Source organism: Melanostigma gelatinosum (genome assembly GCF_949748355.1).
Source record: "Melanostigma gelatinosum genome assembly, chromosome: 6".
Lineage (NCBI taxonomy): Eukaryota > Metazoa > Chordata > Actinopteri > Perciformes > Zoarcidae > Melanostigma > Melanostigma gelatinosum.
Genome location: NC_136639.1, coordinates 23,511,158 through 23,583,246, shown reverse-complemented (window position 1 = coordinate 23,583,246; position 72,089 = coordinate 23,511,158). Strand labels below are relative to the sequence as shown.

The 72,089-nt window shown below is 42.0% G+C and overlaps 2 protein-coding genes across 2 annotated transcripts; both read right to left on the bottom strand.

The window, feature by feature from the left end:
• Positions 1–30,868: 30,868 nt before the first annotated feature.
• Positions 30,869–50,345, bottom strand: psat1 (phosphoserine aminotransferase 1). The gene is made up of 9 exons (XM_079269929.1): positions 50,247–50,345; positions 41,356–41,416; positions 40,956–41,025; positions 33,616–33,821; positions 32,788–32,960; positions 32,468–32,637; positions 32,171–32,299; positions 31,460–31,597; positions 30,869–31,252 (listed from the first exon to the last, which is right to left on the bottom strand). Exons 1-9 carry the CDS (start codon positions 50,301–50,303, stop codon positions 31,150–31,152), a joined length of 1,107 nt encoding a protein of 368 aa, XP_079126055.1. The 5' UTR covers positions 50,304–50,345; the 3' UTR covers positions 30,869–31,149.
• Positions 50,346–55,007: 4,662 nt separating this feature from the next.
• Positions 55,008–68,186, bottom strand: kiss1rb (KISS1 receptor b; the record flags this gene model as incomplete). The annotated part of the gene is made up of 6 exons (XM_079269780.1): positions 55,008–55,244; positions 56,225–56,377; positions 56,456–56,694; positions 57,029–57,164; positions 59,621–59,745; positions 67,967–68,186. 6 exons carry the CDS (start codon positions 68,184–68,186, stop codon positions 55,008–55,010), a joined length of 1,110 nt encoding a protein of 369 aa, XP_079125906.1.
• Positions 68,187–72,089: the final 3,903 nt, after the last annotated feature.

The window sequence follows — 72,089 nt, the reverse complement described above, 5'->3', positions numbered from 1 at the left end:
AGCATCCCCCCCACACACACTCTTCCTCCTTCTCATGCCTCATTCCAACCCTCAGACTACAATAACACAGCATAACATACTGACGACCAGCCCCCCCACCCCTCTCCGTTATCCCTAACAGATCTGTCATGCCTTTCGTTTTTCTTTTTTTTCTGGACCCGCTCCCTCTTACTTTTGTCTCTTTCGGTTTAAAAGCAGGATTACTCTCTCACCGTCATTCTCAATGAGGCTACTTTGCTCCCTCATTCCCATCACCTGCTTCCCTAATCTTTACCTGGACCCGCTCCGTGCCACGAAGATCTCTGCATGCAAGTTTAAGACCCATTTTCCATCGCTATTGTGGGGTTTTTGCACGCGAGTATCAGAGTGCAGAGATAAAAGAGGTAGCAGCAGTGATGGAGGTGGACCGGGGGTGGGGGTTCTCCGAGGTCATCATCAGCCCAGATTGGAGGCCATTAGGGCCTATTTAAAATAATTACTTCCAGGATGCAATCAAAAACCCTGATAGGTAATCAATGGCAACTAGATCAGGGCACAAAGGCAGTCCATGCGTCTCAATCAGCCATCATTCAGCAGGACAGGGGAGATCAGTACTGGCCAGGGAAAACTGCGTTCACTTTTTCTATGTTGCGCGTGGACGCACCCGTGCACTGCACACGATGCACAATCGCAAATACCTGAGGCGTGCGTACACACAAATACACACGAGTGTAAGAAGCGTGCAATCACTTGGACAAAACTGTGGATCCGTCAGGAAGTTGGGCCGCAGATGGCCATGTTACTCTGATGTGCTCCCAGACAGTGATTTATCAGGAGGCACTGGTAATGCCTCAGACCCCCCCCCCCCCCCCCCTGAGCTTTAAAAGAAGAATTACAGGACATGAAGGAGAGAGACGGAAAGAGCGATGGAGGAAGAAAGAGAGAGGAGGGAGGAGTAATGGGGGGAATGGGTGAAGAGCGAAGGAGGGTGGGAGGTTGTGGACAGAAAGGTTGATGTATTAGACCTTCTAGTTAACAGAGCCCTCCACACACACACACACACACACACACACACACACACACACACACACACACACACACACACACACACACACACACACACACACACACACACACACACACACACCTGCAGTATCCAGTGAGAGTGATGATGAGCGGGGGAGAGGTAATGCTGCTCAATGATGCGTGTTGCGTTTAGTTCAGTCTGAGTGCGCCCCGCTTCTCCAGCCGCTCGCGGGCTCGCAAATCCGCCCCGGCAGACGGACAAAAGAAGGAGAGACGGAGGGGAGAGAGAGAGAAAGCACCGAGGCCACAAACTGGGTCAATATCGGTCACAAACAGAGCAGAGCCCTCGATTGCGCCCCCGGCACGCCCAAGGGGGCAAAATTAGCACCCACATCCGAGCTGCAGGGACTTGCGGGGGCGCACGCATGCAAACGCTCACACACGCATATGCAAACAAGAGATGGACGCTCGAGAAACGCGCAATAACTCAATTTATGAGGTTCTATACGCCAGCGCATATAAATGCAGAAACACACATATACCAATTGGAACAATAATAGTCCTGACATGATAAAACACCATCAAGAAGGGGATATGAAACACGACGCGCTCCCTGCAATAAGATTACAGGCCACCAGCCCCCCAGTAGGTTTGCCAGCGGGAGTCCCCAGTATAATAAAATCAGATGAAAGGACAATCATATTTATTTCGAGTATATACAATATATCAAGGTTGCTCAGCAGCTCTTATTGTGATAGGCTGTGGAAAAAGACGCACCTCTGTGTGCTCTCCTTCTTCTAAGATGACGTTAGGCTGTGTTTAATGAGCTCCAGGTGTCAAGGAGTCGCGAATGTAACAGGATGTGTTGGCGAGGCTTATTGATTTATTGTTTTTCTGCGGAAGTTTCGGTACTTTTGTTATTGCCATGGCTGTCGCCGGTAATGTCATTTCACAATCATCTTTCAGGTGAATAAAAGTTGAGGGACGGTGTGTGTAAATGGGAGCGGGTGATGGCTCGAAAAGCGGGACGGGATATGAGAAAATAAGATGACTCTGAGACGTTAATGTGACTTGTAACACATAAACAGAGCTCCTGCTCTGGGGAATAGGAGGAGGTGTGTGAACATGGTCAAATGTTTTAATTTTTAAGAAGTGAAATGGATTAATTATTGCCAGTAAAAACCACAACCAGTTATGCTTCTGCTGCCAGTTCTATCAATGCCAACATACTGTATAGGCTACACAAGCATGGAGGGTTAGTGTTAATTCAAACAAAAGCACTTGCTAAGGTTTAGGAAAAACATCATGGTTGAGCTCAAAATAAGTACGTAAAACTAAGTAAAACGCAAATAACGTAACATGTACGCAAAATACGTCGCAGACATCACTAACGTAACTTTGCGGTCTTCTGGTGGAAAGTGTTATATAAAGCACAAGACAAATATAAAGTAGCAGGACTCACGTTTGTCGGACGGGAAGATACACAACAACTGAAGAATCTTGATCTGCTGGATGTGTAAATAAGAAACTGTTTGCTAACAAGATCGCCATACTGTGGGACATAAAAGACGAAATATGTCAGTTTGTTTCTCCTGCTTCAAGTGGTAAAAACGTTTTAAGAGAAGAGTTTTAAAGGTTAAAGAAAACGTAGAGTTGTGTGATGGATTAGGATTAATGGTAAAGCGGCAACCTTAGCTCAAACTTAATCTTACCTTAACCTTCAATTTCACCCTGCAATGTAATTATTTACATCATGAGGACGTGTCCCCAAAAGGAAGGGGAAAGTCCCCACAATGTGACTGTGTTAACAGATATATGTCCCCACAACATGAGTAATACGCACACATCATCTGATACGGTCAACTCCCCACAGGGTCCTCAACTAGAGAACTAAATCAGTATCCTCCCCAAAAAAATACACATCTTTGCCTCATAATGTTTTGACAGAGCACAGCGTTGTTGAGTTTCACTTTCTATCAACCTCCAGCATTTATTCCTTACAAAATGCATTTCAAGCACTGGAACTATCTGTCCATATACGACACAGAAAGGTAGGTTGTTTACAGTCATTGTCGTAGAGGCCCATCCAGGAGCCGGTCATTCTATCTGATTACCAGGAAAAATTCCTCTCCTCATGCAGACTTGTGTAAAATGGCTAATAGTGTGCAGCGGGCATGCTTGTTAATAGAACATGAGTTGCATCGCTTTGCCAGCGCTTTTCTCTTTCATGCTTTACAAATCTATAACTGCATGAATGGTTGTATGGCTGGAATAAGTGGGAATTGAACTACCGACCCTGCAGCCTCTCAAATGTTTTCAGGCTTAGCGTCTGTATTATGTCGCAGCCCACTTTAGGAAAAAGCAAGATCCTTGAAGTGATGTTTCCCATTAAGTTATTTTTGTCACACCTTCAACAAACCTCTCGAAACCCATCTAGAATGCAGGGGGTGATCGTGTCGCCTCTGAAACAAAAAGAAAAAAGAGCGACTGGCTATTTTCTTACTTTCATTTCGAAATGTAATGAAACAAGTTAAGTTGATCCAAGAGTTATTATTTTATATAACATCCCGGGTGATTCTTCCCAAAAAGTAATTTTGGCTGTTAGCAAATATCAATACCAAGAGCAGGGGAGAAAGTCTGAATGCTGGTGTTGACTGTGGATCCCCAGAGCGGGAGATGTTCAGTCTGCTGCGAAGGTGTGTGTGTGTGTGTGTGTGCTGAAAGGTAAAACATTTTCTGTCAGACTGAGGTATTGCTTTAAGCCAGATGAGTTATATGTCAGTACAACAAGAGAAATTCAAGGTGCAAGTCTTCTAGTAACAATCTTGTCTTAGTTCATGGTCATCTCCAATGGTGGCATTGAAAACCATCTCTGCTGTAGCTTGATTTGGTGACTTATCTTCAGTGTGCCAAGACCCTCTGCATTCAGTGACTATTTTAGCTTTTAGCTCAGCTTCTAGTTTATCTAACATCTCCTAACATCTCCTTCATAGCCATGGTGTTTCAAAACATAGAAGTAGGGCGTCTATTGTTTAAAAGTTGCGAGTCTGTGTTCGAGGTGTTGTGCTACTTTGGATATTGAAACAAGATGAACCTGGGCACCGCAGAGGTTTGGGTTTAATGCTAAAATAAGCATGCTAACATGCTTGCAATAACATTGTGAACATGTTGGTTTTCAGCAGGAATAATGTGTCACACAAAAGGTGTGAGTGCTGCTCAGGGTTGAAAAAGGTGTCCCTCTGGCGCTCATAAGTGTGGTGATCCTACAAGTTAAGAGTTGTTGAAGAAATCTAAGGAACTCAACATGGCAGTGTTTTAAATAGCCTTTAATAACTCACGGCTATTTAGACACAGTCATCACAGTCACAGTAATGTACATAAGAAGTGGACATAGTGCCTGTGATGTCACCCATTGGTTTGTGAACTGCTACTCCAAAGCGTCGAGTTCGGTTTTTGGCTGTGACAATTGTGATTTGTTGCCATCTTGGTTTTTTGTGCCACAACAGGGTACAACCGAACCCTGAATAAGACATTTACAAACATACAATACGATTACAATTAACTTTTCGAAAAGAAAGAATGCAAGTTTACGGTTTCAGCCATAAAGGCCTTCATCAGGGCAATCACAAAATAATTTCCTTTGGGCTGTTTTTTTTACACATTAGCAAGTAGTCACATGATCAGTATGGACAAGTAAGTCACATGATGAGTGTAAACAAGCAAAGTCACATGGACCCAGTTCCAGATTATGCGATCGGTAGTATGTCTGTGTACGTTGTGAGTGTGCACCTCTGTGTCTGTCCACGGCCAATCTCGCTTTCTGCTGCAGTAAACTGCATAATATTTGAATTAGCCAGTCATGGCTGCATGTTGAAGGACCTCTCGTGGTTGCAGTGACTCACACTTTCTCAAAATACCCTTTATTGCCAGTTTTATGCTGACATTGACCGCCTGCTGATCCATCACTCACTACTCTTGACCGGCCCCCAGCTGGAAGGGGACGCTAGTGATAACACAGCATTGCAGACCCCTAGCAGCTACTTTGCGGCCAGAGACACAATGGTCGAAAACCATAACCTGTATGTTTTTGTGGAAAACAGTATCCCACCTTTATTGTTTTGTATGGTGTGTTTGGCTAACAGCTAACGGAATCATACACACAAATAAATGCACTGCAGCCGTACAGCGGCTGTGCTGCGGACAGAGATACAGTTATTCTGTGCTGTTTTATTGGGCATCAGCGTCACGTTTACATGCATATTATTGAAAAAAGAGACCTGAAGCCTAAGGAGCCTAAAATAAACTATGAGACATTTTGCTGATTTAGCCTAGAAAAGGAAACGTGAGAATATATACTGTTGTGTAAACCCCTGGAGATAAATCAAAGTCCATGTGGTTGATTGGGGACCTCATGTTCAATCTCAAATACAACAAGATATACTGTTGCCTGAAGCAAGTGAGGTACAGTCAATTATGTAAAGAGGCCTTTAAAGCACATGCAGATAAAACTGGAGAAAGAACTGCAACAAATCAGAAGATGTGAATACAAGAGGAAGAAAAAAAAATCTATCCTTCTGACAGATTTAAGATTGCTCATTAGAAATGTTGATGATGAAGCTGTAGAACTCGTAAATCTGCTGCTCTGGGCTACAACAACCGCCGTAGGATGCAACAAGTGATGGCAGTCATGTATTAATTAAACAAGCCTGTCAACCATTTGTGCACGTTTGCAAGTGCATGACTGTGTTGAACAAACCCTGTTGTTTGTGCTTGTGGCTGTGAAATGGAATGTGTACAGTGTGAGTATGGGAAAGAATTCTTTGTGGAATAAGACGGTGGCAAAATCAAGCAAATTTCAACAACTCAACTGTATTTGTGAAGAGGATGTGAGAAAACAGTATGCATTTGACTTTTAATCTTTCCAACGGAGACTTTGCTCTTGTGTCTCAAGTTCTTTATACTCTGCTCTCCGCCTAAATGAAATTATGCTTCCGACAAACTGCCTAACCTCTCAGCAACTTCCCCCAAAAATATCATCCACGATTCTGCTGCAGATCCACCTCAAAGCAGGAAAAAAAGCAATTGAGAAATAAGAAGAGGCAGAGGGGCTTTGAAATGAGAGTAGGGTTACAGCAGAGACGGGAGGTTGTGACAGGATTGTGTGGTGATTCTCGTCCTGTCAAGCCCACTAATGTCGAGGTAATGCCAGCGGCAGGCTGCAGTAAGACGGTGATAATGAAAAACACCGGGGAAGACTATATCAAATGGCTCCTCTACATCCTACAGTGGAGATTAGTCGACACAAAAGTAGGGTGGCAGAGGCAGAGGAGGCAGAGGCCGGCTTTAGTGCTGCTGATTGAGTCTCTTGTCAAGAGCTCCGTGCTTGCAGCATGAAAAGTTACTGTGACTGACATCCTTTATTTCAGACACACACACACACACAGTTTGCATTGCCTCTGTCTGTTTTCTATAGATACTATATACACCGTCTGCTCAAAGAAGATCACTCAATTTATCCTTGAACTAGTTTATTCCCTTTCCCTCGGTGTGCTTTACATAGCATTTAGTGCACTTGCCCACAAATAGGAGAAAAATAATGATTGTGTTTCACCTGCCCCGCTGCCGCATACAAAAGCACCAAAGGAAAAGGCATAGCTTTAAGTGGAATATGGTAGTTTCATGTGGATTGATGTGTACATCGTTTGAGATCATAGCTATTACTGTATGCTGTCCAAAATGTATGTATTTCTGTTTTTTTTAAATGGCTCCCTAGTGGGTCGATCATTAAACCTGCATTTAATTAAAAATAATCATTAAATCAGCTTTAACTTGGTCAAACAAGCTCCAAGAGACCAATAAACCTGCTTGTAGCGGTCATGGACAGCATAAAAACACAGTCCAGGATGGTTCTTTGTGTTAAATCTTTTGTTTGTGAGGCTTATTAGTCACAAACAGACTAGACGGTTTTCTTTCAGTTTGTTTTAAAAGAAGCAATATACGGGAAAGACACTTGTGTCTGAGAATGTCTGCATACTGGAAATGAGCTTTGTTCAACAATGCCGCGACAAGGTCAGCGCGAGAACAAAAAAAAGCAGATCTACGCTTTAATTTCCAAGTGCAACGTCAGAAAAAAGAAATTCACCCAAAATATATTTTTGCACTTGATTATATTTGCAGAGGTGTTGAAATGCTGAGACTTCTGCCACCACTCAGATACGATGGACATGAATGTAAATTCATTCTTACATGTATTTTTGATGCTATGGGCATAAAAGTGAATCCGCCCACCTCTATTTCAAAATCTTTTGATGGGTGTGAGTGGGATTTGATTCTTTTTTTAGCCACTCTAACAGCATGGCAATGTTGGTCGCCTGGTCTGTCCACCACTTTGGAACAGACTGAAATACTGTATTTCAACAACTGTTGGATGGATTATCATACAATTTTGTACAGACTTTTATTTGAATGCATCCCAATGTGATCCCCTGACTTCTCCATGAGGTTCATGAGGTTAACACTACTAGCAGTGTCAGCAGGTTCCATTAACGCTGAAGGAGCTATAGCAGCTATTAACACCGGGCACAACACGTTCTCCCTTCCAACTCGCCAAATACTATAAGACAAGTTTTAATAATTGGTTAATAATAATAATAGTTTTGGATGTGTCAGGGACTACATGTCAGTTTTCACTCGTTACATGCATTGTGTCTTTTCAAAATAAGCTTCCGTCTTCACAGGAAGTTAGGTTTAAGCAACAAAACCACTTCGTTAGGTTTATGAAAAGAGCATGGTTGTCGTTAACTTGACCAACTAACGACTCATGCCACTAGCAAGTGACAAACAAGTCACATGACTTACGACTCATGTGCCTAGCAAATGACTAACCAGTCAAGATACTTGCATCTCAAGTGACGAACGAGTCACGTGACTCACATGACAATATAATTCAATGTTACCTTTGTGTTTCACACAAGAAACTAACATTGGGTCCTGTGTTTGTTTGACCCATCCACGATCCTTCCCAATTGCCCTGTGTGGACTATCTCACTGTTTTTACCACCGCAGTTGTCTGAGTGTCTAATAATGATGCCGTGGGTCTTACTGACATCACTGATGGCAGGGGCCATCATGCAAGGTGCCCCCTGCCCATCAGGACTAACTAACATTCACACACACCATAGGAACAGCCAGGAGAAATTTGGGGTTAAGTGTCCTATACAAGGACACATCGACATGGCCTAGCGGAGCCGGGGATCAAACCGCCGATCCTCTGATTGAAGGACGACCCTGCTCTACCCCATTTAGTAGCCTTCTTACAGAGAAGATGAAAAGTTTGCATGCTGTATTTTCCTGGATCTCTCGAAAGCATTCAAGGATGTTGATGACATTTTGCTTGCATTCAAGGCTATGTCCATCACTCAGTTAGCCACGTACGTTCCTCGTACGTGGCTAACTGAGTTAGCCGGATACTTTTCAGCATTCATGATTCATATTTCTTTGAGTTTATTTGACATTGTACTGTTCCCCCTTTTGAAGTAGGACGGGCACGCGCAATTATCCTGATTATTTATTTTATTTTTTTTTTTTTTTTTTTTTAGGGACAATGCACACTAATCAACAGTTACACTGTAAGTGAGCCAGAGTGGCTAATTTCCATCTGCTGTCCCCGGCCAGATGTTTCAAGGCAGCCTAAAATAACAAAATCTCAAATTGAAACGGAGTTAAAATTCATAGAGAAACAGACAGCAACATATCGACAAAACCGAAACCAAACCAAATCCTGATCATCTGGTTCGAATTAACGAGACAGTTTGAGAGCGGCTCAGCCTTGGAGAAACCGAGATAGCCTGACATCAGCTCGTTAATTTAGGCTGGCTAATGGGACATTTGATCGACTTAGTTGAACCACGTACGAGGAACGGGGCCCTGAAGTGGTATAGAATTATGTTGACAATAAAATAAAAATGGGATAGAGCAGGGGTCTTCAACTAAAATTCCAAAAGGTCCAGATTGAGAAAATCTCCTCAGGCAAAGGTCCGGAACTGTCACGGGAGTTCACAGGTAGGACCCAAACGCAAGACCACAGGAGACAGAAGTGAATAGTAACAGGTTTTATTTAGACTGTGCGTGCAGGTGTGGAGCCCGTGGTCCGACACCCGAGCGGCAGTTCGACGGTGTGAGGCCCGTGGCTCGACACCGGAGGGCTGGTGGGTTGACGGCGTGAAGTCCCGTGGCTCGATACCAGAGAGTAGACAGATCGACGGTGTGAGTCCCGTGGCTCGACACCGGAGGGCTGGAAGCTTGACGGCGAGTGTAGTCCGTTTACCACAAGGCGGGTAGAGCGGCGGAGTGTAATCCGTAGACCACAAGGAGGGCAGAGCGGCGGAGTGTATCCACAAACACAAGGAGGGCAGAGGATGCCACAGGGTTTCAGCGGGTGAAAGACGGTACGACTGACAACCCCAGACTGCAGGGCCAGAGCTTATGTAGTGACAGGAGACTCATTAGTGGGCCCTGAGTCTGGTGTGTCAGGCTGCAGGAGGTGATCGGCTGGAGTGTCCTCAGCTGTGCACAATCAAGGGTGCGGCCATGGGAGGTGTCTGGAGGCAGAGGACAAACAGAGCACATGGCACACAATAACAAACAGGGGAATGACAGGACACATGAGGAGAGGAGATCAGGGGAAACACACACCGGGTCAGACAGGGATCCTGGATCCTGACAGGAACATCACAATAATATCTAACCCGCGCCATTTAGTGCCATATATATTCAAGAAGTCTAGTAGTAGTAATGTCTCTGTGTAGTCAACAACTGTCAAATCAAATAAAGAAAGTACACATCAATTATATTTTAACAAATTATTATTTTACATTTTCAAATTTAACTGGATGGATTATAAATAACACATAGAAATACATAAATAAATGTTCTTCTCATTTCAAGTACAATAATGTCTGGATTAAAGAATAACTGACACAACAGAAAGCTTTTCAAAAATGTGCATCTTAAAATAAAGTAATTCATTTTAGAAAAACTAATTTCACTGAATTATCCTGCAGCTTTAAATGTGAAGTGATGTCAATCAAAAAGTCACAATATTATATTTTTGTCTTCTAAAAAGAGAAATCAGTAAGCATGAACTTTATCTGTGGTTATTAAACCACTTGTTTCAGCTCTATTCTCTCTGGTAACATCATTGTTGGACAGTGAATTCATGTGTCAGGACTCTGACCATACTGTGTCTTCATTTAGATGTGAGTGGGTACGTTTGTTCAAAAGAGTTGTGCTTTAGTGCGCTTCATTTAACTCTTTTATCAATAGTTACGGTTTCTGGACATATGAGACATGGTGGTTTTAACTGCCTGTGGGAAGAATTAACATATAAGAGTCTGGTCAGTCATGCTTATAAACTCTGTTCTCTCTGAACACGTTTCTCTTTTTGGAGAACGTCATGTGCGATAACTTCTCTGATTAGCGCAATTTTCCTGCTGTTCTTTCTATTAGTCCGGGAGCCGTGGGGTCGAACCTTGTTTTGTCGGATAAAGTTTTTTTCTTTGCTGTTTCTTGTGGCTTAGGGATACGTATTCAAAATACAAGAGGGTGCTCGGTGATATCCCTTGAGCATTTTCAGATATTAACCCCTTCTTGCCCAAAATCATGCAAAAACTAGATTTATGATATTTCATGCAATATACTTGATTTAAATGCATATAATTTGTTGCCTACAGTGATTATTACAAGCTAAAAACACTCAGTTAATTCATATAGTGAGTGCATTGTGTCTGTGTATGCCTGTATTGTCACATTTTTGTTTTTTTCCAATTACAAGACAGCCATGTGCTTCGTTTAAGACCATTTTTTGTTTACAACTGGTCACTGCTTACAACAGCTGCCATCAAAAAACAAGGTAAAAACACTGTAAAAGCTGGCAGTGAGATTGGTTATGGATTCAGAAGTGTTCTGTTGGAGGTTCACCTGCGAAGAGAATAACAAGCTGTTCAATTGAGTAAGTCTGCTGATCGAGACAACATTTTAGTGAAAATCACACAGGGAAATGTATAAACCCTTTTTTATATATTAACAAATTTTAACATTTTATTTACAGAGTTGGTTATGGATCCAGTGCCTGAGGAGTGTTACTTCACTTGGAAGTTCAACTGCCAAGCGAAGACGGAACCATTGATATCTTCAGGACCAGTCAGAATAACAAACATTATCCAGTGTAGTAAGATATATGGGGATGAAAAACACTTTGAGCTTCAAGAAGCATTAGATAACAACAATGAAACCACATTGAAATGCCATAAAAGTTGTGTTTCAAGTTACACCTCAAAGACTTACATTGAACGGCACAAACGTCAGAGGCCCGGAGAAACTGAATCAAATGTTCCTTGCAAGGTGACCAGGCGCTCACGGTCAGGAGGGTCAGCTGAATGTTTTGATTTTCAAAAGCACTGTGTTTTCTGTGGTGAGTTTTGCAATCTTAATGTCGACAAGAAGAACCCCTCCAGATGGAGGGCTGCATACCTATTCAGAGAAGTGGAAACCAAAAAGTCTCTCTTAGAAGTTTGTGGAAAACGAAATGATGTCAAGTCAACACTGGCCAAGCAGACACAAATTGTTGAACATCTTTTACCAGCCCATGCCATTTCGGGATGTGACACTGTAGCGTCTTACTACGGGGTGGGGAAAGGCTCTGTCATCAAAGCCCTGAAAGCTGGTTACGACCTATCGGCCATTGGCAATTTGGATGCACCATTCCAGCAAGTCCTTAATCAAGCCACTGCCTTTATCTCAGCCTGTTATGGCGTAACAGAGAGCACAGACATGTCGCACACAAGGCTACTTGTCTGGGGAAAAAAGAATGGGAAAGGCCACATGTCTGCACCTAATCTAGCTGCTCTACCTCCAACAAAGGAAGCATTCGTTGAAAATGTTAAGAGGGCCCACTTCCAAGCATACCTGTGGCGAAACCTCAATATGAATCAGTCAATAGTACAGAACCCGGAGGAATTTGGATGGAAGAAAGACAAATGCAACAGGTCACTAATTCCAACCCACCTACCAGAGGACACCAAACTTGTGCCAGACTATATTCTAAAGATGATCCGATGTGGCTGCAAGAGTAACACCCCTTGCAACTCCAAGAAATGCAGCTGTAAAGAGCATGGTTTGCCATGCACAATGTTCTGTGCATGTTTCATGGTAGGATGCTCAAGATCCTAATACCAGACTGCAAGATGTGTCCTAACCAGGAAGTTACTGCTGTTGTTTTTGAGTGTTATTCTGTTTGGTATTGGTATTGTATTTTGTCCTTATTGTCTTGTTATGTCTTAAATTTCTAAAATCAAAATAAACATTGTAAAAAAAAAAGGAAGTCACTAAAGTTTCATTCAAGTTGTGTAATGTTGAAAATAACTCCTGCTACCAAAACGGTTTTGCTGGCATGGCCTGAAAGGGTTAATATTCATAGATTTGTAGTGCAAGACATTTTTACATCACCCTTTGTATGAATAAACACTAGAAAAAGCTAATTTGATTTGTTACTTCAATATATTGCATGAAATGTCATGAATCTTGGTTTTTGTGTGATTTTAGTGATTTGGCCATGAAAGGGTTAATATCTCAAAATGCTCAAGGGATATCACCGAGCACCCTCCTGGATTTTGAAGAGGTACCCCTAAGCTACAAGAAACAGAAAAAAAAAAAACTTTATCCGACAAAACAAGGTTCATCAAAAAATCAGGCTTTGGCTCCCGGACTATATGTCCTCGTCTCTCCCCCGTGTGTCACGGTGTGTGTAAACCTCGCTCGATGTGATTTACAACGCATTGGTCGGTGTGTCCTGCACCGCTGAACAAGTACCGTAACGGCTGAATAAGATGCGCCGGTTAAATTACAAACTCGCTGCCTAATGTGTATGATTCCGAAATATCGATTTTAGGTCCTGGGTCCGGATGCAACTGCGTCTGGATCCGGACCGCGGTCCGCCAGTTAGAGACCCCTGGTATAGAGTCTGAGAGAGCTATGATACACAGGTTCTATTTTAGGACCCTTATTGTTTCTTATATACATAAACAATTTTGCAGCAGTGTTCGACATTATATTTGAAATATTATTTGTAGATGATACTTATCTACTTTCCTCCAATAAAAACTGTACAGTACTTAATACAAATTTAACTCTGGACTTATATCGTCAATGGTTTGAGACAAATTGTTATTAAATGTGAAAATAAATCAGGTTTTATGATATGTGCATGGAAGATGAAGTGAAATCGATATTGACATTGAAGAAATTATTTTGGTTACATTCACAAGATTTCTAGGGATCTTAATTGATGAAAAACTCACTTTCATCTTGTTAAAATCCTATTGGTTTTGTTTGGTTAGAATAATCAGTGCTTTATTATATTCTTCCTGTCTTTTTCAAATATACTGCAGACCAGTGGCGGCTGGTGGAAAATGTTCTAGGTAGGACGATCCTATCAATTTCAGCAAACATCCCAGTATGATTTAATGCAAAAAAAATGTAAGTATCAAACACGCATTATTACTTGGCAGTTAAATATTTAACATGTATTCCAACACGAAAACAATCAGTAAATAACACTTATATAATATAATATAACATTTTTATTTATTGAGATGCCCCTATGGACCTTGTTATAGGAGGTAAAGATCAGGAGAAGTAAACATGAAGTGTAAGTATGAATACTGATGTTAAATTAAGCTATGATGAGTTTTCACTGTTAATTTACCATCTCTATTACATGTTGATGCCTCCATGACCAAGTTAAGCAGATGAGACTGAGGACAACTATGTAGAATAAAAGATGTTCAATTTGTCTAATATGTAGCTTGACAGAGTTCTCATGTGTGTCCTGGTGTTCTCATGTTTCCTTACCTCCTCATCCCTCACTCCCTACCCTGGTGTTCTCATGTTTCCTTACCTCCTCATCCCTCACTCCCGTAACTATCCGTGCTGGATCCGTCCCCGTTGTTTTAAAAAGCTAAATAGGTTATTAACATGACGTCATGCAGCTAGCCAAACCTGTCTGGTGTACAGCTAGTAGTGAAGCTCCGCATGTACTGCTTCCCTTTCCCGCGAGTCTGCTGTCTGATTGTGAGGTCAGGCTGATCTGATATCAGCTCTTTGGCTGCAGGATCTCCGCCAAAGTTCTCCTCTCAAACGGGGGTTGGAGGAGTAGTGCTCGCGCTTGCAGAGACTTCTCCTGACGAGAACGCGCAGCGAGGGGCCTGATCGTTCTGGCCCCAAGCTGAATCTATTTGAGGGCACTGATTGGCTAAATTGTATGTCACTCATTTATATCTTGAATCAGCAATTGGCTAAACTGCTTCATAGACCCGCCTCTTTTGTGCCAAAACGATTAGGCCCCCCAAGCTGCGCGTTCTCAGAGTGTCGTGCACACAGACAGAGAGGACGAGCAGACGAGCATACAGGCGGAGAGGACGAGCAGGAAAAGCATATATTTTGCGCAGATATCATATTTTACACACATTACTGGGTACATTCCATAGTTCAAAAACACAAATATTGACAATTTGTATAATTTATGGTTATTATAATTTTTTTTTTTTTGTGTGGCTCATGGTGGGGCCATGCCCCATGGCCCTCTATTGACCAGCCGCCACTGCTGCAGACTAGTATATCTTACTGTAATATTGTATGGGCAAGCACTTTCCCCAAATATCTTCATAAAAGTCTCCTGCTGCAAACATTTTGTAAGAACAGCAACTTTATCAAATGCATGTGCAGGAACCTCCACTCTTCTTGAAATGCAATGTATTGGCTACTTTTTGTATTAACATTCTTCAAAAATGTACCTTTATTATAATTAAAGTGAAGTATGTAAGTACAGACTTGCCAGACAGCTTTAAAAGGTTCTTTATTTGTAATTCTTAAGGTCCTTTTAACATAACTGAACAAACCTATAATCTAACTATCAATGTAGTGTAGCTCTGGAGGGCAGTACTTGTTTAAATACCGTGGTGTCCAACCGTGGAATACAAGCTTGCACTTACTGACTGATTCTCTGTTTTTGTGTACAAAATAAGGCTCAAAAGTGCTTTGATGTCGAAATAATTTTTTCACGTTATCAATATCATCCTAACTTGTAAAAATATAATGTGATTAGGCATGTAAAAGGTACGCATATTAATTGACATTTTGCATTGTTGTTTCTATTTATAGATATTTTTTCTTTTTTAAGTGAGGTTCTTTAGATGAGCCGTAGTGAGTTTGTACCTCACCTGCACCGTGTTTGATTTCTATTAATTTTTTCTCGATCTGACCTTTCCTTTTATACAAATATACACATGAAACATAAACATATTCACAAAACTATTTTTCTTTTGAGTGCAATATCTCAACTATTATTAGATGAACTGCCATGGAATTCGATCGACATTCATGCTCCCCTGGAGATAAATAGCAATTACTTTAGTGATCCCTTATGTTTCATGTAGCGCCACCTTGAGATCAAACATTTTAAATTGTCCAGTACTTTTGGATTATGAAATTCCTGCAAGTCCAATGATATTCAGCCTCAACTGTACTTTAGTGTTCATCAGATGGCACCCTCTGGGTCTGAAATTGCCTTCGCACTTGATTTATAACCTCAGTAAACATTGTAAACATGAGTTTATGGTCGCTGTTTCATCTGTTCTCCAATACAGCATGATGTTCATTTAGTAAATTTAAGTTTCATTTGGAGTAAAATAGACCATAAGTCGTCAGTTTCGATTGCCGAAAAAAGGTCTTATTCAGCGTTCGGTTTTACTTAGCTCCATTCTCTCGTCTCACTTATGGTAGCAAAAAACCAAGATGGTTACGGCCAAAAAAACTTGAGACTTGAAAACGGCAGTCCACAAAGCAATGGGTGACGTCATCGTGACTACATCCACTTCTTATATACAGTATTTGGTGTTAATTAGACATTCTTTACATGCTAACGTGCTAAACTATGATGGTGAATGTAATCATTTTAAGTGTTAAACAGCTTGTTAGCATTTAGCTCAAAGCAGCGCTATTCGGTCAGAGACGTCGGCTCTGCAGATTGTCTTTGCCCTGAGATTCAGTTAAACTGGCAAACATCAACAGTTGTATTCTGCTCCAAATCACTCAGGCTTCTAATTTAGCTTATCCTATTACTTCATTTTGTATTGAAGGCGACCCTTTGAAGCCAGTCGGCCTGCTTTTTATACCGAACCACAGCCATATGACTCACTGTAGGGTTGAGCTAATTCACCATGTTAATGTTCTGATTGTTGTACCCACATGTTATTAACTGGTGCCCCAGTGTGAATATAACAGACATCCTGAATTTGTTTATTACCTCCATAATCTCTCTCACACAGTATTGGTGGTAATTAAACGCTGTCAGAGGTGCACAGTCTCGTCCCTGCCTCTGTTAATATTCAGTAACCTCTCGAAACTGAATGTCCTTCATGCAACGGCTCATTTAAAGGCCAGTCGGGTGATTCATGCAGGAAAATGAAAAAAAGGTTTTTTGAATCTGAACACAATTAAACACACGACGATCCTGTCCTCTGTCTCTTTTCCTCCTTCACTTTCTTGGCTTAATTTGTCTTGCTCATACCTCGTTCTTTTTGCCTCCTTCCCTCATTTCCTTACATCCACACTATCGCTCTCCTTCCTTTCAACACCGTCTACTACTTTCTCCCTAATTGAATCGGTTTCCCCAGCTTCACCTTTCTCTTTCTGTGTCTGCCAGTGTCTCTCTCTCTCTCTCGTAAACTCATTGCTCCATGAGGCTAATCTTGTTAGCACCAAATGCACTATGTTCCGCTAGCTCCTCTTAATTGCTGTTGTGTTATTAATGAGTGGGGAAAATCACTCTTAATTAGCTCGTCTCATTCGGCAGGCATCTCGAGTGCAGCGGTGGCAGCGGCGCTCAGCCACAAACACACTGGAGATAATTAAAGCACTTCACTTGTCGGAGTATTTATCTAAACCAAAGAGCAACAAGCCGTTCCCGCAATTAGCCTAGTCATTCATTAGCGGCAGAGTGCAATCGATTTTAGTGTTACGTTGTCACGTTGTCATTTTGCCACTGCTGACACTAATTCATTCAGTGCCCGCTGTGGTACAAGTGTGCTTAACTTATCCATATGGCATGGAATCACTGCACATTTGCTCTTTTTATGGTTGTACTGAGACTGACTACATTTGCAAACCTGATTACTGTGATACATCAGGTTATAGTGATACAAGATATCAGGTAATACATTTATTTTTTTCAGATTTCCCCACACTCTTAGAGGGAACATTCTGTCCTGGGCTTTTTCAAAATGCAAATGCATACCTGGTTAATGAGAGATGTCCTCCAATGAAATTATGTCTAGAAAGCCCCTGACCTAATCCTTTAAATGGCCAAATAGAAAGGTGCACTCAATAGAGTGCAACCCAGCAAGGTCCGTAAGCATTCAGTCAGAACTGGCCACCCAAAATATTAAGCAGCTTGCTGCAGCAGAATGTGAGATTAGCCGTGGACAGACACAAGGTGCACACTTACTCGCAGACGCAGGCACAAGTGATGACATGATCCTCCCTGCAAAGATAATAATCATATTTCTTTAACATAAATCTACCTGTGGTAACCAGGTTCCTCCAAATCCTTTAACCTGTAAACTCACATGGATTATACTCCATATGACGTCATAATTGTCACGGGAGTTCACAGGTAGGACCCAAACGCAAGACCACAGGAGACAGAAGTTAATAGAAACAGGTTTTATTTTGCCTGAATAAAGACAGGAAGGTGTGGAGCCCGTGGTGCGACACCAGAGAGTAGGCTGGTCGACGGTGTGAGTCCCGTGGCTCGACACCAGAGGGCTGACCAGAGGGTAGGCAGATCAACGGTGTGATGTCCCGTGGCTCGACACCAGAGGGCTGGCAGCTTGACGGCCTGTGTAGTCCGTAAACACAAAGGAGGGCAGAGCGGCGGTGTGTAGTCCGTAAACACGAAAGAAGGCACGGGGGATTCCCGGACACCGGAGAAAGGCGCTCCAGGCAGAAGAATCTACGGGGTTTCAGCGGGTGAAAGACGGTACGACCTGACAACCACAGACTGCAGGACCAGAGTTTATATTGTGTCAGGAGACTCATTAGTGGGCCCTGAGTCTGGTGTGTCAGGCTGCAGGAGGTGAACGGCTGGAGTGTCCTCAGCTGTGCACAATCAAGGGTGTGGCCATGGGAGGTGTCTGGAGGCAGAGGACAAATACAGAGCACATGGCACACAATAACAAACAGGGGAATGACAGGACACATGAGAGGAGATCAGGGGAAACACACACCGGGTCAGACAGGGATCCTGGATCCTGACAACAATAGGGGCTGAATCGCAAAAGACTCTTCACATATCGTACCTTTTCTATTTTGCACAATATATCAAAGAAATTAATTTCTCAATAACTCTTCAAGCCCGTCTTTAATTTAGTCCCTCCTGATTGAAATGAGGCTCAGCAAATTACTTCATGCATTCTCTGTTTATAGATTCTAGCTTCCGACTCAATCAGACTGATGGCCTTCACGTTGTGAAAATCTGATTTTGCCACAACCTCTAGGAGCCAATTATCTCAGTTCAACTTTGCTTAAGAATTAAACATGACTTTAAATTTCAATAAGTTTCCTTGAAAGAACTATTGCAATAGTGTTTTGGGGTAGAGAGTGCTCGAAATGAATTATCATTAGTAATAAATCAAATCACTTAATTGCATGTGTAACCTGAAGAGTATTTAAGCCAGTGCACAGCAGGTTATAGCTGAACATGCAAAAATGTTAAATTTGTCTACAGGCAAGTATACAGTTCAAATGTTATGGAGTATAACATTACTCTTATTGTAAGTCTCTTTGGATAAAAGCGTCTGCTGAATGACTGTACTGTGACTGTACTGTGCGAAGCCTTCTCTGCTGGCCTAAACAGAATCACAAAATTATAGCTATTTTATAATTAAATCATTTTTCAGAAATACACTATTGTCATTTTTTTCCCCATTAGCTTTTTTCTCATTGCACAGCTACTGTCTTCCTCAGTTGCTCTGCTTCCAGTGCAGCTTGTTTTAAGTAGAGCTTTTATCCAATCAGATTTCACCTCTGTGTCTCTAAGAAGAGAGGCCCGAGGCCCTCTAGGTAGACTTTGCAGATTAAAGTAAACGGGGACGATATAGTTGATTGTCATCGTCTTCACCAATCAGATCTTTAGTTTGACATGTTGGGCGTATTCTTTGACATGTCAGAGCTACCGAGGTAGTCTACAAGTACGTCAGCAATAACGTGCGGTGTGATTGGTCAGTGGGCCAGCGTGACTGTTATGACGCTGAAGCAGAAGTTAGTATTAGTAGTAAGAGTTCAAGTTGAAAGATATATAAGAAGTTATGACACCGATATGACATTTTTAGCATTTTGCTTGGTGTAGATTTTGTTTTTTTTTACCTAGCTTTGTATTTTTAACACTCAATGGCTGAAGGTGGAGAAACGGATTTGGTGGCGGAGTTACTGGCAACGCCTTTCTGGAGAAGGAAGGAAAGGGTCGGCCAACCCCACAGCTAGCAGCCCTGACCCAGCCAGGAAAAGGATTTGTACGAACGGTATTTCTGGCTAACAGCGTCAGAGAAGCGTTGCACATGTTATGGCTGGGAATGCGTTTCATTTGCTATTGAGCGTCTTGGTGTTTAGAGCTGTGCTACGCTAACCTGAGGTGGCTAACCAAGGCAGCAACACGACACCATACCACAACAGGACACTGAAAACTTTTGGAGAGACCTGAGTGGATCTACAACTCAAGGAACATGTTCGCAGGAGCACCTCTGGCTGGAACTGAACCGCACCGATGTTCTGTCCAAACGCGGTATTAAACTCTTTGTTGACAAAGAAAGGAGGATGGACTTTGTTTTTAAGTGAACAGCAGCTGTGGTAAGTGAAGTGCTTTGTTTTACATCTGCAGTAGCGTTACTACTGTGTTCATTTGTCTATCATGTCGTTTTTATGATTTGGTTAATATTGTTCCCTCTGATGTGAATAATATTTGAATGGCTCGTGCTCTTTAGTACGTGGATGAATACGTGTTTTAGTGCCACAGGTTCGCTGGATTGATTTGTCGTGCTTTGTTGTCATAAATATATGTGACTGGTTCTTGTGAGTTTGTTCGTGTCATTGTGTTAATTACATTGATTTTGACTATATACATTGTCCGTTAATGACACAGCATCCCGCCATGCGCATATTCATGTGTCTCATTCATGCACTCTGCAGTTAGGGGTTAGGGTCGGACATTTGATTGTCTGTTTGGGTTTTTTTTTTCTTTCTACAAAGCAAGAAGTATGGTCTGGAGAAATGGGGATTGTGTGGCGATTGCTTTAGCCATGTTTGAATCAGTAGGGAACAGCTAAACGCTGCGGGGAGAGTGTAGCTTGGTGCTGCTGTTGTTTTCCTGCTGAGCTATTTTAGCATAGTGTGCCTCCCAGAACACACGCGCCTCACCAGAGTACAATGTTGTGGTTCCGGGGTGGGCATGTCAGACAGCATGTTGCCAGGTTGCGCGTAGTCCACCGTAAAACATTATATTTCCCACAATTTAAGCTTCTACATTTTCCAAATGCACTATTACCCACTGCAATAAGACTTTACAATAAATCACCTCTGGCCAGATCATCTTCCACATAACTACACACCGCTACACTGTTGTTTGCTGGGGTTGATTTTAAATTTTTGCACTACTGTTTTTCACCTAGGCAGATAATTTAACACTATTCCATTTCATTGTATATATACTGTGCATTTTTGTTTCATCTTATATATTCAATATTCTGATATTTAATTTGTCATACTCTGTTATTCTATTGTATATATTGTGCATTTTTTAATACTTAATATTTTGGTTACTCTGTTACTTTGCTTTTTGGTGTGTCTTGCTGCTGTAACATACAAATTTCCCCCTGGGAATGAATAAAGTTATCTATCTATCTATCTATCTGTCTGTCTATCTATCTATCTATCTATCTATCTATCTATCTATCTATCTATCTATCTATCTATCTATCTATCTATCTATCTATCTATCTATCTATCTATCTATCTATCTATCTGTCTATCTATTATTATTCAAACATATTGTTCGGTTCGTAAGCCTCGTACTGAATGGCTTAACAGGAATACGTGTATTGTTACATCCCTAGAAACAAATAATAACTGTAGCTGTGGCATCATAATGAGGTTATTAGGATGTGGTTCAGCTCTAGCAGGACAGCACTGAAGGCCCAGGTATAAAATGCACGACTTGCCACTGATGTAATGTAATGTTACCAATAAAATGTACTTGGGTAAATTGCAGATTCAAAAACAAACATATTTAAATGTATTTAGGATCCCAATTAATAACATTTGGTTTATTACTGTAGCGTGACCGCTGAGATTACAGCTTTGTAGCCTAATTCAATCTCTAAAATAGACTTTCTTAGACTTTCTTAGTACAGTAAGAAACTTGCTGGCTGCTTCGCATCAGTTAAACGGAATCTGAACTGACCACGCTGAATTTGTTCCAGGTTTCTTTAACACCGCCGATATTTTGTCTTAAGATCATCACCTTAAAATGAAAAGTATAACAGACAAGGCTGACACTTTGTCCCAAAACACTTCAGAAAATAATCACTGGCATGAAAGTAAAAGGGTAACTATTGAAATAATTACCTAAAGTAAGCTCATACACTCTGCAGACTTCAGCTTGTAATAGTTACAATACTCTGTGCCCCTTAATACTTGGCAATTAACTTCAGCATTTTATCCTGCATGTCTGTAACTGTGCTTTATAATAATCTAAAATCTTCTGTTTTGCTTTCGCAGATTCACTATTAGTTCAGTTGTGCGATGAATCGGCTAACAACACACAGAAAACAAATCTCTTCTTGAGGAAAAAAAGCAGTGCTTGCCACTGTGTGACCCTGACATGTTCATGTATGATGAAAGACCAGTGTCAGTGCATTCAGACAAATGTAATTTGCACCTACAGCTCAGTGAGATGGGGGGGACTCTTATGGGGCAGGACTAATTGCTGCCTGGGGATCTGTGTGTGTGTGTGTGTGTGTGTGTGTGTGTGAGTGTGTGTTTGCCCGGCTGTCTTTCTGCCAAAATAAACACTTTAGTGAATATTTAATGCACGTGTTTATCTGCGTGTGTCTGTCAGTGTGTGATAACAGAATGTCAGCAAAGACACAGGAGTTAATGAGGCCTCCCGTTTGCCACCAGTAGTGGATCGAGCGCGGCGCACACAGCTCTGTGGGCATTATTTCCGTGTTTAATCACGACTGTCATGGGTAATCTGTACAGCCGTAGTGCTGCGTATCAAAACGGATACTCATCAGTACGGCAAACTGTCAATCCACTCGCCAAACATAACAGACTGGGTTCTGCTATCCCAGATACATCATTCATCAGAGCACTGAGACAAATCAGCCTCATCTTATCGTGATTAAACAATCATCCCCATCCTTATTTCTTAGATCTGTAAAGGACTTTAATAGGGAGTTATTACTATGATATGAATAATGGTGTTATGATCTGCTTTGAAGCTTTGAAAATGCTCCTTGTTTTATAAACTGGCCTCCACTGCGTAACTGCTTTAAGCTTGATATGTTGAGTAAACTTAATTCAAGAAAACAAAACAATTCAGTTGGCAGGGAGTTCCAGAGCAAATTAAAATTAAAACTCATATCTGTGTCTGCTGAAATAACTGTTGATCATTACAAATGAAATGGAAAACACAATGGTCACATTGTGCTTTAAGGATGTAAAAATAGTTTTCTCAGGTTTCTTGGCTTTCTTTGGCATTTTATGAAATGTGTTCACCTGACAGTCTGATGTAAAATCTGGGGCTCCTAAAGGTTCTGTATCGAGTCCCCTTCTGTTTACATTTAAAATCACAGTAATTCTCTTCGCTGATGACGGTCAACTTGTGGTACCTGATCACACTGTGCATTTCAGATCATTTTGCTTCGCAGCAGCATTGTGCAGCTGACATAAGATAACAATTGGTTGTACACTTTCTCCATCTGAATTAACGCACATCTTAAATAGTCTTACTTGGGCCGACATTTGGGTATTACAACTTTCCGTAAAACATACACATAGCCAAAAGGAAAAAAAACATCAGTAATAACATTTTGAGAATTTCTATATGCTTTGGAATATATTCAAAGGGAAAAAATCGAATTAATATCGAAGTAAATGAGAAACAAAAGGACAAAAGGTTTTTTTCTTCATTATTGGCATTTTCCAAGTGACAGGAAAAATGTAACTGTTTACCAAATGTGTTAGAGTGATTTGGCTATGAACAACATCAATTATAATATCAATATCCTCAATGTACAAATTGTTGCTAACTCATAACAGCACTGAATGGTTATGTCCAGGGTTGGAAATTAACTTTTTGTCCACCTGCCACTGTTGCTGGTGGGTTCCAAAATCTACAATTCCTAAATAGATTACCATTGTTTGGCAGGTGAGTGAGGTAAATCTAGCAGCCACTTGCATATTTTACCAGCATTTGGCTGATGGCTGGTGCTAATTTCCAACCCTGGTTGTGTCCCAATGTAACAGACTTGGAATGGCATTGAAGGAGACGACTCAGAGGGTAGTTTTCCAGTATTTATTCGCTGCAGAAGACAACATAAACCACATTAGTTTCTTCCTGGTCTCACTCTCTCTGTATACATCCGCTCCTAAACATGCACTCAACAGAATAATAAAGTACATTTTTAACTCTGTTACACCAACATGATCTTGCATTTACTTTCTCTTAATCGATGGCTGTGTGGTTTTAAAACCCGTTATATATTTCTTAATTTCTGCTTTTCTGGATTCGCGTAGTTTAGTTTTACGCACAACAAAAATCACCATTCAACGAATCAATATAATCTCATCCTGAAAATCATGACGACTTCAACACAATACAGCTGGAGTTGGCCACATTGGAGAAACCGGCAAGAGTAAACTCGATTTTGAAAGTAAACAACCAAAAAATCCAGCCCGTTGTTTCCAATGAAGCTAGCAGCACTAACTCCAAAAATCGCTTAATCTAGCAACAGAATTGCCAAATCTGCCAAAGCCACTCCCCCAAAATTATCATAATGAACGTAAACAATAAACGTGGCTATTGTAAGGGCTTATTACATCCCTGTGTCTGCCACAGATACCAGATTTAGTTTTTTGTCAGAGCATTTGAATTGTTGATAACTGTCGGGATGTAAAGAGAAGTTCAACAAGTATGACAAAAAAAGCTGTCTAAAATACATAACCTACCTAACCCTAACCCTACTTAATATAATTTAGTCTCATGATTCTACTTCTATCAAATCAAATTCAAATTAAAGCCTGAACTTTTTCGATTTCCACAAATGCAAGATGATAGGAACGCCTTTTAGTTGGCGCGCCAATCCGATCCCTTCACCTCTTGTACGAACAATCCAACACAATGTCTTGTGTTTGCATTTCAGAATGAAGCGATAGAAAACGTACTATCAGGGGCAAAACTTTTTTGTTCCACGTAATCTCATCTGATGCAGTGCTGCAGTGTTTCCTCCTGTCTCTGCACGCTCAATGTCCTCAGCAGGCAGGCTCATAAATTGGACAGCTAAGCCTTTCATAAAGTTTAATAAAGCGCTGTTTTCGTGGCTCAGGGGAGCTGGTATTAGTGACGAGAGCCGCTGCTGCCATTCCTGCAAATCACATCATCATAATGAGGCTGTACTACGGGAGTAAGACACCTCCCTCACCACCCACCCACGCAGCCACCCACCTCCCCTCCACCCGCTTTGTTTTCTTTATCATTCCTCTGACACAATACGATGTCTTCCCTCCACCGCATTCTCCCAGTGGGAATTCGGGGCCGGCTCGGACAGGCTAGGGTTATTTCTCATTTAGTAAAGATCACAGGCGCTGTAAAATGCTCCCGCGGCATGCCGTGAATGCCAAAAGTGCTGTGATTGGCAGCTTGACGGCAGCGGCAGCATTTGCATGGCATTTAGCTGGGCGGGCGATGGCCACCCCCTAACACCAAGGTGGGTAAATACGATGACTTTCTCTGTTCACACACAAATGTACACACGCACAAACACACGGCGCTTGTGCACGCACGCGTGCAATCTCGCTCCTCAACAACCCCCAACCGTCTTGGTCTGCCAAACCTAGAGCCACTCATAATTGTGTGGCATTTAGGGAGAGGAAACAGACTTCTCATCGTGTGGGCGAGAGGGCCGCTGAAAAGTCTGAGCCTCCCAGTTTAATATTATGAAAAAAACATTTCGTTTTTTGTTGCAAGCCTAATCCTGAAAAACCTTTCCAACTGAAGGTGCAGCAACCTAAAGCCCCAGTCACACAAAACAAAAAATGATCTAACATTATGTATAGAATGTGATACGGTTAAAGTGTTGGGAGTTATGTCAAAGACGTCTATGTATTGAGTGGAAGATAGGATAGTAAGATAGTTTTTTTTGTTTGGAAAAATAATTAAAAGTTAGACTTGAAAATAAAAATATCCCCAGCAATCTAACAACACAGCTAGCCAAAGAGACGAGCAGGTACTTGTATTTTTAATTAACTGTTGATGAAAGCACAGACAACACGGATACAGAGCATCTATCCATGTTTATCAGACCTGACTCTCAGTGAGCAGCTCTTGGATGAAGCTGCCATGCAGAGGACGACGACAGGGAGGAACATTAGTGATGCAGAGAGGTGTGACAAAAATTGCTTTGAACAAAGTTAATGTAATAACTTGTTTGATATTTGTCTTTGTTATTTTCTTTAATAGTTTGATCTTTGATATAGTAATGTGGGTTTCTTAACCCTCAATTAAAATGATTTATGTTATAATAACAGAAATGTGTTTAAATATCATTTTTCATTTATATAACTGCATGTACAATATTTGTACACTTGAATAAACAATAATCAAATGCAGAGAGAGTTATTTAACAATATGTTAGGGTGAAGTTAGTTATACAGTCTTACAGTTACAACCGGCCCTTTGAGGGCGACCGTGATGCTGATGTGGCCCAGAGTCAATGTTCCCTCTAAGCTGCGCGCTTGGGCAATCGCGCACTGCTCGCACATTCTCAGCGCACAAGAAAATCTATGCAGCGCATAAAATAAAATTCAACATAAACGTATTAATTAATATCTAATATTAGTCCTAATCTTATCTAATCAATTAAACCAATAATAATAATAATAATAATCATTTTGTTTTCTGTACTATTTTGCAACGTAACTCAGTGAGTGACAGGTGTCCAGCCAATGATACGATTCGGTTCACTTACGGTACGCAGCCAATCATAGCATTGACACTATTGCCCTGCCCATTCGCGCCGTGCAGGTTAGCTAGCTAACAACAGTGCGGCGGAGTTACGAGACGCAAATGTTAACCCCTTATCATAGCGAAACGAACGGGCAGCGACATAAAGTCAAAGCAAGAAGCAGACGAAGCCATCAACCTGGACAAAGTGTACAACCATGGAGAAGTGAGAAGGACAGACGTGAAAAATAAGGTAAAAATTAAGTCAGATTTGTGCATATTCTAGTGACATTTATTAAGATGTTATAATTTATGGGTAGTAGAAATGATAATAAAAAACTGAGTAATTACATATTTTACAGACAGAGTTACAGGAATTTACACTGTATCACAAGCTACAGCACACGTCATTGTGCAAAATGTGAATGTTTTAATGTGAACAAAATGTTATGTCTGAAAGGTGTATATGTATCATTTCTTCCAGAACAGGACCCTCACACAGGCCACAACAGGACCTCACACAGGCCAAAGCAAGACTCTTCCCATGGCCAAGCAGGACTCTCACATAAAACATACTACACATCTCATGAACAACAAGATTTTTGTCTTTTTCCTTTAAAGTTTGTCAAATCACTTATATTAAAAGTAAACTAGTGAAAATTGCTGCTGTAATTTGATTCTTTTAATAAGCCATGTAACTTGCTATGATCCAAGGTTTTGAACAGGTGTGATACTGGTGTGTGGCCACAGCGTGCACATCTGATGTTGCTCACAGTGGTCCTCAGTGTGCTCAGGGAGCTTGTGTGTATGCCCAGACACATGAAAAATTAGAGGGAACATTGCCCAGAGTGAATATGAGTTTGACACCCCTGCTGTATTGCAACTCAAGTTCAGCCAGTGTTGGCGTGCACAGTGGGCTGGCACTAGGTCTAGCCTCTGATCCGATAGGGAGTCGGACCAGCAGTCCCCGGGTGTCATATTATATGGACCCAGTAATAGAGGTGAAATGCTACCCACTATTTGTTTGGAGCATGTGGCCAGGTATTACACATAGCAACAGGAGTTGGTGGAGACCAAAACGGAGCTAAAACTAGAGACCTTCGCAAATGGCCCCTTTTCCACTTCCTACCCTCCTACTTCCTGCACCCTTTCTCAGACCAGACCCATCACCGAAATTTTGATCTCAACAACACATCTGTTTTCGTGACCGCATCTTGTACAGTTGTGACTCTATTCCCCATACAAACTCATGACAGGATCATTTCAGGTTATGAATTTCTGAATTTACAAGTTAAACACATGTCCCGCGGCGTCTTGGTTTATGGCCGTCGCCATCTTGATTTTTTGGAACCAGAAGTGACGCAAGAGGGTGGAGCTGAGTACAGTCGAAACGCTGACTTAGATGTTTTTAAAATTAAATTCAATTTCAATTTTAAAATGAACTTTTATGAACTAAAAACACACTGTAAAAGCAGTAAACATAGTTTCAAAGATTTTCTTCAGGAAGTTACTCAAGACAGTTCAGTTCACAGTCTGATGTCATTTTCATGAATATCTGCAGCTTTCAGCACTTTAATGGCTAGAGATGCATTTTCACTTTTTATGCTCTTAAAATACGTTTCAGGCATAGAGGAGGTCAAAAGTTGATTTTGTGACAGTAAACATAGTTTCAAAGATTTTCTTCAGGAAGTGCCTCAAGACAGTTCAGTTCACAGTCTGATGTCAATTTCATGAATATCTGCAGCTTTCATGACTTTGTTGGCATTGTCACTTTTTTATGCTCTTAAACGACGTTTCAGGCAGAGAGGAGGCCAAAAGTGGATTTTGTGAAAGTAAACATAGTTTCAAAGATTTTCTTCAGAAAAGTGGCTCAGGACAGTTGATTTCACAGTCTGTCATTTTCATGAATATCTGCTGCTTTCAGCACTTTACTGGCCAGAGATGCATTGTCACTATTTTATGCTCTTAAACGATGTTTCAGCCAGAGAGGAGGCCAAAAGTGGATTTTGTGAGGTTAGGTTAGGATAGAGGATAGGTTAGGATTAGGTTGAGTTAAGGTTAGGGTAAGATTAGATTTGGGCTAAGGTTAGGTTTAGGCTGAAGTAAAGTTAAAATTTGGGTAAAATCAGGTTTAGGTTAAGATTAGGTTTAGGTTGTGGTAAATTTAGGTGAAGGTTAGTGTATTACTCTTGTTGTGGGGACATAAATCAATTTACACAGTCACATTGTGGGGACTCCTTCCTTCCTCATAATGTAAATGATTACATCATTACATTTTAGGGTGAAGGTAAAGGATATGGTAAGGTTAGGTTTTATTGGAGGTTAGGTTAATGTTCAGGTCAGATTCATTTTAGGTTAAGGTTAGTGTGAAGCAAGAGTGAAGTCTCCAGGAAACAAATTACTCAATTTAATGTCATGTAAAGTAATGGTAACGTGACTGCTTGTGTGTGTGTGTGTGTGTATACACAATACAATGAATTTTCTCTTTCTCAATTGAGCTATTAGCAGTAATTACTTGTTTCACCACATCTTCTCTTTATCGTTCATGTGTATTAATAACCACATTATCTATAATGGAACACAACATGATTTAATCAACATTTAATGCCATTACAGCCTGACTCAATGGGGTGGGCAAAATCACGATGAGATTTACAGTTTAACATTTGATCGCCTCCACGGTTTGCAAACATACACTTCCACCTAGAGGTTATTTGCAGGAAAAACATCTTCAGGTTACATTTTTTTTCAAGCTTGTTAGCAGCACATGTTTCTGAGAATCGAAACATGTGGGCATGTTATGGGTTAGGATGGGTATGGGTTTGATTTGACCTTAGTTGTCTATATTTCTGTTGTGTAAATATTAATGGATGTTTTTCACCAATTTTTTTCTGGACTCGTTTTTTTGTTGTCCCTTATGTTTGGGTTCATAATTTAATTTGATATTTTATTTATAATTCTGGCCTTGTGTGAAAACACTTCATCATGTTTATATTTTTATTATTAATACAATAATTCAGATAAATGTCTGCGACAGTCAATCCATGTAGTGACAACAGATAAGTACATCCATGTATTTTAAATAAACACACCTTTACAAACAGTATATTGAATCGGCTTCCATGTCTTCCTTCAGACTAGTAGAAAGAAAACATCCTAAATGTACATTTAGATGTTTCTTTTACTACTTTGTCTATTTGTTAGTACTTGACAATGTATATGAGTCTCCTGAGCGATGACACTATACTAATATTCTCACTTTTTTCATTGTTTGTGCACGCATTGTAAAGCCTGAATATTGTATAACCTTTTAAATGTAATCTTACATTCTATTTTTAGGTTTATTTTGTAACATCTGCCTCTTGCGACTACAGATGAAAAATAGCCTTTGGCTAACTAAATGTTTTTATTAATGTGCACTGTCCCTTGTCAAATAAACCAATAAATAAAATATAAAAAATAAAAAGATGACTCAATAACATTTACATGAAATTTCAGAAAACTTATAATACAATTTTTTTAAATTAATCTATTAGTTCAATTACTTACCACATTGACCTGTAGTGTCTTCAAAGTGTCTGTAATAATCTCAGACTCACTTCAGCAGCTCTTACATTTACCAAACTTTACAGTTTCATTCCGCTCTATATTCTGAAGGTTTCTACAGAGGGGTTTGTTCATACATACTGAAAACATGGAGAAAATGTATTTTTTGTTAAATGGTTGTTTGCAAAATGTTCTGATTCATGGAGTTCTAAAAAGAGATATTCAAAATGTTGTCTATAAAAACCTTTTACTCGAATATGTAAACAAAAGAAAACAAGAATTTTGATGCCGACTTTATCGAGTGTTCAGATTTCTGTACTGCAAATCTTTGCAAATAAGCACACATTTATAAGATTATGCATATTTAAACATACATTTTGATTTGATGTTAGTAATCAACTGGGGAAGTTTCATGGCGGTATCTATTATTTCATTTCTTTACTCTATTCACCTGTAGTGTCTCCCCTTAATCAGAGAAAATACCTGAGCCGACTACATAAGTGTTAATTTACATACACGGCTTTATACGGATCAATAAGATCACTTCCTGAACAGAAGTCAGGATCAGCAGATGGATTAATTAGTAGTTAAGCTCTTTAAATGATTCTGAAATCACATAGCAGCTAAATTCCATTCACTTCCATTGTATTTGGTTGGGTGCAGAAATCTCAGATTGATTTCTAAAAAGCTACTCAAACAAAACGAAAACTGTCTGCATGGCTAAATACCACAGATACGTTTGGTGAACAAACCCTTTGAAAGGGTATATTAGTCAATTTTCAAACAATACCTGTAATGTGATTATTAAAAAGAAACCAGGCCGGCATCGCACAGCTCAGCAGTTAAGTAGCGCTGCCTCTCTTACCTCAGAAGGGAGAAATGAACACCTATTGATATGTGTTCATATTGGATTGCCAAAAAAATGTGGTCAATAGTAAAACGGCACTGAAGTGAAGAAATGACGCTGCAACATGTAAATATTGCCAAGTTAGATTTACTGGAATGTAAACATATTTGGAGCAAGTCACAAACATTACCTACATTAACACTACCTAAAGCACTGTTAAAATAGTATTTCTATGAAACACAGACTAAGACAATACTGGCAACAGTAGTGGTTAAAGCAGATTCTGGACAATGAAAGGGTTTTACAAAACGTGCTTCTAAAAGGTGCAGCTTCAAGATCCAACATGGATCCCTAGTAAACCTTTTTGCAGTGACGAAATGCAAGTGTGTGATATCAGCCGACTTTCAGTGTGGCTGATTTATTGGTGCTCTTTCAGGAATTCTTTCATAAAGGTGGCCAGGGCTTCAGTGTCCTCCAATGTAACAGCGTTGTACAGAGATGCACGAATTCCTCCAACTGACCTGCAGGGGAAGACAAAGCGCCACGTTCGAGGTTCACAAAGCCCTTACTCCAAAACATTACAAAAGCCATCGTGCATCGGACTGCCGGTGTTCATGGCTGGCTTTACATAACCTTACTGACTTGCGTTAAACTTCAGGACCCAGCATTCTCTCTCGTAACCCTTCAAATACAGCAGTAAAGTATGTCTACATGTAGGTTGGACTAACCTGTGTCCTTTCAGCGATATCATTCCGTGCTTGGATGCGCCGGCCAGAAACTCCTTCTCCAAGGCTTCGTCTCCCTCTTTCTTCCCCACATAAAAGGGTACATTCATGCGGCTTCGACAAGTCACGTCTACGGGACACCTGGACAGGTGGACACAGCGGTAAGTCAATCCAAGTTAAATTTATCCCTTCATGACTTCGGTGTTCTTCATCGTTACTGTCATCGTACACTACATGGCCTTTAGTTTACCTATGTATGCGTTGGTATTTTTATCAAGTCTTTGTTTTTCCCTTTGGTTATGTTGTGAAAAAGAGCTCTTATTTTGAAGGAGACTTGAACGCATCGCTATGTTGAGAGGCAATAGAAACGCTCTGAATTTGGAATTTAACAACTTTAAAGTTTGTGGTCTAACGCGAGAGCTTGATTCTGTTTGGAAACCAAATGGTGGCCATGTTTGTATTTATTGTTTTCCTTCTTAGCTTTTGGAGCTACAGTATTGTGCACTTCATTCTTTATCATACCTTTTGTGAACCATCAATTGAAGAGTTAAGACCATCATTCAGCCGGCGACGCCATGCAATATTTCATGCTGATACAGTGAGATCAAAAGTTTTAAATCTTGAAACAAGACTGTAGATCACGACTTTCCCAGAAGGTTTTAACCTTCACCGAATTTCCTATTTGAACATCAGTTGCTGTTTTGTGATACTTACACATAGAAACCATTAGAGGCATTGATGATGTCATAAATCATGGAGGACTTCTGCTTGTTGAGCGTCTCCATGGCAGCGCTGCCGCCGTTGTGCTTAATCCACTCCAGAACCAGACCCATGATGTAGATGCTGAACCGACAAAGTAAAAGTTAAGAATATTTTTTCACATTGTGAAATGTTTTAAAATGTCCTTAAAGAAACAGTTCAATATTTTGGGAAATATTCTTAATTGCTTTCCTGCCGAGAGTTAGATGAGAAAATTGATACAATCGAAAAATGCAACCAAAGAGTCTGTACCTGAAACATGGTGGCGTGTTGTAGAGGGAGTTCATTCCAGCCTGCACCTTGTAGTCCAGGACAATGGGACACTCTTTCAGAGTGTGTCCTAACAAGTCCTCTCGCACGATGACCACGGTTACCCCGGCACTGCCCACGTTCTTCTGAGCTCCGGCGTAAATCAGCCCGAACTACACAACGCAAGAAGACACATTGGAATATGATACCTTACCTTGCTTTATCTTATGAAGAACGTAAAACATTTTATGTTAACTTTCAGGGACAAGGAGCCCAGGAAGGAAAGAATTGAACATTTTATTTGGTATCAATCCTGTCCTCACCTTTGACACGTCCATGGGTCGAGACAGGAAGTTGGAGGACATGTCGCTGACGAGGACCACCCCGTTTGTTTCTGGTGTGAAGTTGTACTCCACGCCGTGGACCGTCTCGTTGCAGCAGTAGTACACGTAGGAGGCCGAGGGGTTCAGGGTCCAGCTGCTGGGGTCGGGGATTTCTGGAGGGAGCAATGACAGAACATAGTTAAACCACCGTCTTTGTTTGTTTTTTATATCCACTATCCAGTTCGGAAAATCAAGCCATTGACTTGTAAAAAAAAAAAAGCCTTTTAAAAAGGGAGGTCCAAGAACATTTTTCCACCATCCAAAGTGACCATTTCGCAAAAGTTGCATAGAACCAGATGTGCTAGCTAACTTTCTGTCTGAAGGGCCAGATGCTCAGAAAAATAAGAGACTCCTCTTTCTGGTGATGGCAGCCTGAAGAACGTACATTTCCTAAAAAAACAACAACTGTAAAACTGCCTCCAAACGTTATGCCAAACGAGAACTCCGCTTAAACCCAGTCGGACACAACCATGCGGAAAAGGCTGCTCGCATACCAAAATCTTTCACTGGCAGTGGGCTCTATTGTGGAACAACCTGGGCACACAGCCAGAACTACTTTTGATGTGGTAATTGGGGACTCTGAATTGCTCGTAGGAGTGAATGTGAGCGTGAACAAATGGAATAATTCAATTGAACTTTAAAGAAGTAAAACTAAAATTACCACCTTACGGTTGTATGCCTCGAGTTTGGGGATTTTGCCGTCACCATGTTGGTTTTTTTGCAACCAATGAACAGACGTTACCATACAAACAAAGCACATCGACTTACTCGTGTAACGATCCAGCTTCGGGTGGATGATGTTGACGTTGCCGTACTTCCCCGCCTCTTTCGCAGCCTTTTCGGACCACGTTCCGGTCACCAGGTAATCGGCGCACCTGTCCTCTTTGAGGCCAATGAGGTTGAGGGGAACAGCGCTGAACTGTCCTGACCCGCCGCCCTGCAGGAACATCACCTTGTAGTTGTCGGGGATGTTCCTATGAAGAGGAAAAAGGTCACTGTGTTAAAACACTACGCAGACAGACGCTTATCTCACCTTCTCACACTGATCTACACCACACGGTTTGCAAAATATTTACAACAGCGGTACTGTTGTATTGACTGGGAAAGGACTGTATATTTTTACTGTGGTTCATTAAAGGTTGTGGCCACCAGGGGGCATCGATCAGAATGCACTCCAGACAAGATGTTCCCTTTGAGAGGTTTATTGACAATAGTGAAACAAGCAATTGTGTGTGGTTCTGAAACAGACATACATGAAATAATAATTAGTAAATACCTCTATACAACATTGGTTTCTAATTAGGACATACAGGGACAGAATACAGGCCGTGATAAACAGGTCCGGGACTCCTACAGCCACCACTTAGCAAACAAGGAACGAGCTACTAACTATCAGAATAGCTTGCCGTGCAAATTACACAATATAACACTTATAACTACATTAGACTAACACCAAACTTTACATCTACTTACTGGTTGTTTGCACGCACACAGTCTTGAGAGTCAAACTCCGAACAGCAACATAAACTAATCTATTTACAGACACGGCCGTCATTTCGCGCCGCCTAGCTCGTTCAAGCCTTTTCACTTCCTTCACGCCGTTAATATTAGTCCGCGAGCAGCTGACTACAGTCCTCTTCCGCAACGGGCGTAGTGCGGTTCCTGCTCCGCTGCTTCTCCGAAACCCGTCTGAGGTCGTCCTTCGTCACAGCCACCCCCAAATTTGTCTCAACTAATTTGCAACTCAAAGAAGGACTAACCGGATCAGTGTCTGGGATGGTAGGCAGGGTGACAAGGCGAGCGACTGGTCTGGTATAGTGTGAAAACACTTCATCATGTTTATATTTTTATCTGGTATCTTGCCCTTGATCTGAACAACTGCCGTCCGGACTCTCCCGTCTGTTCCTGGGATGACTTCAGTTACGTGACCCAATGGCCAGTGAGCTCTTGGCAACTGGTGATCCACCACCATGACTATGGTTCCCAGTTGCAGCTGTGCAGGGTCCTTATGCCACTTAGACCGGGTCTGAAGAGTCGGAAGGTAGCGTCGGATGAAATGTGTCCAAAACTGGTCAGCTAACACCTGAGTGTGTCTCCAACGTCGGCGACTGAGGAGCTCTGACTCAGCATACACAGCCTGTGGTAGTGAGGGGTCAAGCCGCCCCATGAGAAGCAAATTGGGGGTGACTGGGTCAACATCCGCCACATCTGTTGACATGTAACCTAGTGGTTTGGAGTTTAAAATCCCTTCTACTTCAATCAGTACTGTCCGTAGGACCTCTTCTGGGACAGTTTGGGTCTGAATGGTGGCGTAGAGCGCAGCTTTCACTGATCTCACTTCTCTCTCCCAGACACCTCCAAAGTGTGGTGCACCTGGGGGGTTGAACTGAAACTTGATCTGGTGTTTAGCCAGATGAGCTTGGAGTGTGGGGTGCATGGTTTTGAATGCCTCATCTAGTTCTCTCTCTCCTCCTTTGAAATTAGTGCCCTGGTCAGAGCGAAGCTCTGCTGGTTTGCCTCTTGCAATAAAGCGGCGGAGAGCCATCAAAAAGGAGTCAGTGTCCATGCTAGACAAAACATCTAGGTGCACAGCCCGTGTTGTCAGGCACTTAAACAGTATGCCCCATCTCTTCTCGTGGCGACGGCCAACCTTCACTGTGAAGGGCCCAAAACAGTCTGTGCCTGTGGAGTAAAATGGGGGCTTCAGTAGCCTCAGTCTGGACTGAGGGAGGTCTGCCATCTTGGGCACCACTGGAGTGGCTCTCCACCTCTGGCAATCCGGGCAGGAGTACTGATGGCGTTTCACAGCTTCACGGCCATGCAGAATCCAGTATTTGCGGCGCAGCTCTGCAAAGAGGCCATCTGATCCAGGATGATGGAGGTCCTTGTCTAAATGATGAGCTGGGTCACTTTATGCAGAGAGTCCAGTACCACTGGGTGGATGGCATCTGGCTCTAACTGGTCGCTGCGGCGGAGCCGTCCTCCAACGCGGATGAGACCCACAGTCTCATCATACTCCGGGGCTAGGGAGAGCAGCCTACTGTTGGCAGATACTGGCTTATCGGCACACAAGAGGTTGAACTCCTCAGGGAAACTGTCCTGCTGGGCTTGTCTCAAAACTTCTCTTTCTGCTTTCTGGTAATCTTCTGCAGGAAGACTGTCTTCGTCTACTGCCGCCCCATGGCGGGACTGTGCAAACGCCTCTGGCAGTGCTCTGAAGGAGGTGAACTGGTTGGCATCTGGTAGCAGAGGATTATGAGCAGTCATGGTGAAGCAGCTGATGGTAGGTTTTCGCAGTTCAACAGAATTCACTGTCTCTCCTGAGGCTGGCTGTGTGGGCCAGAATTCAGGTGGCTGCTGCAAGAAATCAGGGCCCTGGCTCCACCTACTTTTACCGGCCAGTTCCAACAGTGTCTTCCCTCGCGTGAGGTCATCAGCTGGGTTGTTGACAGAGTCCACGTACCTCAAGGCCCGGACATCCGTCAGCTCCTGGATCTCAGCCACTCTTGTTCCTACGAACACTTTGGATCTGCAGGAGTCTGACTGGAGCCAAGTGAGGACTGTTGTGGAATCTGTCCAGAAGACGACGTCGCGGATGTTCACAGTCAGCTCTCTTTGCAGTAGTGTGGCCAATTGGGCACCTGTCAGTGCAGCACAGAGCTCTAATCTCGGCACTGATTGCTGTTTCTTTGGAGACACCCTGTTAGGAAAGACACTTCCACACGGCCATGTGCGTTCTCTGCACGCATGTAGGTCACTGAGCCATAAGCTCTCTCTGAAGCATCAGCAAAGATGTGCAGGTCTCGCTGGAGGTTTGGAGTGTCCATCTCAGGGCCCAGATAGCAGCGAGACAGTGAAATCTGAGACCGATGCCGCAACTCCTCCTCCCATGTCAGCCATGGCTTCAGCACATCATCAGGCAGTGACGGGTCGTCCCAATCTCTTTGCTTTCCCCATAGTTGCTGCACAAGGATCTTAGCCCGCGTCGTGAAGGGGACAATAAAGCCCAGTGGGTCGTACAGGCGTGCCAGAACCCGGTACATATTTCTCATGGTGGGTTTGGGTCTATCCAGCATCCGATATTTATATCTCAAGGAATTGCAGAGCCAGCAGAGTCCCAGGGCGAGCTCTTGTGGGTCCGTGCCTGACTCGTTGAGCCACAACTCAGTTTTCGGATCTGGCTTCTCTGGGCAGGTGGCTAATGACCTCAGGGGTGTTACTGGCCCACTGGCATAGTTCAAATCCACCTGTAGCCAGCAATGATGTCAGTTTGTCAACTAGGCGTCGGGCTTCTTCAACAGAGGAGAGACTCTGCAGGAGGTTGTCTACATAGAAGGACCTTTCTATGGAGATACGGACATCCTCCCCTGGCTGACTGGTCAAATACATGTTTCTGCAATGCGAAAGTTGCACAGCAGGGACTGCAGGTGGTGCCAAACGGAAGGACTTGCCATGTGTAGATACTTGGTGGTTCCTCTGTCTTCAGGTCGCGCCACAAGAAGCATAGCAAATGCTTGTCCTCAGGGAGCAGCCTCACCTGGTGAAACATGCCCGTGATATCACTACTGACAGCAATGGTGTGCTCTCTGAATCGCAGCAGTACCCCTAGCAGACTGGAACTTAAAGTGGGGTCAGGCAGCAGCAGCTCATTGAGGTTGTCTCCCTTATACGCAAAAGAGCAATTGAAAACAATCCTGTTTTTTTCGTTGTGGCTTACCATGTGATGTGGTATGAACCAGGACTCGTCTGCTTCGCTAAGCTCCTTCTCTGGCACTTTCACTGCATAGCCTGCTTTTTCCAGCTTTCTGATCTCTGTGCAGTAAGTGGCTGCTCTTTGCGGGTCTCGTAACAAGCGTCTCTCCATGCTGCGGAGGTTGGCTAACACAGCCCCCTTACATGCCTGGAGCATGTTCTTCACCCTGAGGAGGGGAGTGGCGTAGCGCTGGATCCCATCGACGTCTACTCGTATGGTCTTTGCCTCCAACAGTTGGACTGCTTCCTGATCCTGCCTGGATCTTGTGGAAAGCTTCTCACTCCTGTAGGGAAGGACATCTAGCTGCCACAATCTCTCTACACTCTGCAGAAGCTCAGACTCAGGTGAGAGGCTGGATATGTTTAGACATTGTTGTGCTGTTGACTGCTGCTTGATGTGCTTGGTTGGTCCCTGAAGCGTCCAGCCCAACCTTGTCTTCACTGCCGCTGGCCCGCCTGGAGGTCCTAGAAGCACCGGCTCTACTGGAGTGATGAGGTGGGGGTAGTCTGACCCTATTAACAACAGAGGTTGCACTCTGTCTAGTGCCTGGAGAGGAAGGCCTCTTAGGTGTTTGTGTTTCTTCAAAAGCGCATTTATTGGGTATGTGTGCTCAGCCAGACCCAGTTGATCAGCAGTAAATGCTCTGTGTATCTTGAAGGACTTCTGTGGCTGGTCGGCTGGGGAGATGGAGAAAGACACAGCAGCGCCCTGCAGAAGCCTGACATCCTGCCGAACAGTTCTGAGAACCAAATCCTCTGGCTCACCAGATAGCTTAAGTCTCTGCGCGGCTGCTGGAAGGAGAATGGTCCGCTCCGACCCATCATCCAGGATGGCATGTGTCTCTAAGGTGTGCTCACCATTGCGCAGCAACACCTTACTTACTTTGAGTAGGACTTGGCTGCACCCGGACCGTCTGTCCAAGTACAGTACGTCATTGGTTGTGCTGACAAGGCAGGACGTATTCTCAGCTGCAGGTTTTATATTCACATCGTGCAGAACTTGCAGATGCTTCCCCTTACACTTCTGACACGTAAATTTCAGGCGGCACTGTGCAGCCTGGTGCGAGCGGCCGCATCTCCAGCATCTTTTGTTCTTGATCCAGGCTGTTTTTTGTTCCACTGTCAGCTGTGCAAAGCTTACACACTGGTCGAGAAAGTGCTGCGTGTTTAAGCAGTAGTGGCAGTATGGCTTCCTATCTGGCTGCTTGGCACTTAGGGGTGGCTTCACTGCTGCTGGTGAGCTCTCAGGCTGGTCTGTAGTGTGCAGGATGCTGGTGCTCCTGCCACTCTTGCTCCTGTCGCAGTAATTCTCTGGCCGTGGTCCTGATTTGTTCTTATCCTCTCTGTACAGTGAATCGTACACAGTCTCTTGAATCTTCAGCTCATAGTCGAGCCAGTCTGAAAAGTGGAAGAGGTTGGGGATGGTAACACGCATGGGGTACAGGAACCTCTTGAACTCAGCACGCATATCCTGAGGCAGCTTGGACAACAGCCGTGTCACATGTGACCCACAGTGAAGCTCAGTATGTCCACTGTCCCCAAGCTGATCTAACATACCAACTAGTGCTCTCAATCGCAGTGCAAACTGCTTGAACCCACAGGTGTCTCCACGTGCGATGTTCGGGGCATCCATCAGGTCAGCGATTTTTCTGAGAGCTAACTGGTGCGGCTGGCCATCGTTTTCAATGAGGCTAGCCATCGTGTCAGTGTAGGGCTGCAACGAGTTGGTGTAGGAGTCCGCTATGAGCAGTGCCTCCTCATATTTCAGGTGGTCCACCAGGATCTGATATTTAAAATGCTCTGTAGCATCCTCAGGCAGCAGGTTCTCCAGGGCAACCTTAAGCCGAGCAAACTCCCTAGGATCTCCTTTAGTGAATACAGGGATTTTGGGCGTAAGACCGCGGTACACAGTCTACTTGTGGTGGGAGGGTAACGGCTTGCTGGGCAGTGACTCCCTCCTTGGTGGGGTATAAGTTTCACAATACTCTGGTGTATGCATCCGGGAAACAGGATAAACTGGCTCTGGGCCACAGAAAGACTGCACCTGACGTCTCGGCCACATGTCTCTCAGCGGCATTGTGAGCTCTGACACAAGGTCCTGTGGTGGTGGTTGTGGCTGGTAAACAACATCTTCTGTTACAGGGGGTGGTGGCGGTGGCCAGTCATTATCCACTGGAGGCAGAGTGTGACTGCTAGCTTGCACAGGTGAGGGGAATGAGAGAGGGCGGTACGTGTTATCAGCCTGCACGACGTGCTGCTGAGGGGGCTCAGACGTCTGTGAAAGAGAGGGGGCTCTCTGTGGCGGCAGTGGTGGGTCAGGGAGTCGCAACGGGCGTAGAGCGGTTCCTGCTCCGCTGCTTCTCCGAAACCCGTCTGAGGTCATCCTTCGTCACAGGTACCCAGTTTGTAATACTGCAAATATATAAATGTTATAATACTTTCACCAGTGGGCCAGAGGCTCAATCACCTTCGTGTTACCTCCTTTGGTGATAGTGATTTAACAGATATTTATTAAAATGAATATCTTCAGGATTGCCACTTTAAATTTGCGCTAATTTTAGCAAGAGAGAAATTATTCACATCAGTAAATCCCGAAGAAGAATATGAATGCAATCATTTGTGGCATTTGGGATATCTAAATATGTTTAGATTTTCACTTTTTGAGTTAATAACCTTTGGCACTTTGAGATACACAGTACATGTTATTTTGTGTATGGTTTACTTCTATGAGGATTTAATTACCGTAGTCTGTCCTGCACTATATGAGCTCACCAAGGCAACGTTTGCTGTGATGGACACTGAGTTTTATGAGTTTCACGGTATAGGTGTATCTCAGGCCCTAAACAAGGCTTTGCAGTCATTATTTTTCCTCAAATGTAGAACAATCCTTAACAATAAAAAAAGAAGTTGAACTCGTAAAATATGAAAATTCAGTTTGTAAATTCACACACTTTTTGACAAATGTTAAAGATTAGAGCAAAGTTCAACTCCTTCTGAAGAAGCCTGCATAGATAGCGTCATGGAAAAACACACTTACTGGATTAACAAACACTACGTTCAGCACGGCCCCACCCTAAACCTCTTTGGCATTTGTCTCGGTCTCCTGAGAAACAGTTTGAGGTAAAGGACTTAAAGGAACACAGTAGAGAATGCGCATGAAACTATTAATGTGGCAATGCAATTATTGCCATCATCCTACTTGTCCCATTAATCATTGTTTTAGTTTGCAAAATCAGAAATACTGTGTTTATGTCTCCCATGGTCTTGAAAGTGTCGCGATGGTGCTGCGGTGAAGTGGGGAACAGAGGAGAGGAGGACGAGTAGAAGCCATGTGAAACAACCAAAGCAGCACTTACAGCAACTCTCTCATCAGATTCTCCGTTTTGTTGAGGATTTTGTTGAAGTCCGCTGATCGGTGACTCATCTCTGGTTGGAACAGAGTCAGAAAATATTTTAATTTAATCACAACGTTATTGGCATTTACACACATTTAAACACATTATATTTGACGATTACATTTTACGCTGGCACACAACATGAAGCATAAAGAAGGGACTGAAAAGCCTGTTCCTTAATGTCCAATATGAACAGGAGGAATGATTATTACAGCAAGAAAAACCTGTTCACTGTTCCCCGACTATTGTTGAAACATAGTGAACTTATCCTTTCATTAGTTTGGATCGTCCATAACATGCATCGATGGTGAGGAACACAGTGGTTTTCTCGTGATGCAACTCGGTACGTAGTTCCACTTACCGAGAACGCTAATACCGATGCCGCTGTAGTTGAGGAGCTCCTTCTGTGCTTGCAGCAGCACCTGAAATATAAAAAGCACCACATATTAAAGGCAGGGTTGGTAATCTTTAGAAACTAGCAGGAGTACGTGAGATTTTTTAAATGATCCAATCGAAAAAACAAAGCCCAGTGTTGCCAACTCTTTTCCAGTGAAAGCAGGTAGCAGCATTAGCTTCAAAAGTTGCGAAATCTGGTGAAAAAGTCGGCAAGTCAGCAAAACTGACAGCCCGTCCCTTTAGGCCCCCCCCCAAAGCCACGCCCCCAAAATGATCATTATGAACCATAGACTGTACTGTACTTTTCGGACTATAAGCCGCTACTTTTTACCCCACGCTTTGAGGCATCGGCTTATAGTCCAGTGCGCTTTATATACGGATTTTTTCGTAGCTTTTCTCCGCCACAACAACAACCGCAACTTCCGGTTCCGGTCTAACAGCAGCAAGCCAGTTAGCCGTAAATGCTATTCAGAGCTATGAGCAGAGAAGATCAGCTTTTTCTCAAGTCTGCCAGTGGATCCTAACAGCTCGGAACAGTGTGACAGAATCCACCTTCACCAACGGGTTCTGAAAGTCTGGGATAGTACGAGATTAAGGGGGCAGCGTAATGAGGACGACAACGCAAGGGCAGGGGCGGATTTGCCCCGGTTCATGATGTGGTGTGTTCAAGGACCCAAATGCAGACTCGTTTTTTCCAGTTTTTTTTTCCCCCAGTTTTTTTTTACAGTTCTACAAAACTTGTTCTACAAAACTTGTTCAAGAGTTTTTTTGTGTGCGTGTTTTTGAGTGAGAGAAATAAATGTTTTGTATGATCTTAGTTCATGTACAATTGTGTTTACAATGGCTGGTATGATGATGTTGCAGACTTTTTTTTCTGACTTTTATTTTAATATGTCTGGACTATTTCCGGTGATCATATCATAAGATCATATCTGGAAGATATCTAGAAGATTTGCCACAATTGTGGCCAACAATCAACGAACTATGATCGCTGTATGGCGCCGTCTCACCACGGAGCATATGGGGGATGAATACATAACACACCTGTATTCGCACTGGGCGGAGCCGATCGCACACGGCGGATGAATGCATGCTCGTCAATGAATCGATGGTGAGACGCTGGCGACGCCAGGCCGAAGAACTGAGCTGCTGCAAAAAGACGACAAAAGCCTTCACAGGCAGGAAAAGCAGGTGGCCTGATCTTGAAAACACTCTTGAGGATTGGGTGAACACACAGAGAACAGACGGTCGAGGTGTTTCCACCGTGCAAATCCGACTGAAGGCTAAAGCCCTCACCACCGAAAAGAACATTGGAGATTTCAGAGGTGGACCGTCTTGGTGTTTCAGATTCATGCAACGAAAGGGCCTGTCGATTAGAACACGGACGACCGCTGGTCAGCAACTCCCTCCCGACTTCAAGGAAAAAATGACAAACTTGCAGCGTGCGTGTCTACGTTGCTCATAGCTCTGAATAGCATTCACGGCTAACTGCAGACTGCTACGAGCAACAAGTTATTGCCTCGTTGCTTTTAGATTCTAATGAGAAGACACGCTGCTTCGTTTCACTTCTTCTGTTTGGTAGCCTTGAGAGACCTTAGTCTGTAATGCAAGTATGTCTGCATGAAGATGTACAAAGATATATTATATATTCGCTAATGCTAATCGCGGTTAGCATTTCCCCATTGGCCGTAATGTTAAAATTAGCTTAGAAGCTAGCAACATGTTATGATGTTCATAGAAGAAGACAACTTTAGTACGGTACTGTTAAAAGCATCTTGCTGTTCAACAGGGACATCTGCGGCTTATAGACCAGTGCGGCTTATCTATGTACAAATTCTTTATTCTGTTAAAAAAAATCGGCTGGTGCGGCCTATATACCGGTGCACTCTATAGTCCGGAAAGTACGGTATATAAGAAGTGGACGTAGTCATCGTGACGTCACCCATCGGTTTGTGGACTGACATTTTTGAAGACTTGAGTTCAGTGATTTCGCCGTCGCTCTTTTGGAAAATGATCGTTGCCATGTTGTTTTTTTTGCAATCAATGAAAAGAAGTTACCATGTTTGGAATGCGGAGGAGTGACGTAGAAATGGTGTATACGTCTCTGGTAGTGACAGCGACCTGTCAATCACAGTAAGCCCACCCTAAAGCATACCCTGCTTTATGGTCTATTTGACTCTAAATAGACCATAATTTATGAAATGAACATCATGTTGTATTGAAGAAGACTTGCAACTAGAGATTGAGAACATAAACTCATGTTTACAATGTTTCCTGAGGTAATAAATCAAGAGAGAAGTCAAGTCATTTTCTCATAGACTTCTATACAACCAGACTTCTTTTTGAAACCAGAGGAGTCGCCCCCTGCTGGTCAGTAGAGAGAATGTAAGATTAAAGACACTTCGAATCGGCTTCACTCTGCAGAATCGGAGGATACCACCTGTTATGAAGACAAACAACAATGTGAATGCTGTCAAGCTAGCAGCTTGCGGAAGACTCCGGTGACGAGCAATAAGTGCACGGGCAGAATACGTGCAGTTGGTAGGTAGGGTTGGGTATCGTTTGGGTTTTTTCCGATACCGGTGCCTGAACCGATACTTTTTTCTTCAAATTGAACAATATATTAACTGTTAAAGTATACTATAAATATAAATAAATACAAAACACTTGGCTTCAAACTACAGCTTCAAACTTTTTAACTGTGAACAATATGTTAACTGTGAACAGTTTACAGTATACTTAAATAAATATAAATAAATACAAAACACACACACACTCTGTACACACACTGCAGCTTCAAACTTCAGCAATTATTTTGCAGAAATATGAGCATATTTTCCTTCTCTGGCAAAATACGACACGTCTGACTTATTTTACTTTACAAGTTGGTGGCGGTAATGCGCCAATTCGTCTTTTGCCAACCGCCAGTTGGTCTCAAAGGAGGAGAAGAAGAAGCCTGTGTTGTTGTGCTTATGAGCGGCAGCGCTAAATACCCCGTTGTAATAATACTATGAGTGAGGAGCGGAGGACCGAGTCCTGCTGCCAGGACGGAGTCATCAGAGTAGTGTAAAAAAAAGTATTTCAATCGGCTCAGGTACCGAAAGGAGGCACCGAAATCTGCGTTACGTTTTGGTCCGGTAGGTACGGGACGTATAGGAACCGGTTCCATACCGGCACCGTTTTTCGGTACCCAACCCTACGTAGCTTGTCAAATCATTACATCCGGGCCGAATGAAATGATTGGATGTGTATGTTACAGTCCTATGACAGCCCACAGATGGCGGATTTTTTATTTATTTTTGTCAGAGCATTTGATTCATTGTTGGGTCGTAAAGACAATTTCAGCAAAATGTCAAAAATGTTTTTGAGGAAGATTACCAACACTGCCTTTAGGAATTTCTTGAAAATACTTTAAACCGGATCAGAAATGATGATGGCCGGACAAAGGTCGGTTTGAAAGATAAAGGGGTATCATGATACAGAACAACAGCAACATTTCACAACACTATGAAATACAGTGTTCCTCTTATCCATGGTGCTTTTCATCCAAATTAAGATTACTAAAATTATGCAGATTTAAATGTGTTTAGAGATTGTGGCTCACTGCAGTGCTGTGGAGCTCAACACACACACAAATTTAAAAAACACACCAAAAAAGAAACAACACCAATGTGTCTTTGCAAATAGAATTAGCCAAAAAAAACAACCTGCACAGCAAATATCCAGTAATAAGTAGTGCGACAACAAAAAGGCATCACTAAAGACAAGCAAGACATAATGAACACAGTAACAATAAAGATATCATAAACAATTAAGTTGCAAAAAACAAAATCCTCAGTTGGGGTTTTAACAGTATACGGCGTTATTAAAATTGACGGTACACTGTGTGCATCTGCTTAACTAAGGAAAGAGAAGTGTGTGTGTGTTTTTTGTATCCCGGTGGGGACTTTGACCTGACTGCACACAGACCCATGGGGACTCGTGTCACCGTGGGGACAAAAACTGAGGTCCCCACCGGCAAACCCCTCCTACAAGCTTCAGAACAGTGTCTAGACACGCCCCATGTAGTTTTCTCTGAAGTCCCCTGGAAACCATTTTCAAGACAAAAATGTGTGTGTGTGTGTGTATGAATGCTCCCCTAGTGTATACACAGTATACTGCAGTCCCCATGAGGTAGGCTGTTCTTGAAGTGTGCATCGCTGTTTGTCCACTCTCTATTGCCCCCTATTGGTCAAAAGTAGTATTAAAGTTTGGGAATATACTTTAAATGTTGTGTCTTTTTGACCAAAGATAAGCATGAATGAAATGCTACATTTGATAAAAAATAAATATATGTATAAATAAATAAATACACAAATACTTAATATTGATATTATTTATATTGCTATAGTTTTTTTTTAATTTGCATGAAAACAACGATAACCATAATGTATATTGTCTGTATATTTGTCATGTAAAATGCCTGTTTTAAGTTTCTTCTATACAATTTTAATGATATTTTACCATAATTCATTATCTAATCATTGATATTATTGACAATAACAACAACAATTATAATAATAGTCTATATTTGATTTATTTTGCCATGTCAGAGGTGTAAGATCAATAAGGTCTTGTTTTGTTGCACTGCTTTTTTAAAGCTAACTTTTAAACAGTGCTCACTGTTCAATGACAACGATATTGATGATAACAGACAAATGCAGGTTTAGAGTTGTATCCATAAACATAAAATAGGAGTAGAAAAGACATTTTCCTTTAAATCAATATAGCAGGATGGTTTGAGGGGCAGCCATTTTCATGTGTACTTACTATTGCGATCGTTATATTAGGCTAATCTCCGTGTAAACTACATATGGCAAGTTGCGGACTCACTGAGGAGAGGTTTTGCAGTAATGACTGAAAAGACAAGGGGAGTAGTAACATCACAAAGCACAGAGAGTCACAACTTAATGCTTCATCCACACACTCTTGTACAGCGTGGGAAAGCACATTGATATAGCCAGATGCCGTTCTTGAAGTCGGAGAAAAATAAGTCCCATTACTCCCATTATTCATTCACTTGTTGGCGTGTGTGTGGGCTGGTGTCAGCAATGTCTTGTTCCTTATTCCTATTTATGTTGTATGATGTTGGACTCTACAAAATTAATTGAATTATTTATTTATTATATCTTTAAGCATGTTATAGCATTCTGTGTCAGTTTTTGATTTGATTGTTCTATTATTATACAATTCAAATGCTATGCATCTTCTATAGTAGGTCTATAATACGCAAACTGAAACAGTATAGGGTTAAGGTGGTGTGCTAAAACATATTTTACTGTACAATGCCTTCAGCCTGAAATCAACAGGGTGTGAGCTATTTATTCAGGTTTTAGGAGCAGCATATCAGACAGGACATATTACGCAGCAGGATAAAGAGTCGTGAATTTCTACATTGAATAAAATACTCTGATAGTTTGGGTTTGGTTGTCCTCCTCCAAGGATATTTGAAGATTTTTGACTTAAAGTATGCAATTTGACATCATTTTGGACCACTATTATGACCATAGATAACGCTGCAAAAGCTAAGAGATAAACTTTCTGTATAAGGAGTTAGGGCGAGGGACTGTTAGACCCAGCGATGCTGCTGGCCACCTGCCCGCTGTTGTGACCATCTTCTGTAACTAGTTAAGCATTTAAGCATAGTGGAATTAGCAAGCTAGCTAACTAGCCAGTTGTCTAGTTTGCTAGCCAGCTTGCTAATTTAACAATGCTTGAATGCTTCCCTATTTACAGAAAATTAGCCACCCAAGTTGCTACTCATCTGGCTGGTGCTGAAAGTGGGCCCTTCTACATTTCACTCTTTGGTGTACCATGATTTATTTTTCGCACCAGCAGTTCTCACAAGCAGCTGCGAGCTCATAATGCTGTTCTGACCTCTTCATATCAGTTTCTCTGGATGACTCATGATGGCAATTCATAACAGTGCAGCGCCAGTGTTTTTGCACCGTGCTTAAGTATGCTTAGTATGATTTTACAGGGCAAACATTTCCAGAAGAAACAAAAGGTCAGACAAAGCCTGTGATACATGTAAATAATGGAATAACTCCCTGCCTGCTCAGGAGAAAGATAAGCTACCTAGCTCAGTAGCTAGCCATCTGTCTCTGGAGCTAAGTCTGCTCTCTTCCAAGCAAGCTGCAACAACACTTAGCCACACAGACGTGCGTTGTCATTATAACAACTAACTCTTCAATAGACCACGGAAAACCGTATAATGTATTTCTATGGTGGCACCCCTTGTAGCTAGCAAAGCTCATTGTAAGTTGTTTTGTAACAACTAGCTATATGGTGGCTACAGGCCTCATTTTTTAACTCTTACTTTGAATATTCCCGTGGTGACCTTCTGATCTAATGCATGGAATCTGAGGATAAAACTCTCTTGCGCACAACACTATATATATACTATAGGAAGAACGGGTCATTATTTCAAGGGAACTCACATTTGTGCAACTTTAGTAAGTTAAGCCGACACACTGCAACCTGTTGTCAAGCAACATAAGGTGCAGTTAGCTTAGCTAGCTTCCCATTATAAGTTTGATACCCTGCAGCTTGACCCGCAATGTTACCATAGCAAATATTTAGTTTAGACATGAATCCTTATCAGCCTAGTCAGCCTTAGGGGTCCCGGGACACTTGGAGCAACGTTGCATTGGGGGTAAGGATAAAAACCCTGACTTTTTGTCCCGCCCTTCCGGACGGAAGGAGCGCCGCTAAAAATGTAGTATGTAGTATGTTCTCTAGTCTAAGGTGGGCAAGCGGCGTTCCCTTGGGACCTCCGGTTGCCGAGTTACGATTTTCCAAAGTTCTGTACAGTTTCCCGTAGTGATTTATGGCATTTTGCATTCATTTGGCTTAAATACACCCAACAGAAAGGATTCGAACCAAATGACACTTATCTTCCCAAGTGGCCGAAAGCCAGTTTACACCAGTCTTTTCTCTAACTTTTTATACTTTAAAATGGGGTCGAGTTTTGAATCCTTTTCTCCTTCAAAGAGGGGCTCGTCACCATTACATACCTATAATCTGGACGTCGTAACTGGAAGTTAAGGTCCCCAAAAACAGCCACAAAGGGCTTAATTGGGGCCTTAATCCCTTATATTAGTGGATTTTTTGACATATGCAAGAATGGCCATAACTTCACAAATATGGATCCCAGAACCCACATATTGTGGACACACATTGTGGACTAGGCCTACAATAAATCACCTGAAAAAAATCCCTCTAGATTATCTAGAAATGATTTTTGCCTGTATCAAACTCAGACTTCAGCATGGGGTACACGTCCCTAAACTACACCCTGTTGTACTCTTGGTGAGATTAGAACAACTTTTACTTCTGAAGATGTCAGAGCCCTGCTTTTTTAATATGTTGTAGACAGGCCCCAATGAGGCACATTCAAGTTGGATGGTACTCCCTAGCATTTAGCATGCCTGCGCGGGAGGAGGGGATTGGCCTACATTTGAATGGGGGATTTTGCCAGGATAAAATGAATGGAAAGTGATGACCAACTGGCCCATCCTTCAAATAGTCATAACTTCTCACATCATGGTTGAATTTGATGGGAAATTGCTTGGCAACATTCCCCTTGATGACGTGAATAGGAAAATATTGCGGAAAAATCTGCAGACCCTCTGGAAAGCTATCTCCTGTTAGCAGCATGCTAATGACTTGAATCTAATTGTACCTTGAAGAGGGTCCTCTTGTGTCCATCATATGTGAACTTTAGAATAAAAAGCCATTTACAAGTGTTTTTATTGCACCCAACAGAAACAGCAACATGTACACATCATTAACAGTCTTGGAATTTGAATTGAATACCCCTGACCTACAGGATATGTTAGTTATTAACAATCATGGGACAAATCTCACAGCTAGTAGATTTAACCCGCTATAGTGCTGCTAACATGTAAACAAACATAAACATATTACTGTTACATGTTATTCTTTTTACCAGGTTTATCATTTTGTTTATTATTATAAGAATGATGTTCTCATTCCTTTAAGGGTCATTGTAATGGGTCATAATAATAATAATAATTTTGGATATCGTAATACATTACAGTCAAGTGATGTCATTTTCTAAACTCACCAGAGTGGAGCTGTTCTATAATTTACCGTCGCAATATTAAAAAGGTATTTGGTCAAAACTATCGTGATATTTGATTTTCTCCACATCGCCCAGCACCATCATAATAATAATATAGTGTAAAACCGTATACTACGATATTTGTAAGACCGTACCGTGAACATCTCATAACATTACAACCCCATTGTCAATAAGTTTATTGGGATCTACACAACCTCAGACTCACCAGTACAATCATGCATTTCTACTCTCAAACACACACGACTGTGCCAACTGCAGAGGAATAATTGCCACCTTTAAGATGACGCTGCCTTTTTCTCAATGCGTATGTTTAACCATAAAGCGCGTTTAACCATAAAGCGCGTAAATGAGTTTGAAGAGCAGGATTTATCTTTCTGACAGTTCACTCTCTGTCGTATAGAAGCTGTTTGCGCTGCTGCCGCCGGTGAAGCACCAAAAGAAAGGAGCCGGTTTCCGCACGAATGAGGATGATGCAACTCGACACGCAGTTTTCAGTCCTGAGAAGAGAGCAGCGCTCAGACCGAAGGTCGGTCTCCCACACCACCGCGGACACGTCTCTGTCGTTAGGGAGATAAAGTAGTGCCGAAATGCTGGAGACGCGGAGCTTTGAACGTTGCATTTAGTAACAAGTTAGCTCATATTTCGCACCTTTTTTTCACCCCCCTTCACATTATTAACGTTACACAAGCAAAATGCGGGTTTAAACTTACGGATGGCGGGAGTTTTGCAGGTCCAGCGCCAAAGTTGATGGTTTGTTTCTGCTCCATGATGTAGTGATGTTACGAGATGTGCCGACGCTCCGAAGCGTGTGTCGAGTAATGGAGGGGGCGTTTCCTCGAAGCGCGTATCGAGGCTCGCTTCATTTAGGGGAGGAGCCAAAAATGATGACGTCCGAAGCCTCGCTGCCCGGCTGTACCACGTGACTGCTTCGGAAAGTGGTTCAGATTTTGCCTCTGGAGTACTGGGAGAGGCAAAAATTCCTGTATGAAAATTGATATAGACTTGCTCTTGCGTTTTTGTGCACGCCAGCATCTTCTGCACCCTGTGAAAGGGTGTTTTCATAGGCCGGAGAGGTCGTGTAAAAAAAAAAGGAATCGTTTAAAACCAAAAACTGTTGAGAAACAGTTATTTCTGAATACAAATGAATAAAATGTCCCCTGTCCTGTACATCACTGTCCAAGTTAAGTTACACAAGCATATTCAGTCCCCTCTTCCTAGTTTCACAAGCACTTTCACTGTCCTCTGCCTGCTTAAGCCCATGCCATTTTCCTAAAGTGACATAATAACATTATTACACAACCTGCCATATCATATGATACTACCATTTTGGGAAAATTTACACACACAGAATACATTCAAAAAATATTTGATTATGCACATATGTGATAATTTATGTACAGAAATGATTTGGTCATACATTTTTGTAATTCATAGTCATTCCTAACAGCCATAACAGACACAAAATTTCAATGAATCACATTATGTGGTTCAGATACAGCTGCCTGTGATTATACACTTGGCCAGTAGGTGGTTTCGTGTGCACATGAAGCTTCGAGAAATGAACCCTTTCTCGAACCAATTGGCTGAAGTGGTTCGATGCCTCATGAGGCTTCATCTCGCCATCACTACCATGATGTAAAGAAAGAGAGCTAGAGATTTCCCGGTGGGTGTTTGCTCTGCTTTACTTCAGCGATATGGATGATTTCCTCCCTCCCTCCTGCACAGCTCGTCGGCGTTGAAGCAAATTGTCTAGCAGTGTGTGAAATGTTGCCTTCAAGTACCGCCTCGTAAACTCGTGAGCTCCATTGACAAAATAGGGTATAGTTGATGTCAGGCTGTGTACATCTGTAAACACCTTTTAGCTTGTTAGTGTTATTAATTAACCCTTGTTTAATAATTCGTTTGCAGATATTATCGTGACATAGGGATAATTCATTATTTGTATGTAATTGTTTTTAAATGCCATGTATTTGGCGATATGAAAACAAACAGAGCAAGAACTGGCACATATGTTCAGCTTAAATTATATTTCTGTTTAATTTTGTTGTTAAAACTCGTCGACAACAACAACAGATGCACAACAATAAAACAGACCATTCTATGTGTTACATTAGAGGCCAAAGGGCTGTTTGTTAATATTCGTTCATGTGCGCTCTGTGGAAATACAAATATTTTCGACATCACGTGAAGGCAGCACGAGGACCCCCAAACTGCCAAAGCAGCCGTCCTATTGGCTGGTGGAACATTTAGTGTTTGGTAAACGGCTTTCATTGGTGAATGTTAGCTCCGCACTGTCTGGTTCCGCGGTCACGCCACAAAAACATGATGGCGCCCACCTGACACAGACAGAAAAACTTCAGTGCTTTTAATTTGAAACTATTAACACCACAGTAACAATGTAGCATCATGAAAGACTGTTTAATGACTGCCACCATATTAAAATAAATGCATGCAGCCATGGAAAACGGGTTTAAACTATAATGTTCATGTTTTATATTGTGTAAAATAAAAACTTCCTTTAAATCATTTAGGTAAAATACAGGAGCAATAACCTTTGGCTGCTCTATCACAACATCACCAATTAATCAATGGGCCCTGCGGGAATTGGGACATCAGTGCATGGTCAGCAACTTAAAGGTGCACAGAGTTTCTGCAAAGATACAGGTTATGTGTTCAGCTAAAAGGGAAGAGAAAGGATTTGTGGGTAAATCTCAACGAGGCCACACCTGCAACCCATTTCAATTGTGTGTAAGAAATTTGAGCAAAAAACTGTAGTTAGTAGATATAATAAGTGTTTAATAATTCATAATTAGTAATTCATAATTAGTCATAAACATAAGGGTTTTGGGAATGCATAATTAAGATAAACATAAAGGGCTGTAAGATTAGGAGCTAATAAGACATGAAGCTTCTGACAAGTTGCAGAAGCTTAGTTTTTATACTGAAGGATTATCATAGAAGGGAGTAAGTCATAACTGACAGGATTTGAATGTGTTAGCTGCTCAGGAGAGAGAGATGTGAGATAGGCGTTTACTGAGGTGTGAGAGGAGGTAGCCAATAGAAATTGAGATAGACGGAAGGGGAGGAGTCGCGAACGAATATGTGGGCGGGTTAGAAAGTGTTTTTTCTGCCTCTTTTAGCGTGTGGATCTCCGGGACGGCTGTGTCCTGGGACCAGAGGTAGTTTTTTTCCAAAGTGGGTTTATATTGTAATATTTCATAGGAGTATGTACTCCAATGTTTAACTGTAATCGTACTTGCATCAGTGGAATTAAATTCCTTATAATTGTAAACCAGTCTTGGTAGATTTCTTATTGGAGCGTGTCGTCTGCACAAAGCAGCGGACACACGTGTGCTCTGGCCTCCTTCTCTGTGGGGTGAGTTTTAGCCTCCACATGTGACACGCCTGCACTGAAATAAACAAAACAACAAAAAGCTAAATCATACACAAGTTTAATGTTGTTCTTTTTTTCAAACTTTTGATTCCATTTATATTCATGTTCGCTCTGCCACACATAAACATCAACAGTAGCTCAGCTGTGTAAGTGCACATAGATTCACAGACAAAAGAATCATGTTTTAGGACTTCAGAGGAAAAATGGAATGTGTTGTTGAATGCATGTTTTCTTTCCCAACATGCACATGAGGACACAGCAGGAAGCTAAATCAGCAAATTAGGAAACCATTTTTGCAAGAAACGTTAAAAGGCTTTTGTAGCTGGACAACACCTTTCCAAGCTGGCTGAATGCTGTAATTCTGTTACTAGAAGAGCTAGTATTCTACACAATTTAAGTGACGAGCTCAGAAGATAAAGATCAGATAAGACAGGAGCTCAGAAGATAAAGATCAGATAAAACCAGGAGATCAAATATTTTTACGTCCACTGAGCTGATTGCATCAGTCCAGCTATACAGTAATGACAGATGACAAAGATAATTGTGATTCAGCAGCTTGTGAACATCACAATGTGCTCCTGATTGGTTTGTCCCTTTAAAAAGAAAAAGATCACAAGGTAGACATTGCTCTTCACTCTGTGTGTGTGTGTGTGTGTGTGTGTGTGTGTGTGTGTGTGTGTGTGTGTGTGTGTGTGTGTGTGTGTGTGTGTGTGTGTGTGTGTGTGTGTGTGTGCGTGTGTGTGAGTGTTTTGCTCACAATGTGGGGACATAAATCTGATTACACATTGTGGGGACTCACCTTCCTTTTGGGGACAGTCTCTAGGATATTAATGTAAGTCAATGTATTGGCCTCTAAAGTGATGGAAACATGACTGTGTGTGCGTGTATATGTGTGTGTGTATGTGTGTGGCCATGTTTTACTCATCTTGTGAGGACGTCAATCTGATAACACATTGTGGACACTCGCCTTCCTTTTGGGGACAGTCTCTAGGAAATTAATGTAAGTCAATGTATTGTCCTCTAAAGTGATGGAACCACAAATGTGTGTCTGTCTGTTGGGCCTTCTTTTAGCCATCTTGTGGTGACATAAATCTGATTAAACATTGTGTGGACTCGCCTTCGTTTTGGGAACAAAATGGGGACAATGCACGTCCCTCCATGTGAATTATTATATTTTAGGGTTAAGACTTGGTTTAACTTTACGGTAAGGTAAGGTTAAAATTAGGCTGGTAACAATTTTTGTTATTATTAGGTTAAGTTTCCAGGAGATGAATTAAATCAATGTAATTTACCCAAAAGTCATGAAAACTCGACTGTGTGTGTACACGTGTTGAGAATAAAACTCATGTTGAGGAGAAAACTCAGGTGAACAGACTTAGGTCGAGGCGTTTAGCTCAATTCAAGCAATAAGGTTTATTTGTAACAGAAGTATTATGTCCAGCAGTTAAACGTGCACGGACCTAGAAAAGTTCACTCTGTAGGAGCGAATGAAAAGCTAAAAGGCGCTTAGACAGAGCGCGCAAGCAGTGTATAGGTTCCTCCTTCTGGAAGCCTATTGGTTAAATCAAAGTTGCAGGCGGAGCTGTGTTTAACTGTCAGCAGCCTGGATGGAGCTCTGAGCATCTCCGCCTACACTGGCTCACGTCCTGGGACCGCCTTCTCTGCATCATCAGTGCGTCTGCATGTTGATGTAACAGCATATTGTTATGTTCGGCCGACTTGATAAGCTAGGCGCTAGATATGCTAGGGCGCCTCTTTCTATCTCTAAGATGGAGCAGGCAGTTGAAACTAGTTCTCTGTAAGACTATGTGACAGTTAACTGGGGCAAAGGCTATCCTTCAGAGTTCTAGTATTTTCCACTTTGTTCAGGCGAGCGCGAGAGTACCCCGCCTGGAGTTTTTGACCTTCGTGCACTAGAACTCACATATCCGCGTATAAGCTGTGTTTAACATTGAATGAATGTATATTTTATTTACACACACGCACAGATATACCAGGTTGAGCAGACTGCTCTCATTTCCAGAACAAACCATAAATAAACAATGAGCGCACAGTGTCCTCATGCCCAGCGTGACCTTTAGGAACCAGATGAAAGAAAGTGCATCTCTGCTTCTCCTTTGGGTGCCGGGCGATCCATCTCTCCTTGTTCCTCTGCTTCCATGTTTGCCACCCTGACTCTCCGCCTCGTGCGCCACAGAAATATGGCAGGGAAGGCGTGCTTGAAGGCCTTTCTGAAGTTGTTGCCCAGGAAGGCGTAAACCAGCGGGTTGACGGAGGAGTTGGAGTAAGACATGCAGTGACCCCAAATCCTTAGCTGCGGGTGCAGAATTGAGATGGACTTAGATAAAAGGCATCGATCTGTGGCAGTTTTTGAAGCAAGTGCCACATCAATATCTGTGACCACAATCCTGTCATTCACTGTCATTGCCTGGAAGAGCTAAACTTAGACTGTAGATCCACACCTCGTCACAAAGAATATTCTAAATATAATGTACATTTTTAGAATTTTCTGGATTTTTAGTAGTCTTGCCATTTGTTAGCAACCGCCTTTTAAAGGACGTGTAAAATCTTTACAATTGATGAGAGGGGTACATATTGTATGTTGTAGAACAAAATGTTAAAATCTCCTCAGCTTGTGTTAACCACAGATGTTATTTCAGGCATCTAACCAAACACCTATTCAAAAAAGAACATTGACTTTGCGACAAGGGAACCGGGAGTGCAAAAATGCTGCCTCATTTCCTGGTTTTAGGACTCATTTGGACTCTATTGGCAACTAATTCTTGATCGTTGGTTGCCATTAGTTGCAAGTTGCAACTACTCTTTAACAACATGAAAAACAGGGACAGCAAATGTGTGCAGCCCAAAATGAATACATTGTTAATATTTGTGGCATTAGTGATATTTTAAAAGACATTCCTACATGTGCGCTAACTTGTGTGCCAACAGGCATCTGTTTGAAAGACATTGACGAAAAGTGCAAATTGATTCAAGCAATAAAGAACCAGATGAATCTGAATGAAAAACAAAAAAATAAATCTGTGAAAACTTGAGAAAGTATCCAGACAGCTTTGAGCTGGACGGAAAATCATACTGGAAAGCATGTACAAAATGTTTTCATTATTGACCTGACGGATAACTGTATAATACTCCAAATATAAGAGGAATAAAAATAGCAACCATATTTTCAGTTTCGGCCACCAAAAGGCCGGACTGACAACCACTTTAAAAAGTTTTCAGTTACACCCCTGAATCCCACATCTACAGCATCAGACATCACAGCGAGTAAGTCACCTTGTATAGAACGTAACTGCGGAGGCCAAAAGCTTGAAGGAGGATGCAGACCTGGATCGGGCCCCAGCAGATGAGAAATAAGGCCACCATCACCATCACCATCCGGGAGACTCGCGCCCGCACCGCCGCTGCTCGCTCCGCTTGAGCCTGGAGCTGGAGTTAGGGAGGCTTTGAATCACATTATGTTCCCTGAGGAACCAATACATAAAAAAATAGCAAAGCAACTCTTACTTGGTTGCTGCTGTCAATGGGATTGACGCTGGCTTGCCCAATGCGCTTGAGCATGAAGGCGTAACAGGCGGTGATGGTGAGCAGGGGCAGCAGGTAGACGGCCAGGAAGCTGTAGATGATAAAGGCTCTCTGGAGGCGGGCCGAGGGGAAGACCTCACTGCAGTACGTCTGGGGACCAAACCAGTCTCCTGCCTCCAGACGCTGGTACACGGCGACGGGGATCGACAGAAGCAGGGAGCCTGGGGGGGGGGGGACACACGACCATATGACCCAGAGCGTGATGTTCAAAATAACTTGTACATATCGCCACTAGATGCCGGCTCCAATCCCAAAAAACAAACCACGTGAACAGCAACTCGAGAATCCCCAAGTGCTCTCTGGGGTGGTTTCTTTTCATGACATCAGTTTTCTGACTTCGGTTTTAATGCAGTAGATAATTTGCATCAAAGCAAAGGAGGGTCATTACAAGGTTGTTTGCACTGGTTGTTTGCAAGGTTGTTTGCACTGTTGTCATTTTCCAATGTGTGTATAAGGTCGTGAATGTGTGCGTGGTTGTGTTTGTTTGTGGCGTACCTATCCAGATGGACACAGAGATGGCCAGAGCCATGTGTGGGGTGCGGTGTCGCAGTGACTGCAGAGGATAGACGGTCACGTAGCAGCGGTCCACGCTCATAGCGGACAGAGTGATGCACGTCGCCTGAGCGGTCACCTGAAACATACACACAAAGTAACTTTCTTTCTTTAACTGCACAGAGACATTTTTATACCCTTTTTTCCCTCCGTTACATTTTCAGGTTTGTTTTCGGACACCAGGATTGTGGGTAGCGTCCAGTGAAAAAACATGATATCTCTGCTTAGAGTATCCTCGACGGAGTTTCTGTACGAGAGCGCAAATCTTGAGTTAACCGATGAATCGTTGATAACGGGCGAAGTTTAAAAGAAAGTAGCAGAGGACAGGTCCAGAGCAGAGGCCTTGGCTACTTCAATTATTGTTTCAATGTATGTTTTAAATCTCCTCTACTTTTTATGACTGAATTTGATTTCTTACACTGTTTCTTTAATTGTTTTTAAATCTCCTTTTCTTTTGCCTTATGTTTTGATGCTTTTAATGGTTTTATGTGAAGCACTTTGAATTACCTTGTTGTTGAAATGTGCTATACAAATAAACTTGCCTTGCCTTGCCTTGCCTTATGTTTTGGGTCTAAGATTAGTTTTTTTTGTATTATTTTGGTATCTGTACATCCAAAGTTACTCTGCGCATAACTACACCACGGTAAAGACAACGAGGCTTTAAAGGCGGACTAGTCGGCGTGGTAACCTTTTATAGTCTCATTTAGCCACTTGTTAGCAGACGCCTTTTTTAAAAACACGTAAAAGGTACAAATGTCACCAGAGGTGTATATATATGTATATATCAGGGCTGGTCAAGTTAACGCGTTATTATCGCGTCAACGCATTCATTAATTGACGCCGACAATTATTTTATCGCGCATTAACGCAGTTTTTTTTAATTATTATTAAGCGGACATTTTTAACACAAGAACCGGGCAGCGAGTGGTCGACAGCTGTGTTTGTGTGGCGTCACTTCCTTCTGCTGCCACTCTCCCCCCCACCGGGTGACACGCCTGGTCCGGAACCGTTGGTCCTTCCTGTCTCACACACACACACATACTCACGCGCGCGATCGTCTCGTTACAGGATCAAACGTGACAATATCAAAATAAATATTGTCCTGTTTTTAAATAAACATATAAGCACATGAGAACAAACTGCTCTTAACTGCAACTCTTTATTAGCATAACTTCCACATGCAAATTACTGCCGCCGTACAGACTCCCTCCAGGTTCCCATGCTTCACCTACATTCCCCTGGGTCCTAAGTCCCTCCAGGTATTGCTTCTTATCACCCTCTTTGTACCAACGTACATTAAAGATACCACACATATTACACGGAAATCAGCGTTGCATATATGTATGACCAAAATCCCAAAAAAAGCAAAAAAGAAATGATTCATTTGAATTGTTTTTTTTTGAGTTTTTAAAGTTGTTTTGTTTGGAATATGTATAATAAGCATATCATTTAGTTATCGCTACTGAGAATTTAACAAACATGACGTAGATAGGTTTCCAGTTTTCAAGAAGTATATTTCAAATTGCATCTGTTACACACATGAAGATAAAGTTGTGAACACCAGCTGAATATCTATTATCAGATTCATAACTATTTTAACTGCTACTGTGTAAAGGGAATACTGCTGTTAAAAAGCACCTTATTTGTTTAAAGTGTTTGCAAACCAAATGTTATTGCACTTTTGTTCATATTTCAGTACTTTTAAAAAAGAAGTGCGCAATACACTACTTTTTAATTCATTATTCAATTTTGTGCATAACAATGTGATTAATCGCAGAAAAATCATGCGATTAATCACGATAAAAAATGTTAGTCATTGCCCAGCACTAATATAAATATATATAACACTGTATTTTATACATCGTAAAACAAAATGCCGAAATCTCTTCAGTTTGTGTTAACCACAGACCTTTTTTCAGGTATCTAAACCAAAAACCATTACATTTTTTTTTAAAACCCTATTGACTTCAAGACAAGGGAACCAGAATCACAAAAATGCATTTTCGAGTTTTAAGATTCATTCCTGCAGCGCTCTATAATGCTAATACATCTGATCAGACGTTGTATGCCTCCACGCTGGCCACAGCCGTGACCGGAGGCATTGTGTTTTTCGAGTTGTCCGTCCGTCCGGTCCATTCTCGTGAACGGGATATCTCAGAAACGCCTTGAGAGAATTTCTTCAAATTTTGCACAAACATTCACTTGGACTCAAGGATGAATTGGTTAGAATTTGCTGGTCACTAGGAAACGTCACTAGGACCTCACAAAACACATGCTTTTTGGCCATGACTCAATAAACAATTAAAATATGACAATTTCACACAAGTGTCTAATATGATATATGGATGAAGTGCTGACGTTTTGGACAGACATTGATTTGAACTGTAACTTGACTGAGGGGCGGAGGCATACAATGATATATAAGTGCAGTACTATAGCATGATGCTTCGGTCACTGGGCCACGATATCATTAGGACCATGATCTCCAGCAATTCCACACATGTTTGTTAGTATGTCCATGTGTGAGTATCTAACCTGCTGAAGGTAGTTCACCAGTCGGCACATAAACTCTCCAAAGATCCAGCTGGGCAGTGGGTAGAGTGTGGCGGTGAAGGGCACACAGCAGACCAGGAACAAGATATCGCTGGTAGCTAGGTTTACTGGAAGAGGACAAGAGCAATGATCACTAAACAGAGAAATGTAATTCAAGACATGTCGGGGTGAGATGCATTCGACGGGGCAAAAGTACCATAAATAACTACATCAATGCCGATAACATTGGTAAGTACTGAGATTTATACCTTTCAAAATCCACCAACTAACCTTTTGTTCTTTTAGACTACTCAGAACAAAAGGTACAAAACTTTTTGGATTCTATGGTCTGACCGTACTCAGATCAAAGTAAAAAGTAATTAGTTGAAATGGTCTCTCAGTACTGCGTTAGGCCTACATTTTTAAAGGGAGGTATTATGACAATGTTATATAGAATGTTTAGATTAAAGACAATTACCACAATATAAATATATTAATAGTGTATTTGCAAAACACTCATAATATATTTCAAATATACTTAAAATGTAAAAAAGTATAATTTAAGTTAGCTATCAGCATGTATATTAGTACATACACAGTCATGTACTTAAATTGTACTAAGTATACATTAAGTTGTTCCAATTTAGCACACAAAAATATACTAAATACACTTCAAATTGTGCATAACTACAATTTAATCATAACTAAAGTATATTAAGTACAAAATAAGTTGTTCCAAAATAGCGCTCTTTAAGTATACTTATGATTAGTAGGGCTTCAAGTAGACTAAAGTATACTCAAGTATGCTAAAATTAAATATACTTAGCATATATTTTTTTCGCCTGTTAACAGGCTACTAAGCTACAAACAAAGTGCATTAACAAAATGCTAAAAGAAATACAAAAACGACAGTGAGGGACAGAAAATGTAATTTGTTAGCTCCACCAGTCCTACTTATAGTGTCACACTACCAGTGGTGTATAAAGTACTCAAAAGCCATACTTGAGTAAAAGTAAAGATACCTAACTGGAAAACTACTCCAGTAAAAGTAAAAAGTCACCTCTTAGAATACTACTTGAGTAAAAGTCTTAAAGTATCTGATATTTATTGTACTTAAGTACAAAAGTACTTAAGTATCAAAAGTAATTTTCTGATATTAAATGTACATCATAACCTGAACATTAAATGAACATCATAATGTAAGAAATTTGAGCAAAAAACTGTAGTTAGTAGATATAATAAAAGTGTTTAATAATTCATAATTAATAATTCATAATTAGTCATAATCATAAGGGTTTTGGGAATGCATAATTAAGATAAACATAAAGTGATGTAGGAATAGTAGCTAAAAGACATGAAGCTTCTGCCAAGTTGCAGAAGTTTAACTTTCACACTGAAGGATTATTATAGAAGGGATTAAAACGTAACTGACGGTCATTGAATGTGTTAGTAAACTCAGGGACAGAAAGGCAGACAGGCGAATACACTCCTGGAAGTTAGCCAATAGGAATCGGGATAAACGGAAGAGGAGGTGTTTCGAACAGATGTGGGTGGTTTAATTTCAAGTCTTTTTTTCTCTCTCGCGTGATGGCCCTCAGACGACGGACGTGTTTTTCACCTGAGGAGCTGAGTTGAGTTTTTTGCAAATGGGGTTTTATTGTTTTAATATTTCATAGGAGTATGTACTCCAATGTTTAACTGTAATCGTACTTGCATCAGTGGAATTAAATTCCTTATAATTGTAAACCAGTTTTGGTAGCGTTATTATTGCAGCATGTGTCGACGGCACAAAGCCGCCAGACACACGTGCTCCGGCTTTCTCTCTGTGGGGTTGAGATTCAGCATCGACAAATTTGGCAACCACGAAGGGACTCCCTTGCCGGCCTCGCTGTGTGTGCTGAAGGCAGCGTTGGTCAAGCAGACATCCTGGGCCCATAATATCGGTAGGCAGAGCCGTTTCATGAAATCTGTGAGGTAGCTTTTAGGAAATTTAGGGGAAGTCTGCTTGGCTAAGCGTTGCTAACGGCTAGCTCTGTGTTGCCGGTGAGGACGTTCCACGGAGAAGGCCGAGTTCCACTGAGGTAAGCTATGATTTACTGTCTGAAGTATGGTGAACTAAGGGACTAGTCCAGTGTATAAGGATCCTAAGAATAAAGAAATTAAAGGCAGACAGCGCTGTATTAAATCACCACATTGGAATCAAACAGTTTTTCGACAGGGCGAACTGCTTTGCTTATGCTGAGAGTCTCTTCGGCTCAACGTAAGTTTTGCTAGGTCTGCAGATAACTAGTTTAAAGCAGTTATGTAGCTTGGCGAACTGAAATATCGTGGCATTCCGGCTTAGGGGTGCAATCCTTTGCGGGTTTAGACCACGAGTTTTGGGTCTTGAGCATAAGCTGTTTAGAGAAGCTAGGCTAGCGGGAGTTAGCTTCTGAGGCTGCGGCTGACGGGTGATGAAACACCGTACCTGGAAGACTGTCTCGCTTGTTTTGGCCGTGTATTAAAAGTAGCGATCGTGTGGGTGATTCGGAAGAAGTAGAATAATGGGCTTTTGGGGGAACTAGACTGACTGAGGAGAGTGGTTGTGTCGCTGGAAGTGCAGAACTCGTGATCATAACGTAACAATGAACTCAGGTCTGGAGGAGCTAATAGCCTGTTAACCGGAGGATTTAAAATCCAGCAGTACCAGCCCCCACGGTGGTGTACCATCAGCCTCCACCACGATGCAGAAGTGGTGCATCCAACAGAGGGAGAGGTAACGATAAAGGGGGGCATGAAGGTCTTGTAAGTAAAGGAGTGTGCTACGTATGTGGGAGAGAAGGTCATTGGGTGAGAGATTGCCCACAAAAGAAGAGGAAGACAGCCCAATGCACCACCACAACATGCTCCGTTCCCACCACAACATCAGCAGTACCTACGACCAGGTCCATCTGGACCTCCTCCCGTGAGACATCAACAGATGCCCATGCTGTCACCAGGACCATGGGGAGGTTCAGTGTATAGCCAAGATACATAGATGATTGCCATGTGATCCCTTACAGCAGAGATATCGTGGTGAAGGGGGGATATGGTAAGGTGTCAAACATTTTTTGTAGATCCACATTTAGAATAGTTTTCAGTAAAGGTGCTACTCACAATTTTTGAGATTTAATAATGTCATGATAAACCACAACTTTGAATTTAAATACAGCACAATCCAAGTCCTCTAACTCAGTGATAGGTCCTAGCCTAGACTTGCTAACTCTAGAAATTGAGAAATATACGGGAGCTCTAACTAACATGAGCCGAGTGTTGTTTTCTCAGGTGACAAACGCAGAAGCAGCAGCTGATGAAAGGAAGCAGGCTGACGTGTCACCAGGCAGTCTGCTGTGGATAAGAGTCCACAAGCGCAGGTGGAGTGAACCAAGGTGGACCGGTCCATGGGAGGTAATATTGGCAACCTCACATGCAGAAAAGGTAAAATGGGAGCGACTTGGCACCACCTCACTCACTGTGCAGCAGCGAAGGTAACGAGTAAGACACTCGCAGAGACAGGATTGAACATCAAACAGGAAAAATTTGAAGCTAAAGACACCTCAATAGAGGGGTTTAGACAGTACTGAAGATGACGTTTCCCCCACAGTTTAAGCGAGGGCGTCCATTAGGAGACTCTAGGTTCAGTGGGTTATGGAAGTCTGTAATTATTTGCTTCCTGATTTCAGTAGTTTCCCTCTTAGTATGGGGAATTAAACACAGACAGGAACCAGAACACATGCATGACTACATCAAGATTCGACATCTAGCCTCAGTAGCTAATCAAACCGATCTCAGACCACGTAGAGAGGCTTCTCTGACGACACTCACCTATGAAAATGTAACTCTCACTCTTACGTTCAAAGAAGGTACAACATCAACGGTCCAGTTCGAATTCTGTGAAGTAGTTTCCTGTCCCAAGTATGAACACACCTACGGGTGGATGTCCAAAACCTTGGGCATCATAACTGACCAGTGTGGGCCCGCCACAAATAAGTATGGGAAGCTGTTATCATATTATGACTGTGATGTGTACAAAGGGGGTGGGTAGATGTAATCCTTTAAGATTTACCTTAACAGACCCAAAATTGGCTGACAGAGGACTTTACGTAGTACAGGGAAAGGCAACTACTGATAGTCCTGCCCCACAAGGGCTCATTAGGATTATTGTTAAGCCTGTCAAAAGGACCAGGTTCGACATACGACTGACGCAGAGAATGAGGTACCGGGGGTGGAAACTGGAATGGCAGATGGGAATTTATGGTGGGTACAATATACGGCTTCAAGTCAGAAGTACAGATTGTATTGTGTGTTTAGGATCTAGACCCCTAGCAACACCAGTTCCTTCAAGATTCAGACTCCTAAGTCCTGAATTTAGTTGTATTTTAACTCTGTTTACTGATGACACTTTGCCCCTCCATCACACTTGTCAGGGGCTACACTGGGATTACCCACCTGTAGAATATAATACCCCACCTCTGTTCAAGGTTACAGAGGGTCCATTTGATTGTATAGTCTCAGATACAGCTAAGGGGCCCAATGTAGGTAGTATTATTGCAAATTATTGCAAAATTGTAGCAACAGTCACAATGCTAGCAACTATCTATATAACAGTGTGTTAAGACAGACAGCACCTAGAGCTGATTTATGGTGGTGGTGTGGAGGAAGAACCATATATCCAATCCTGCCTAAAGATTGGACAGGTAGATGTGCGTTGGTGCAACTTATATTGTCATTCTATATCTTGCCTGTCAATGATGCAACTTATAGAGAACTCATCTCTCCACACCCACATGCTAACAGAAGATCCAAAAGAGATGCCGGTGGCCCGAAGGGAGCCTTTGATGACCAAGTGTACATAAGATGTCATAAGAGTGCCAAGGGGGGTGTCTAACGACTTTCAAGCCAGAAATCAAATAGCAGCAGATTTAGAATCTGTTTTCTCTCAGAGGGTGACGATTAATAAAAATGTCGATTGGATCAACTACATTTACTATAACCAACAGCGTTTTGTAAACTTCACCAGGGACGCCATATCAGGACTGCATGCACAGCTGGCGAAGACTAGTTTTATGACCTTGCAGAACAGAATCGCATTAGATATGATTTAGCAGAGAAAGGTGGCGTGTGCCAGATGTTTGGGTCTGCATGCTGTACTTTAATTCCAAATAACACAGCTCCTGATGGATCGGTGACCAGGGCTCTGGAGGGACTGACAGCACTCAGCCAAGAGCTAGCGGAGAACTCTGGTGTCACGAATCCGTTCACCGACTGGTTGGGAAGTATGTTTGGCAAATGGAAACATACATTTTTGTCAATCATAATTACTCTGTGTGCTGTCGTCGTAGGCCTCCTAGTTGTCTGTGGATGGGGGTTCCCTTGCATCCGTGGACTTCAACAGGGGTTTATTGCTTCAACGATGAGCCAGACACCAGTCCAGGGCAACCAGTTATGTGTCGAGGATGAGGGAGAATTGGAGCTTCTGATGGCCACAGTCTAGATGAGGCCACCAGAGGGACTTCACGAGCGGTTCCTGACCATCCTCTCGGAGATCCTGAAGGACCTGATAAGGCCCAGATGGACTTCTAAAACATCCGGTGAGATGTTGGAAATTTGGGAAATAGAAGGATTGTTTTGGATGAGTATCTTGAGATTTTATTTTTTGTTTAATTGGGTTATAAGGGGATTTTAGGGTGTAAAGATTAAGAAATGTAATTTTGTCAAGTGTAAAAGAACAGTCAAGGCTTCTCAGTATGTGTTCTCTAGCCTACAGGCTGTATCCTGATCCTGCCAGCCCCAAGACATGGAAGGCAGTGATTTTCAACGCATTCGATCTTTTCCTTTTTTACGGATTCGATTTTTCCCTTTTTTACGGATTCGATTTTTCCCTTTTTTACACGGACTGAACAGAAATACTTGAAATGATATCTGTATGCATGAATTGTTTGCCTCTGTTTAGATAGATAGGGCATGAATTGTTTGCCTCTGTTTAGATAGATAGGGAGCCTCTCCCTGGATTGAGTAGGGGGGAGGTCTCCAGGGACATTTGAATAACTAACTACATTTGAGTAGCTAACTCACAGTGAACTGTGAGTTAGGGGGGAATTGTAAGAAATTTGGGCAAAAAACTGTAGTTAGTAGATATAATAAAAGTGTTTAATAATTCATAATTAATAATTCATAATTAGTCATAATCATAAGGGTTTTGGGAATGCATAATTAAGATAAACATAAAGTGATGTAGGAATAGTAGCTAAAAGACATGAAGCTTCTGCCAAGTTGCAGAAGTTTAACTTTCACACTGAAGGATTATTATAGAAGGGATTAAAACGTAACTGACGGTCATTGAATGTGTTAGTAAACTCAGGGACAGAAAGGCAGACAGGCGAATACACTCCTGGAAGTTAGCCAATAGGAATCGGGATAAACGGAAGAGGAGGTGTTTCGAACAGATGTGGGTGGTTTAATTTCAAGTCTTTTTTTCTCTCTCGCGTGATGGCCCTCAGACGACGGACGTGTTTTTCACCTGAGGAGCTGAGTTGAGTTTTTTGCAAATGGGGTTTTATTGTTTTAATATTTCATAGGAGTATGTACTCCAATGTTTAACTGTAATCGTACTTGCATCAGTGGAATTAAATTCCTTATAATTGTAAACCAGTTTTGGTAGCGTTATTATTGCAGCGTGTGTCGACGGCACAAAGCCGCCGGACACACGTGCTCCGGCTTTCTCTCTGTGGGGTTGAGATTCAGCCTCGACAATAACCTGTTCATTGAAAGTAAAAGTACAAGTACATGTTGTTAATAAAAAAGCAAAGGGTCAGAATTTTGAGAATGATGAAGTTTATTCTTTTAAGTGCTGTGGCACCATGACCAAGGACATGGAGCTGTGTTGAACATGATTGGGTTGGCTGTGATCCATCCAGGAGCAACAATGTTCAACATAATATATTGTACATAAGTATACTTTTGCATCTACTATGAACTTATCATCATAATTCTCCGAAAAGCAATATGACACGATGAAGGAGTTGTAACAGTGCGTTTATAAGTCTGCTCATTCCGACTAGAGGATGTAGAGGCCAATGCATAATATTATGTTCAGCAAAACATATCCACTTGATGCATCAGGTCAGTGTTTTGAGAAAGGACACCTGCCTTGTAAACTCCTGTGGGCCTGATTTGAACACAATAGGCAAAGGTTTTGCTCAAGCTGAATCTGCAATTGGGCGATTGCTACCATCATAACTCCATCTGATCATCCACAACATGACTCAAATATCAAAACATGATCAATACTAAAGCAGCACCGAAAGTAACAACCCAGTCATTACTTGAAACTGAAACATGTCCTGTTCATCTTCAAAAAAAGTTGGTTTTCAAAATTGCGAGAATTCAGTCTCTCTCTTCTTGGGCTGAAGACTAGTCCTGCGATGCTAAATAGTCTTTCACAGACCGCTGAGGCAGTTAGAGGTGTGTTCAGCGTCACAGACAGCTTGCGCACTGCTGCGAAGGATTTCCCGAATGCTAACGCAAATGCTAACGCTAATGCTAACGCTGCGCTCTCTCGGCTCCCATCAATCCTATGGTGTCGTGGCTAGCTATAGCTAACGTTAGCCAACTAGTGCTGCACAACTGTCAACACTTCCTCAGCTCACTAACTCGCTAGCGATCCACGGGTGTTGGTCTTCGTCACCACCGTCGTTTGTTGCGGGACTAGCAGGTGCTTCCATTTCTGCTTCCATCATGAAATCAGTCATCGTAGAGTGGAATTCTACTCAGGTAGTCGCTCGCTAGCTATAGCATGTAGCATCCTGGGCATCACTGGGAATCAAAATACCGCGGCTTTGAGAGCACTTGTTTGCAATTGCGCATTAACGTGATTAACCAATGATTTAACTTGCTGCTAGGACCACTGATTCACCAAACCTGCTTGCATGCAGTCTGTGTTCCACCACAGTCCCCGACGCTGCTCTCATGATTCATTTTGTTTCTAAAGATAGATTTGATTTTGTAGCGAGTAACGAAGGTTTCAGGGGAAATGTATCGGAGTAAAAGTATCAGTTTTCTTTGCAAAATGTAGTGAAGTACAAGTAAAAGTAAACAGAAATATAAGTAGTAAAGTAAAGTACAGATACCCAAAAAAACTACTTAAGTACAGTAACGAAGTATTTCTACTTCGTTACTATACACCACTGCACACTACTAACAGACCACTTGTTAGTGGAACAGAGTCTTTAACTCCTGTACAAGGCACCCCTCCCCTTCTTTCACCGGACACACAGAAAGGATACCAAAGAAAGAAAAAAAAAGACTTGGTGTGCGCTTCTGAAATGTTACCGATGTAGAAGTTGGTGACAGTCTTCATCTGCTGGTGCTTGGTGACCACGTGGATGACCAGCGAGTTCCCGACCAGGCCCACCAGCATGATGAGGCCGAAGAAGGTGGGGACCAGCCAGGCGTCGACCAATGCCGGCGGCCCCTGGCACTCCGGAGTTGCGGACTCGTTGCACACCGTCCCGCAGTCCGGACCGTGATTAGCTGCTGGTTCCATTGTCATCTTCACAAATCAGAGCCAGGGGTGTTCTATGGTGCATGAAGATGATGTCAAAGTATGAAGAATTTACGTAAATTTAACACAAAAAACTGGTATGTTTAAAAGTGTTCATAGTTTATCATTTTTCTTCAAGGTATTTAAATGAATACCTACTAATATGCATGTAATCAGCCAAAGCCAACTGAAATATTGAATCATATTAAATAACCTCCCCCCCCCCCCCCCCCAGCCACTCTTACCGGTGTTGTGCCTGCTTGCCTCCCTCTCTCTGCTCTGTCAGGTTTAGTCCCGTGTTGGTCAGAGATGGGATGCTGTTCTGAGATGAAAGCACTGTTATAGACCACCATCACTGGCGAGGGGGGGAGAGACAAGAGTCATTTTGCTCTGTGAGTGTTTATGTGTGAGAGAGAGAGAGAGAGAGAGAGAGAGAGAGAGAGCGAGAGAGCGAGAGAGAGCAGGAGCTTTTAAACTAAATCTCCATCACCACCTGTAATTATACAGGACCGGGTGCCCATGTGAAATGGCTGCAGCTGGATTGGAATACAGTTATTTAATTTCTTCATCTTGCTAACATCCAGAAGTTGCGGTCGGTGTTATATCACCACAGAACTTCCCCAGTTAATCCCTGACATTGAGAGGACTACTTTTTGTGTTGTTAACTTAATGTATTGTTATCTAATGGTAACTTTTGGTGAATTTAGTAGAAATCTACAGACGCAAAGTAGTAAAATGAACACCCCAATGTGTATGTTGGATGTTTTCTTTCCACTAGTCTTAAAGCAGGCATGTTTAGGAAGCAAAATCTCAAAATTGACCAAATCATAAATAACATGATTTTGCCTGTTGCGTCTCGCCACAAAGTCCGTCACACGAAGTGCAACATTTATTTTCTGCGTGATGTTGGGTAGAATTTTAACATTTTTCAGACAACTGTTTAAATGTCGTTTAAAAAGCACGTCATTCTCCTCAACCCCCACCCACAGCCTGCAGGCAACCATTCATTGATGTTTTATTTCATCAAATCAGAATGACTGGTGCTCACCTGCAAACCAAAATAAAAAAGGATGAATTGTGGAGGCAGCTGAGGGGTCGTGCTGACAGTACAGCTTGATATATCGCTCACAACAAACACGCTTTTGAAAAGCTGTCATTACATGTCTCATGGCCTCCGCTGCAGAGCAGCATGTAACCTTGCCAACTGCCCATCCAGACACAAGTTCAAGAGACGTCTCTTGTTTTTTGCAGTTGTTTGACATATTATCCTGACTGTCAAACATAGAAAATGTACTTCTCTTTATGTTTTTAAATTAAGAGAACAAATAAAAAGTGTTATTTTTGTAAATACAATTTGAGCTTAAATCACCGTTGCTTCTATTTTGTCTCTTTTGAAAAGAAAAAAGTAAATTTAAACAGGATTCTGAATTTTCATTGGTTTCCTTCTTATTTTTAGTTTCCAAATTAGATGTTAGCATTTTTATTGCATAAGAGAATACTTTGCTTTTATTATAAAGCATATTCAGGCGGTGGAAAATGTGTTAGCTGAAGGTGCTCTTCTTTTTGATGTGTGTTAGATTTAAAACATTGTCAGAAATATTCTTTTGTCATCATGCTGGATTTCTAATATTTCAACGTACAACTCCTTCAATTGATGTCATCTTGTGTCTAAAGACCCCTTGTTGTCTGTGCTATGTAAAATATATATATATATATATATATATATATATATATATATATATATATATATATATATATATATATATATATATATATATATATAGAAAACAGCAACTATCTTTTGATTTAATCGTTTCTGTGTCTTTGTATTCAACTGGTACAGATGCGGGGTTCTGATGAGCGAGCAGTTTCCCCATAGAGTTCTTCGGGACTCCAGATTTCTTTGAGGCACCTAGAAACAGCTTCCTCTGGAGGTCCGTCAAATCTTCATAGAACCAGTCGCTGGTTGGCCCTGGATTGGGATCAACCATTACAACAATTCACGCAGGATCCGCTGTTGATCCGTCTGTGCAACCAAAAAAGCTTTTATCAATTTGTTCTGCATAGCGAAGAACTTAACACATTTTGATCCCAAAACGTTCAACCAGTTTTGTTTGCCATGATCATGAAATAATGATTATGGTATTGTTATTGTAGTACATTTATAATTGTTTATTATAACCTCAAGAAAAAACATGTCTTATTGAGAAAAAACGAAAAAGTTAAAGGTGCAGTGTGTCAGATTTGGCGACACCTAGTGGTGAGGTCGCATATTGCCGTGTGTAGAACTCAGTGGCGGGCCTTGCATTTTATACCTGGGCCTTCACTGCTGTCCTGCAGCTGAAACACAGCTACGGTTATTATTTGTTTCGTGTTAAAATGAAGCCAACACCTGTAGATAGAGTGTGTCTCCTCTCTGCTGGGACTGCTGCACCTGTGTGTGCTTTGGGGCGGAGGAGGGGCTCAGAGCAGCTTGCAGTGGAGGGGCTCACGGCAGCTCCCGCTGCTCGTTCACCACAGTGCAGAACATACTGCTTTAACGAGTCAAAACACCAGAAAAGTCTCCAAGAACACCAGAACAAGTCGCTAGATTTGTCACAAGTAGCTTTTGACAAAACATGTCGCCATGAGGGTTTGGAAAGTCTCCAGATTTAGTGAGAGAGTTGCCAAGTTGGCAACAACTAAATATGTCCCCAGAGCAACACTGGATGTAACAATGGTTCCTATCACATATTAAACCAAACAAAAATCTTCATAAAAACAAGTTGTACAAATAATAATATATAAACAAGCATATTAAAGCTACTGCAGATGTAAAAACAAACACATTTATTAACATACCAGAGCTGCTGTTCACTATTTAAAGACAAAGCCCATCCTCCTTTCTTTGTTAATAAAGAGTTTAATCTCACGGTTGTTCAGTACATCCGTGCATTTTAGTTCCAGTTAGAAGTCCTTCTCGATTCATGAAGACAGTCAAGCCTCCCCAGTTGTATTTCTTGAATACGTTTTAATGGTTTGAGGGCTGAAAATATCTGCTCGACAGAGGCAGCAGATTTTGGGATTGTTACCGCCCAACATGTCAGGCAAGCCCACTGACCAATCACGTCAGCTAGCAGGCTCTGACATGTCAAAAAATACGCCCAACATGTCAAACTAAAGATCTGATTGTTTGAAGAATATGACAATCAACAATATCGTCCCCATTCACTTAAACTGCAAAGGGATTCACTTGAGAGTCTGCAGGCCTCTGGCTCTGTTCTTACCTAGAGACACAGAGGTGAGATCTGATTGAATAAAAGCTCTACTTAAAACAAGCTGCACTGGAAGCAGAGCAACTGAGGAAGACAGTAGCTGTGCAATGAGAAAACAAGATGACGGTAATATTTTTATAAATTATAATACATGTAGTGTATTGAAGAAAAATTATTAAATTATAAAATAGATAACTTTGTGATTCTGTTTAGGCCAGCAGAGAAGGCCTTGCAGGCCCTGACGGCCCACCACTGGTAGAACTACATTTACCGATACTATAACGTGAATGGTAAAGTACTAACTGTAGGTGAAGGAGAGGCTGCCATTTGTGTGGAAGGAGGAGCAATAAGGGATATATTTGTTTTCGTGATATGCGATAACTGATTGCCTATTGACCGGTTTGGCGAGACGGTTCGGGCAGTGTCCACAGTGCTTCACGGGACGGCTGTTTGGTCCAAGCCTGCACGCCCAGGATGTGCGGATGCATCTCAGAGGGCAGCATCTTAAACTTTCCTGCCAGGAGGGCAAAGATGATGAGGATTTGAGGAGGGTAAACCGGGTCGTGGTTGGCCCTCCCGAGATGAGGCCATTGCAGCGATTGGGGCGGGGACGGGCGAGGCAGCTGTGCTCTCTCTCAGGTGAGAGAGAGCACACCTT

Excerpts from the sequence above, each read along its gene's own strand:
- psat1 (XM_079269929.1), bottom strand. The coding sequence starts at position 50,303 with ATGGAGCAGAAACAAACCATCAACTTTGGCGCTGGACCTGCAAAACTC. Across the intron at positions 32,961-33,615 it reads GAAGCTGGATCGTTACACGA|AAATCCCCGACCCCAGCAGC; the intron begins GTAAGTCGATGT and ends TGCTCCCTCCAG. Across the intron at positions 32,638-32,787 it reads GACCCATGGACGTGTCAAAG|TTCGGGCTGATTTACGCCGG; the intron begins GTGAGGACAGGA and ends TGCGTTGTGTAG.